Consider the following 60,948-nt stretch of genomic DNA (forward strand, 5'->3'; position numbering starts at 1 on the left):
TGAACCGCCAAACAACTTGGTTTCACTTACAAGTGTGTATACAATCTTCCTCTAGTGTCGACTCCACTATTGAAGGTTGGCTATAACCATTGCAAATTCGACTCTAACTGCTGCTTTTCTTAAAAGCGTCTATGTGTTCAACCCGGTCCAGTCGCGAATGTTTTTCAGCTAGGATATTTGTCGTCTCCCAGGACCCCTTTTTCTTTAGATTTTACTCTTCATAATCTGCTGCAACAACTACAACAGTATTTTTCATTTCTAAGTATGTGCCCCAAATTATGCTGTCTTTCTCCTTTGAGAAAGACACCCTAAGACCACCTAATGGTGGTCAAAAGGTCTCTGTCTCTTCCCATTCTGTGCAAAAATATTTCGTTCGTAATATGATGGCATTTTTAAAATTTTTTTAAAAATCCACATCTCAAAAACTTCCAGCTTTCTCATTAAGTCAACATTAACAGTCCAAGTTTCGGTACCATAAAGAAGAATGGAGTGGATAAAACATTTTACCATCCGATATCGGATTTGCAGATCGAGTCTTTGGTTACTCAGAAATTTTCTCATCGTCAAAAAGCTTCTATTGATTTCTCTATTCTTGATCGAATTTCTGATTTTGGAGTTATATCTTCAATAATCCAGACTTCTAAGTAGGTACTTCATTTTGTTCACTTGTTCAATATGTTTATTTTTTATCTGGATTCTTGTTATGACTTTACCCCTCTTACTGATAACCATGGTTTTTGTTTTCTTTATGTTATTTGTTTAACCAAACCAGTATCAAAAATTGTGTTGAGTAGCGTCTGCAGGTCTTTCTCACTTTCAGCGATTATGACTGTATCGTGAGCTGTATCTTGATTTGATTTTTTATATAAGAGGTTAGTTATTGCGCTTAAATTGTCTTCATCTATAAGTTTAATCAGCTCGATGTGAACTTTATCTATCCCAGGGGCTCTGCCAGATTTTGAGTTGTTTATGCACGTTGGACTTGGTCCATGAAAAGATCTTCAATATATTTAGTCCATACTTGTTTTATTTCAATTGGGTTATTAATAGGTTTATTGTTTTTGTCAATTAATCGGTTTGGTGTGTTTGTTCGTGATGTTCCAGATAATTATCTGTCTTTTTTATGTGGATTATAATGATCATGTTTTTTCTGCAATTCCTCCACTTCCTTTCATGTTTCTATTATCCACTTTTCCTTAGCTCTATTATTTTGTTCCTTATTATTTTATGTTTTTCTCTGGGTCTTTATTTCTATATTTTCTTCTTTGTTCCATGATTTCTTGTGTCATCCAAGGTCTTTGGCTTTCCTCTTTCTTTTGTAAAGTTTTGTTCTGTGTCTTTATAACAGAATCTTTAATTTTGCTCCTCATGATGTTCACATTCTTAGTGTTTTTCGTTTCTAATGTTTGTAACCTCGGAAACCTTTTTTGGATGGTGCTAGAAAGGTCACCAATGGAGACACTGCGGACAGCAGTCAGATGGTTGGTGAAGAGCGAGTCGTGGGTTCGAAACTAGCTTTTGGATCCGGGAATGGGTCCAACGGACGAAATAAGTAAAGATATTACAGGATAAGACGTATTAGAAAAGAAGAAAAGAAAGAAAATTGCCAAAGATAAGATAAGATAGGAACAGAGCGCCACTTAATTTTTTGGGGTTTAAGGAGAAAATTAAGAAACCTTAGAAAAGAAAAAAGATAAGGAAAAATATTTTGGAGACCAAATCCAAGGAAAGATACCAACAGTTAATTATTAAATAAATTTGGTCAACACACGATATAAACAAATAATAAATATACTTACCTAAGAAACTTAATCCGCCTGATCTTTCTTCTGGTCGAAGGTATAGTAATAATTGAATGTAAAAAGCAAATATTCAGAGTTATTGTTATATCAGGATACTTGTTAGGAGTCGACAAATAAAATTCATACATAAAACAAAAACAATATATTCAACAACACAATGATGTAGGCGGCTGAATGTACACTCAAGTAATAAAAATACACCATCAATTATTAAATGGTGGTATACATATAAAAAATAAACAGTATTATGATTGATAAATATGTACCTTTACAAATACAATATAATGGAATCATACACAAATTAAATTATCAGCGAAGAGAGTCTGATGCTATATAAAAATATTCAACTAAAGTTGATTAAAGAAAGTTTCTCCTTGCTGTTTAATGGGCATATCTCGAGATACTGGGTATAGTAAATAAAAAAAAAACGAATAACAAAGAACACAAAGTTAATTAAAGTTAAATTCACAGAATACAAAAAGATTACAGAAATAAAAATTTAACCAACCTGCACTGGTTAAGTTTTTATCTGTTCGCACTGTTGTTGATTACCCAGATAATTGAAGATAATATGATACCATAACCATACCATATTATTCGCACAGATAATTGGAGATAATGTGATTACTTACAGTAAATCTTGATGACTGCTACACAGCACTGAAGCTATTACTATACTTGTATCAAGCACTGAAGTTATTTTTATTAAAAGGTACTTTATACCAGTACTTTAGACATAATCTAATATGATATTAGATTAAAAGAACTCAAATATATAAGTGTATACACACTTAGAACGAAAATGCACGGAGAGCAGAGACGGTAAGATATTCTCCTTACGCAAAGACTGTCCTGCCAGAAGTAATGTTCCTCTCAAAATTTCACAAGCTTCTCCCAAAAATAAGGTGTTATATCCCCCACTTAAAAATGACAGGCCAGCCTGGATGGATTTCTAAGAAGGTAAAAAGATTCTAACGATATCGAAAATAACGGTACTCTTCTAGCTAGGAACGTGATGAGAGATAGATCCTTTCGGATTAAGTTCTCTCAGAAAAATTACTATAGACGTGCTTTCGACGATATTTAACAAATCTATCAAAAGAAACAGACGCGAAACCGGAAAGAGATTAACTAAGGATTAACCAAAATAATAAGTCGGACCTTCCGTCTTTTGAGTTCCTAATGGTAACCCGACTACCCGCGTATATATTTGCAATTACGGCCATCCCTTATCAGCAACGGAGGTAAGGGGATTAGAAATAATTTAATATATTAACTATATAAAAAAATGTTACATGTTAATCTTTTCATTTCTTGATTTATACAAGTTGAAGCCCTAGAAAGTATTTTCTTTATCTTGAGCAACTGTGTATTCACCTTAGAACTGTTGGATTTTGTTATCATTTTTACAATCAGTTTAATTTTTGAGACAAGGAGCTTATGACCTGATGGGACATCTACTCCAGGTATCCATGATCATAATCGCCAGGCTTTCTTCTTGACAAAATTGAGCCAGTCTGTCGCCTCTAGCATTTCATGTTCCTAAACCATAATTACCTATTATATTGTCCACTCAGCATTTTCCTATCTTTGCATTTAAATCGCCCATTATTATTGTACTTTCTTCCTGGTGTATTGTAAAAGTTGTTTGAGTTGTTCATAAAAATGTTCTATGTCAGCTTCTAATTTATCTGGAGTTGGAGAACACACATGCACTATATTAATTCGCTGGCTTAAGTATGTGTACGTAATTGTATACAATGGACAATGGTAAATACTGATAAATTAAATTAAATAAAGATAAATATGAAAATAAATATTAGGTGTCTCAAAATTCACAAAAAATTTGAATTTCCGCCATTTGTGCCGTTAAGTGTCAACAACAACAAAACAAAAACTGTTTGACAGCTGACAGTTAGGGTTAGTAAAAATGTTCATTGTTGAACAATATTTTAAAAATAATGAAAGTTTGGTGGTCACAGTTCAAAAATTTCGTACAAAATATGGCCGGAATATTGATTTAACATCGGCAATTTTAAAGAGAGTAACTGAAAAATTTAAGGAGGCTGGATCAATTGATAACGTTATACACACTAGCAACAGATGAGGCAACAGCGCGTTGTGCGAAATAAAAGTGTTAAACATTTTTACCAGTGTTTATTCCGATTTTTGAGGTAATAGTGAGAAATAAAATCCAAACTATACGTGAAAAAGTGTATGAGGACATAAACTCTCTGCAGTGCAAAGAAAATTGGCAAAAAGTGACCTGTAAGTAAGTTTTAAAACATTTTATTGTATTCAAAACAAAACGACATTTAGAAATTCCAGTTCTTTTAATAACAGATAAGAAGACAAGTCTTGATCAAATTGAATGCGACGTTGCCGGTTATCCAAAAAGTTTCAAAAATCCAAGAAAGGAAATCCGCTAATTAATAATATTAACTAAATAAACAAAATTTAGAAGAAATAAAATATTTAATAAATTTAAATTTCATACTCAATTATTGCTTGAGAAGTTCTAGAGCTTCTGACGGGTTGACCGGAGAACTAGAACTTACCGCTTGCTATAATATAGAGTAAAAAATACATAAAAAAGAAATAAAAATGGATAGCGATGATGACTACACCTCAGAAGACAATAAAAAAAGAAGTCGAAAGGAAGATGATGAAGATATTTTCAACAAGAGCAAGAAACTTACCAGAACACCAACCAAACAACAGAAAGATGAAAACAAAATAGATCAGCTTTTAAAAATGATGCAAAATTTAACAGATCAAACAAAACATCTAACAACGGAGGTAAAAGGAATAAAAGAAGAACAACGAGAATATAGAAATGACCTCAGAGAATTAAAAAAAGAAATAAATGAATTCAAACAAAGTAACCAACAACTAAAAAAGGAAAATGATGAAATGAAGCAGGAACTAAAGATAGTGAAAATGAAGGTAGAACAGCTCGAGAAAGAGAGAAAGGCTAACAATGTTATTGTCCAGGGTCTACCGATGGATACAAATAACCCAAATGTAGTCAACGAGATTATGGCAAATTTCGTGGAAAAAGAATTAGGCATTAAAGTAGAAATAGAAGATGCTTATAAAATAGGCGACAAAACATGTCTTGTAAAACTAAAAAACAGAAATGAAAAAATTAAAATCATGAAGAACAAAAACAAACTAAGGGCATCAAAGCCAGAAATATACATCAATAACGATCTAACGCAAGAAGAGATGAAGATCCAACAAGAAATACGGAAAATTGCAAAATTTCAACAAGAAAAAGGTATGAACACCAGAGTAGGTTATCAAAAATTAAATATTGACGGGGCTATATGGAAATGGAACAAAGAGAAGAATGAACTGGAAAAGGCAAACCAAGACACGCCAAAAAACCGATAAAACAACAAATATCGTACACACAACAAAAAACGGAAACGAAAATGACAAAGGAAAAGGACATGAATAGATTAGATAAGATAAAACAGACGAGCAGGAAAAAATATAATAGAAAAATGAAAAAACGCGATGAACTAAAAATAAGTACGTGGAACATCAGAACAATGCTTGAACCAGGAAAAATGCAGGAGATTGTCTCAGAACTAGAAAGATACCAAATTGATATTGCAGTGATTCAAGAAATTAGATGGGCAGGTCAAGGAGAAATAAATAAAAAAAACTACACACTACAGTATTCGGGACATGGAAAACAAGGTCAATATGGAGTTGCTTTCATAATTATGGGAAAAATAAAAAATAACATTATGCAATTTAAACCAATAAATGAACGTATGGCTTACCTGAGAATTAACGCCAAACCATTTAATATATCAATCATAAACGTATATGCTCCAACTGAAAGTGCTGCTGCGGAGGAAAAAGACAAAATGTATGAGGAACTTGAACGAGAAATGGAGAATTTACCTAGAGAAGACACAATACTGGTAATGGGAGATTTTAACGCCCAAGTAGGTAAGGAAGACTACATTAACCAAGTAGCAGGTAAACACACATTACACGAAAAAACAAATGACAATGGTCAAAGATTATGTAACCTAGCAGCTAGTACCAATATGATTATCATTAGTACAAATTTCGAACATCCTAAATACCATAAAGTAACATGGATTTCCCCAGACCAAAAAACATGGTCCCAAATAGACCATATTCTGATTACAAGAAGGAAACAAACATCGGTTACGGACGTGAGAACTTACAGAGGTGCGCATGCAGACACAGATCATTTTATGGTGACTGCAAAGGTAAAACAAAAAGTCAAAAGAACTCTAAAAAACACGACAATGAAAGACAAATGGTACGTAGAAAAACTGAATGCTCCAGACATAAGGATTAAGTATGCTGATGACATGAACAAAAAACTAAAGGAACAGTGTAAATATACAAAGGATATAGAAACAGAATGGAGAAATTTAAAAAAATGTATAAATGAAACAGCGGATGTACACATAGGAATAAAAAGAAACAAAAAAAAACAAGAATGGTATAATGAAGAATGCCATAACATGATAAAAAAGAAGATAGAAATTAGACAAATGTGGATAAGAACAAATAGACAGGATTATAGGGAAGAATACAATAGAATAAGGAATGAATGTAAGAAAAAAATAAGGAAAATTAAACGTGCCTGGTTAGATGATAAGATAAAAGAAATAGAAAAAGAAAGTAAGAACAGAAACACAAAAGCATTTTATAAGAAAATTAGCGAGCAAAACAAAACTTTTAAAGGAAAGATAAAAGGCATAAAAGATAAAAATGGAAAAGTATCAGAAAATGATGAAGAGTATAAAGAAATCTGGACTCACTATTTTAAAGAATTATTAACAGAGCAAGAAGATCAAGACCTAAATGAAAACGTAGAAGAAGAGACAATGATGTTAGGAAACCAGCTAGAAAGACCAACAAAAGAGGAAGTTGAGGAGATTATAAATAGCAGCCGTAATGGTAAATCTTCAGGATCAGACGGGATCAATATGGAACTTATAAAATATGGTGGTGAAGAATTAAAAGAAAAACTGTACAATTTAATAAAAGACATATGGGACGAAGAAAAAATGCCGGAAGAATGGAACAAAGGACAAATTATCACGATTCATAAAAAAGGAGACCAACAAATGTGTAATAACTACAGAGGACTGACGCTATTAAACACAGCATATAAAATTATGTCGACCTTAATACATCGAAGACTGACCAACGCTATGACGAATATCATAGGACACTATCAATGCGGATTTATTAAGGGAAAGTCTACAACAGATGCCATACATACAGTTAAACAAATTATGGAAAAAGCTCATGGATATAAAATAGAAATTGAACTGCTTTTTATAGATTTTCAGCAAGCATTTGATACAATAAAAAGATCAAAATTAATGGTAGCTCTGAAAGAAATGGGAATACAAAACAAATTAAGACGATTAATAAAAATGACAATGAGTAGAACTGTAGTGAGTATAAAAACTCAAGTAGGAGACACAGAAGAATTTGTCATAAATAAAGGGGTTAGACAAGGAGATTCGTTATCAGCAACCCTGTTTAATCTTGCCCTGGAATACATCGTCAGGAAAATAAACAAAGGTACCCTTAGAACTAGAGAAGGACAAATAATAGCATACGCTGACGATATTGTGCTAATAACAAAAAATAGAAAAACAATGGAAAAAATGTTAAATGAAATGGTAACAGAAGGAAAAGTAATGGGATTAAAAATAAACCAAGAAAAAACAAAAATAATGAGATTTGATAAAAACTTCGAAAACAAAAAGGTTAGACTAGGCGAATACATTTTTGAAGAAGTCGAAAAATTTAAGTACTTGGGAATATTAATAACAAACAATGGAGAAAGAGAAACAGAAATCAAAGAAAGGATTATTACAGCAAATAAGACCTTCCATGCAAATAAGAAATTACTAAAAAATAAACTATTGAGTAAGAAATCGAAAATGAAGGTATACAAAACAATAATTCGACCGACGATGATGTATGCAGCCGAAACCCTCAGCATGACAAAAAAACAAGAGGAAAACCTTAGAATACAAGAAAGAAAAATACTAAGAGCAATACTGGGACCAATAAAAATAAATGAAAATGAATTTAGACAAAGAACGAACCTTGAGCTACTGGAAGAAATTAAGGAAGATATAGTGTGTAAAATAAAACAACAAAGAGCAAAATGGCTAGGACACGTATGGAGATCAGGATCAACTACGACGATATTCTCAATATTGGAATGGACACCAGCTGGCAAAAGAAGACGTGGAAGACCAAGATCTACATGGTTACAAGAAGTTGTAAATGATCTCAACAAGGCGGGCATACGACAGTGGAAAGGAAAAACCAGAGATAGGACACAAAGGAGAAAAATAACTGAGAAAATTAAATAAGGAACATGAGGACTGATCTACCTCAAAACATAGATCTAGAGAGCGTAAGCGGCGTAACCCCTAAAGGGGTGTTTAGCCACATATATATATATATATATATACACACTAGTCATCCAAAAACAAGCCGCTAAAATGTCAATATCTAAGAAGTGCGTGAGAGTGTTTGTTAGAGTTCACGAACATCAATCGAGCGTCGGGGACAAAATGTAAGTTTCAAGAAGCTTTCTACATCGTATACTCACTAAACACCTGCATCTCAATGCTTACAAAGTTCAATTGACGCAAGGACTGAAGCCTAATGACCATGCACAGCGAACGAGAGTTCGTTGAATGGATTATTGAACATCAAAAAGTGGTTGCTAATTTTTGGAACAAAATCATCCTAAGCGGTGAAGCACATTTTCACCTTGATGGCATTGTTAATCGTCAAAATTGCCGCATTTGGGGCACTGAGAACCTACCGTCGACCGTCGATAAAAATGCATCTATAACATGTCACTGTTTGGTGCAGATTTTGCGCTGGAGGCATTATTGCACCATACTTCGTAGAAAACAAGAATGTTACTGGCGCTTGATATATAGAAACATGATAAGAAAGTTCTTGCTGCCAAAATTGGATGAATTGATGTGGACATCATCAATAAAACTTTTCAATAAGACGGTACCACGTTTATTAAATCCCGAGAAAAAATTCGATTACTGCATGAAGCATTTCCTGTACGTGTAATCTCTCGTTTCGGTGATCAGAATTGTCTTCCTGTAATTTAAGACCATTCGATTTATTTTTATGGGTTATTTGAAGTCAAAGTTCAATGCCAACAAGCCTACAACCACTCGTGCATTGAAGGAGGAAATTCAACGCTGCATCAACGATATTCAGTCACTTTTCTGCAAAATGTTCATGAAAAATTTCGACAAAAGAGTGCATATATGCTAGCAAAGTATATACTTTATGATTCAATAAAAAAATTACAATCTAAAGGAATAAACAGTGTTTTTTAAAATATTTCGCAAATTTTGGGACACCCTTTATATGTATTATGGATATAGTTATAATAAACATGCATCTAACCATTAACAGCGTCTTGCCGCATTCCGATTATCCTTCACCAATAGCGTCGCTGTTTACTACTAGGTTTAGTCTTCAGACTTATTTGCTATCCCAATTTTTAATATTCATATATATATATATATATATATATATATATATATATATATATATATATATATATATATATATATATATATATATATATATATATATATATATATATATATGTTATATCAATGGTATTCCGGGTTTGACTCCGCGTTAAATGTTGTTGGTTTTGATAAAAGGGAAGTTCCACTTCCACTCGAACATCGACAAGAAGCAGACCATCCAGAGAGACTTGAACATGGCAAGTGAGATCTTGCCGAAACGTCGTCAAAATGGTTTTTATCAAAACCAACAACATTTAACGCGGAGTCAAACCCGGAATACCATTGATATAACATACAGCTCCCGCGGAAATATCAAAACTAACATATATATATATATATATATATATATATATATATATATATATATATATATATATTTATATAGATATATATATATATATATATATATATATATATATATATATATTTATATAGATATATATATATATATATATATATATATATATATATATATATATATATATATAGATATATATATATATATACTTATATATATATATATATATATATATATATATATATATATATATATATATATATATATATATAGCCTTTTTATCACAAATTCTAAATTATATGAGTCCTTAGCTCACAAAACTTGATCGTCTGCAAAACTGAGTCAAACATTGTATTGCTGTTATTTGTGTTGTAGGTATTCTCACATCGTCCAACTTTTAAACAAACAAATGAAGTATAATAGGAGACACGCTACAACCCTGTCTCAATCCCTTTCTTAAACTCTATATTCAATGTCCCAAGTCCATTTATTTTATGCTCATTTACTATCTGTTGTTTCCAAAAGTATTGATGCATCTTTTCGTTGGACTTTAGTTCATTGGCCAAAGCTTATTTTTATCAGGAGTTTTTTTGAAATCGATTTCCGGATTGACAAGTGAAACGTTAAAACAAATTCAAAAATGTAATATTTATTAAAAATAATGTTAAGTCAAGTATTTTACTTTGATTTTGATATTTTTACGAAAAATATTAAAATAGTATAAGCGCTTTCTTCTTTCAGTACCTGTCCGATTATTGAACGTTGGCGATCATATTGGCAATAATAACTTTGTTTACGGCGGATCTAAATAAATTAGCGGTGATCTCTTGATACCATTCTCGGAGATTTTGGATCCAGGATGTTCTTCGTCGGCCTGGGACTCTCCTTCCGGCGATCTTACCCTGTAATATGGGATATAGAAGGTTATACCTTTCTGGATGTCTCATTACATGACCGAAATATTGCAACTTTAAAATTTTTATCGTTTTTGTTATTTCTGTGCTCTTTTTCATTCGATTTAAAACTATTTTATTTCTTATTCGATCAACCCAACTTATCCGCAATACTCGTCGATAAATCCACATCTCAAAGGCCTATAGTTTTCTCATTATTGTCACTGTAAGGGTCCAGCTCTCCATACCATACAGCAATGTAGAGAATATGTAGCAGCGTATTAATCTGACTTTACGGTTTAACGTAATATCTCTATTAATTAGAATTTTCTTTAATTTATTAATAGAAGGCGGCTCTGGCTTTTTCAATGCGTATTCTTATTTCTTTATTTATATCCCAGTTATCGTTAACGTTTGCACCCAAGTAGGTAACATTATGGACTCTTTATAACTCTATTCCATACGCTCTGATGTTCGTTGGTTGTAACTCCGTTTTGCTGACAACCATAAGTTTTGTCTTAGAAGTATTAAGTTTTAGCCCATATTCATCACATGCTTCGGTTACCTTGTTTATAAGTCATTCCAGGTCTTCTTCATTTTAGGCAATAAGTACCTTGTCGTCAAGTATAAGCGCAACATTACCAATTTACATTTTATTTTGTAAGTTTTTGGCCACTTTTATACGTAGATATATTAAATCATGTATTATTTTCATACCTGATAGCCATATATAAATTACGGCTCGTTTTTGTGGAACATCCTGTATCTAGTCAATATTTAAATATGTATTATATATTTATTAATATTTTGCATAGTTTATACAATGTACTACTGAATATCAAAATTTTCTGGTGCTTTTAAAAAAATATAACCCGATAACATGTATTTCGGTCCTCAAGTTTAGTAGTTGGATAGTGTCGATGAATTTATTTATGGAATTCTCGTTAGCAAATCAGGGTGTGTAAATACAGCCATCGATGAAAACTGTACTCGTTGATGTGCTATTTACGTGTATCGTAAAGTTGAATAATTTTTTTTAATATCATGGTACGCATTTACTATATTTGCAAAGTAATTCTGCTTTGCGACAATATAAATAATATATAAACATCGTTGTAATAAGCAATTACATAAAGGAAAGATGAAATTTAAATTAAAAATGAAACTACTCTTATTTTACAAATATTGAAATTATCCCTAAAAGAAATAATCCGTATTAGAACTTGTTACGAGGCCAAAACCAAAACATTCGGAAAATATCATCATTATCTTATGCGTAGTTGTTCTTCTTAATCGAACTTATCCATTACTTTTATATGTCTCAGTTTCATGTTTCAGTCTACTATCTGTCCGTCCCGTCTATTCCATTTATAGATAGATAGTTTATTATCAGTAGTAGATTAATAATAATACAAAACTTACTTTACTTTTTCGTGTCTGGATCCGACTACAGTTTTTCTGCTCAATATCGGGCTACGTCTACACCCTTTGTATTTGCGAGCCATAAATCATTGAGGGTGCACTGTGATGGGCAAAGTCTGCATACTCTCAGGTGCTCCACGTTCTGTATTTCCCCACATTCACAAAGTGCGTCTCTGTCTGTCTTGATGCCCCATTTAATGAGGTTCTGTTTTACAGGAGCAACACCTGTGCGTATGCGATTCAGTGTCCGCCAGGTTCTCCAGTCCAGGTTCATTCCATTAGGTGTTCTGGATGTAGGGGGAACAGTTCGGGTGGTTCGACGCTGACATTTCTCATAAACCTTTTCCTTGATTTAAGTCGGCTGATTCCTGGCGGTTCGTCAAACCCGTATAATTGGTGCCTTTCATCGAAAGTTTGCCTGAACTTCTCCACATATTATGAGGCACATCTACGGTCATTTGGTGATGAGAATCCAGCTACCCGGTATAGTAGGGGTAGGGGGGTAGGCTTCATACAACCGGTAATTATTCTGCATGTTTCATTTAACGCCGTGGTGACTTGTTGGGCGTGTCTAGATCTACCCCAGACGGGACAAGCATATTCCCCTGTTGAGAAACATAAGGCCTCAGCTGTTGTCTTTAAGACCTGGGGGTTTGCACCCCACTTGCTCCTTACAAGTTTCCGGAGAAGGTTGTTTCTTGTAGAAACCTTTTGTCTTGTGGTCTGACAGTGGAATTTATACGTTAGTGACAGGTCTAGTACTACTCCAAGATATTGTGGCCTATCAGTATGTTTCAAGCGTTGTCCCTCCCAGCCAGTTGGTTGTTGAGATGGAATGCACATACTTCGGTTTTAGTAGGGTTTGGCTTTAATGAGTTTTGTTTGTAGTAAGTTGACATCATGTTTAAAGCCTCTTCCATTGTCGACTCTACTTGTGTGAGTGTTTTCCCCTTTACGGCTATACCAAGGTCATCAGCGTAGACAAAAATCTCAGTCTGAGGGTGCATTGGTTGGTCGTTGGTGTAGATGTTAAATAAGGACGGCGCCAGAACGCATCCTTGAGGTAGGCCATTTTTTTGGGTTCTCCATCTGCTCTTCTTTCCATTTAGCAAAACGTAGAAACGTCTATTACACAACAGTGATCTAATGATATTTACCAGGTCGTAGTCAAGCACAGTGTTATAGATCCTAGTTAGCAGGGTTCTGTGGTTTATCGTATCATAGGCCGCTGTGAGGTCTATTAAGGCTACTCCCACTATCTCTTTCTGCTCAAATCCCTCCTCTATGTATTCTGTTAGGTTCAGCACTTGGCCTGTACATGTTTTACCTGGTCTGAAGCCTGCTTGTTGTGGGATTAGTTTTGCATCTAATTTTTCCTGGATACAGTTTAAAATGAGGCGTTCATACAATTTATACAAATGGCATAGCAGGGATATTGGACGGTAGCTACTCGGTAGTTCAGGGTCTTTCCCAGGTCTCCCACTACTTTTGATTTACGCCACAGTTTTGGAATCTGGTAGGTAGAGCGACATATGTTAAATAGATCGAGCACCCATTGTCTCGCTTTTTGCCCGAGGTGTTTTATCTGCTCTGTTAGGATTTCGTCCACTCCAGGTGATTTTTCATTTTTCATACAGTCAATACCATTTTTGAGCTCTTTGATGGTAAATGGATTTCGCAAGAGAGTTGTTTCCTGGTCTTGAGTTCTTATAATCTTTGGCGTTTTGTAATAATACAAAAATACTTTTATAAGTCAAATATAAAACCTAAACTAAGTGTATTAACAACGATAACAGACAGGTAACATATAACATTCACAACAGATTGTAATTAGATGAAAAAGACTCCTCAAATGAAAAGAAGGCATTCACCATAAGTTATCTCTTAATTTTTGCTTTGAATTGATAAAATTTAAGAGATTTTATTCTAACTGACACTATGTTATAAATGACTAAATACCTTGAACCATTTCTGAACCTCTTAAGACGGCCACATTCTGGCACAAGATTACTGTTGTTTCTAGTGGAATAATTGTAAAAATCTACATGCGCATTATATTGGCTAAGATTTTGTTTAATGTGCAACAGACACTGCATAATATATACCTACACAAGGTAAATTTAAAATTTTAAAATCTCTAAAGGAATTCCTACAGTCCGCTCTATACTGACCCCATATTTAATGCTAACACACTTTCTTTGTTGTCCAGAAACTTTATCAATATGACAAAATTGACTCCAGGAAAGAACAGCGTAAGTTAGATAAGAATGGAAGTTACCATGATAAGCTGTTAAAATAGTTTCTCTGGACGTCACGTGTACAAGATTCCTGAAAAGGAAAAGTTGTCATGAAAGCTTTTTCGCTAAATTATCTATGTGTTGTTCCCAGGTTAATCCTGCATCCAAATGTACCCACAAAAACTACGCCTCGGCAGCACATTGTGTTAGAGCAGTACGTGTCACAATATCAGTGTTATTTGTTAAATTGAAATCTGTACTTTGAAATAAAACAGTATTAACTGCCTCATTCTGAGAGTATACTAGGTCATTAATATAAATAAGAAATAATATCGGACCCAAAACCGAGCCTTCAGAGACACCGTACATCAGAGATTGTTTTTGAGAATCACACTGGTTGAAGTGAACATACTGATCAGAATTTGACAGATACGATTCAATTGGTTGAATAGCAGAACTATAGGTGTTGTCGAATACTCCCTTTATATCGAGAGATACCCAGCATCACCTCTTTGTTTTCTAGCACGTACTCCACCCTCTGTAAGAGATAGTGCAGTGCCGGTATATACGCATTCTGTCCGTGTTGTGTCGGACTTTTAACCAATACCTTTTTCTCGAGTTTTCATTACAAATGACATCAGACTTATAGGCCTCAGGGACTTAGCTTTTTCTGTCCAGTTTTCCTGTCCAGGTTTCGAACTAAAAGTTACCTTTATTAGCCTTTATGCTTTTGGCATATACCGCAGTCCTATATTAGCCTGTAATATCATAGAATATTTTTGTACAGGTCATTTCCGTTCTGCAGAAGGATTGGATAAGTTCTGTCCGGACTGGTGATTTATATAAATCAAATGAGTTTAATAACTATTTGATTTTGTCCTGATCTACGATTTTTTTTGCCACACGCCCGTTTTTTCTAGGTTTGATAACCAGTTTTTTTGATAGGCTCAGGCTCATTACCTGTTATTTCAAAACAGATCTGTCGATGATCTGAACAATACACGTCGTCTGTTACATGTAATTTTTACAGTTCTAGCCACGTGAGTCGTGGCCATTGTTATATCTATTACTGCCCCAGGTTAGATGGTCCGCATTCGCATCACAGCCGATAATCAGTGGTAGGTGGTTGTTCGGGATCATCATATAGAAAGTATGCTGATCCCAGAATTGCATCCTTAATACTTTGCTCTCACTACCATCTTCATCTTTACTGTCGGTTAATCTCTCGAAGAAATTCATCAACCAAAGTATTTTAATATGTCGCTTAAATATTATACAAGTCCTCGGGATTTTGGTAGATTGGTTATATGTAAGCTCTTCACCAATGCTTAATAGACCACTCATTTGGCCGTGGTAAACCCAGGTATTTTTTTATCAAAACTACATCCAACCTTCTCATACTAACAATAAGTTCTGCTGAAGTTACCTTACTATGCTGGAGATTCGCCTGCCGGACTCTGATTGTAGTCATCGGGGCCTTTGTTGGTTTGGAAGGATATCTTTCCAAGTCTGTAATTCGTCTTAAAATGAGCAGCCCTCAATGGTTTGCAGGAGACCACGTAGATCATAAAGACAAGACTAGTTTTTTTGCATCCTCCTCGATTTTTCGTCAATCAGTCAAACACAATCAGTCGTCCCTTTTAAGACTTTGATTTTGTCTCTTTAGATGGGTCCTGCTTAGACGTATTATTGGGATCGACTACAAAAAGTTTTTTCCCTCCCACCGGCCTCTATAGCTCTCACCACATCGACAGTCCATTTTTTGGTATATCTGTTAGCACAGTTCATTCACAGGCAGGTTTATTCACACACTAACCTAACCTAATAGAACGTAACATTGTTTTGTGGAACTGTAGAAGTTCCACAGAGCGAGGTGTATTGATTCTAGCACTCTGATGTGCGATAGGGACTCACTATTAGCGAGATGCTTTTCGTGTGGAACTCTTTTCCTGCTTTCTCTAGTGACCTATCATTAAACTGAAACTGCTTCTTCGTGCCTTGAGTCTCCGCTCCGGGCTACGCCCATTTCGGCAACTCGGTGCCCGAGGATATGGGCCCTTTCTTGCCCGGGTTTCGTTAATTTTTTGGATGGCTTTCGCCTTTTTGTTAGTATTTTAAAATTTCTTTTTGGTGACCGAAGCCGTTTTTTTGTAATTTTGTAAAGTTATCCTGAAAATAAACATTAATTATTAAAATTGCCAATGCTGCGTGCTGGGGCTTCTTCTGTTGGTAGAGCTATGAGTGATCTAGACTTTGTGTTTGCGAGGATTTGCTGTTTTGTCATATGGAACAATAGAACGCACCATACCTTATTATATCTCGCAGGGTCGGGCTTGGGTTACTCTCTATTACTGCAAAATTAATTCTGGCTTTTTTGCCATTTTATCTGTTACCCTTACTTGTTGCAGTTATCTGAACAGAAAGCGTTCAGCGACGTGTCTGGGTGCATTTGCCGCTTTTCTGAGGATATTATGGTGGGCTGCTTGTATTCTCTTATTATTTGAATTCAGTCTCATTTTCGTCTTTATGCGAAGTTTGCTTTTTCTACCTACGAGTCCTCTTATTGCTGCTCTGGCTGTAGCTGTTTTCTGAATGGTTGTGTCTACGTGTTGCGTTAATGTTAAACCTTGGTCCATAACGACTCCTAGGTATTTCGCTTCTCTTTTCCATTCGATAGGATTATTGTTGTGCTATTACAGGATTTGACCTATCCGAACCCTGAAGTTTCGGTTCCTCAAGTACGAAAAGATCAGTCTCGTCATGGCCTCGCTGTATCCGTAGTCTCTCATTTTGTATAGTAATTCTTTATGCCAGACTCTGTCGAAGCTTTGCTTACATCCAGGAAGGCTGCTCCTGTGTACTGATTGTCGTTAAATCCAGCCGTTATGTAATAATATAACATTTATATGAATATTTATTTAATTTATTTTTTATTAATTTTAATGACCTTGTTAGATAGAATGAGTCTCAGTGTAATTTTTTGTATATTAGAGAATAATATTTGTTTGCTAACCCTCCTGATCAAGGAGAACAAATGTCGCTAAAAGAGAATATTGTATTGTATTTTTTTTTTAATGAGAAATAAAAAGGCATTATTGATTGATTAAGCTTGTATCTCTTTGAAATTTTATCTAGACCAGGTGCTTTTCTTGGTAATATTTAATTAATTCGTTTATTTCGTGAGGAGATGTAAGTGTGATTATCTCCTCTTGCTCTTCTGGCATTTCTTGTTGTTCTTCGACTTCTTCAATGAAGTCTACATCTTCGTCTTAGTGATAATTTAACGTATACTCTCTCTCGAGAGTCCTCCTCATCACCTCGGCTTTTTCATATATGGAGTAGACAATTACATTTTCACCGTGTAGTGGTATGGGTTTTTTTTATCATTTCTTAGTATTTTGTAGTTTCCATATGTTTTGCATGTTTTTACCTTGTTCCTCCATTTATTGGACGTGGTTATCCCACCGTCGGCTTCTATGTTCTGCTAGTGCTGTTTTCACTTCTCTGTTTAGCCGATTTACCCTGCTTTGGTCATCCGGCTTTCTGGTCCTTATAGCTCTCTTTTTGGCTCTGTTCTTTTCCCCTACCATGTCCTTTAGTTCCTGGTTTATGTCCCTAAACTTTCCCATGTGTATGTCGTATTTCTTCTTCTGTAGTGATATTCCTGAGAGCTTGTTGTACGATGTTTCCGAACTCTATGACATTTTTTTAATGTGTACAATTATTTTTACATTTACTTTTTATATAATAAAATTCGGCCACTTTTATTTACTAACGGTATCAGGTAATCATCTTTTGTCTATGCACAAAATAGGTATTTTTAATAATAAACACTCTTATTAACATGGCGTTTTTTTTTTCAGGTAAGCTGCGGTCATTTTATGGTGTCTGGTGGTCCTTAAATTTTATTTTTATGCGAGATTTCTTAAAAGATATAAATACATGACAACATAAACACACTGGACTTCAAGATTTGAAGCCCTTTTAAAATATATGCGTAATGTATATATTTATATATAAAAAATAAACCGAATTACCCTCAAACGGATTTTAAACTTCTACATAAAAAATTGAAAATGTGAAGCTTCAATTTCTGTCTTTTGTGAGTATTACAGCGTAATCTTTTCTGCTCTGCCTTTTTTTGTTATTACTTCCTTAAGTTAAATATTGTACTTATATGGGATTAAACCACAATTAATTGTACTGAAAATTACATTTTATATATTTTTTGACGTTTCGATTTCCAATTCGGATATCGTTTTCATTTTTTTTTAATTAAGATGCACATAACTCTTATTAGATGCACATAACTCTTATTAGATGCACAAACAAAAATAGTCCATTCAACTTCGTTGAATTAACTTTTTATGGCTTATATATCTTAGCTGATTTTTTAAGGACAATATATGTTAAAAAGCAAAAAAACTACGGAGAGATGTTCAAATTGCAAAAATATGGTTGGTCGCGATAGACAAAAAAATATGCTACAATATTTTATTTAAATTCTCTAAAAGAATCACAAACATTTTAACGAAATCAATTTTACCAGAAGTCGCCAAAGTGTAATAGAACTTAAGAAAATATATGATACCTATTACTAGTCCCAAACAAAACAATATCTTCTAGATCTCTTACCGCTCATACCAGAAGTATACAAAAAGTTTTATTAAGACATAGATGCAGATTTAAAGATTTTTTTTAACAAAAATCGAATTAGCCAAATTGGCTATTAGCGAAATAATAGTAGCGAACAATAATTTGTATTACATTTATATGTATGTTTAGATAGCGTTTAGAATGTTAATTGAAGTTAAGAAACTTTTTTGGTTTGACATATTGCACTGTAGATCTAAAATATCACTTAGTTTGTTGGGTATATTGTACAACATGCGCTTTGGCGTTAATGCTGGACATTTGTTCAATCTATGTTTGATTGTTTGTGAGCTTTTCTTCACAGTTGTCACATCTTGGTTCTCGTTTGTTGGAAAAAACTTGGCTATTAATTAATCGCGTATGACCCAGTCGTAGTCTTGTTAATATTACCTGGTCTCTCCGACTTTTTGGTAATGTGGGCCATGGTTTTATCGATTTTTTACTATCGCGTAGCTTGGCTGATGACAGTTTCCACTTCTTCCCACTTCTTCCCCAGCTTCTTTTGCAGCGTTGTCTGCCTCTTCATTTCATTGAATTCCAATATGGGATGGTATCCAGAAAAATATAATATTTTTTCCATTCAGTTGAGCGGTATGAACTTTTTGTTTTATCTTGATGACCAAAGGATTAGTTGAACTAGAAACCGGTTTTTTCTGACCAGAATTCTAAGTGTAGTATAAAGTTCTGTGTGTGACAAAATATATTTTGTTTATTTTTACCTTTACAAAAAACTACAGACATTGTTTGTCCTAACTCTGAAAGTTCTATTTTGAAAGAAGTTTTAAATAAAGAAGAGGCAGTGACCTTGGATGTTCCAACTATGTATTTTTTTATTATATAATCGTGCCAGGCTTTATCGAAAACTCTTGAAGTGTCACTTTCCAAATCTATGATATTATCTATGGTTGACCTTTGCTGTCTAAAACCACTTTATTCTGGAATAATTAAATCTTGTCTCTCCAGGTGCCATCTATGTCTATTCTATGTCTAAGTCTATTATTCATAATTTTTTCTAGTAACTTACACATGGCGCATGTTATAAGATATCGGTCGGTATGACTCGGGACTTGTTTAAATACCATTAGGTTTTTGTATAAATATTACTGTGGATTCATGCCATTTTTCAGGAAATTTGTGCTGTAGCCACATAATATTAAACATATCTAGAAGTTGTTTGTGAGCGCTCATTAGAAGGTGTTTGATAAACATACTAGGAATATCGTCCGGGCCAGCGCTAGTTTCTATGAGATTTAATAATTCTTCTACTTTAATTGAGAAATGGTTAAATTTAACCGTTTATTTGTATTAGATATAATGCTAATTTTCTTATTTTCTTCTCGCAGTTGGTACTTAAGGAAAGAATTTTTACAATTAATATTACTGAATCGGCATTTATCTCGAGGCTTTTAATATTCTGATTGCTATTTAATCCAGATGTTCTTCGGACTTTGAGTCATATTACATATTGAGTCCATGACTAGCGTTTGGCATTTCTAGTTGTCTTCTTGGCTATAGCACGTTGTTCTGTGTATTCAATTTTATTCTCAAAAATTTTGTATCGCTTGTATTTGTTAAAAGCTCTTTTGCCAGATTCGACTGCTGTTTTGCATTCATGATTCCACCATGGGACAGGGTTGCGTTGTTTTATGCATGTAGTCTTTCCTATTGCTCGTCTATATTCGTTCTAAGATTTCAGTTAGGTTTTTCTAAATTCCATTTTGGAGTAAATGTCTGTTCACATTGGTTTTAGTTATTATAAATAAAAAGGGGATAGTGATCACTGTTGTATAAGAAATCGAGCCTATCCCAGGTCAGCTGTGGGGTCAGACCTGTTCGCATATCGTAAAAGGTTGGACTCAGATATCTCTTTCAGCAGTCTTTCCCTAGTATTTATAGTAGAAGAGCTTCATAAAAAGTTGTGGGCATTAAAATTAAAGTCTGGGTTGAGGAATTTGTTGTAAGAGTTCAATTAATATTTGGACTTAAGTTAAGTTTAATGCAAATTACTTCTAGATTAGTTTGGAGAGAAATTACTGTGGTTTCAACTGACTTTTACACAGATAGCTACTCCGCCACTGGCTTTTTCTTAGCTAGTTCGATTTTTGCAGTAATTTTTAAATTGTTTTACAGCTTGTATTTTTTCATTTTTGAAATTAGTTTCCTGAAGACAAATTATATCTGGATTCTATCTGATCAAAATTATTTGGAGCATCGGAAGGTTATAGTAAAAACCGTTAATGTTTCACTGCAAAATTGAAGAGAATCCCATGTAATAAATAAAAACTTAAACTTGGGATTGTTACAGAAGTTAATGACTCGATCACTGAGATAACTCACTTTCAGGCTCTGATACCTCAGTAATCGAGTAAGTCATCTGTAAATGTATCAGTAGTTTTTTTTTTTATTTTTGTACATCTAGCTTTAATGGATCTTTGTTTAAAATAAGGGTATATTGCTGTTAGCATTTTCACAAAAGTTTCAAAGTCGTTAGTGTAGTTTTTTATGACGCTGACTAAATCGGGTGCACCATAAACATTTTCAAATAGATCGCATATTTGATTAAAATCAAGAATAAATGGAGGGTTTTGCTCTGAGATGAATACCTTGGCCGGATCCATGAGTATGTGAGTTGTAGTCTTTTTTCTATTTTTTTTTGGTTTTTTTGGAATAAGCATCATTTTGTTTAACAAACGGATCTAGACTTGGTTTTTGTGAATCAGCGCCAGCGCCTTACGCTGGGGGAGGTGTGACTATTTCTTATAAACTGCGTTTTGAGCTATTTTGTGTAGACTGGGTTGTATCTATATTGATGATTGGTTGTGCGGTTGGAGTTTTTGAAGCGTTAGTTGGAAGTATTTGAGGAGGTGTGGATTGCGAAGATGTTTGGGAGTGTTGAAAGTGTTCAAATATTGTTGACAAGATTTTTTAAGCTCATAAATATGTTTCTTAAAATTTAAATGTTTGTCAAAATTATTTCCAAGAAATTTGATACAATCAACATATTCTATTTTTTTATTAAAGGTGAAATGGATACATTTTTTTTTGTTGGAGCAAAATTTCATTCCCGATTTCATTGACCATTTTTCTAATGCAGAAATACTATCTTGTAAAGTTGTTTACTTAGTTATATGTTTCTTCCTTTACAATAAATTATTATGAGATCATCTACGCTTAGCCTACTCTTTACTGGTGAAGTATCATTTTTCATAACACTGTTAATAGCAATAAGAAAAAGAGTAACACTAATCGATGATCTTTGAGGGGTACCATTTTGCTGTATTCTTGTTTTAGAAATGAAATCATTCACTTTTACTTGGAAGCTTCGGTTTTTTTAAAAGTAGTGATAAAATTTAGAATATTTTCTTGTATATCTAATTTCTGTAAAGTTTCATGGCGCCAAATTGTATCAAATGCTCTGGTTATATAAAAAAATACCGCTATGCAGCTTTGATTATTTGCTAACGCTTCATGTATTTCGGACTCGAGGTTAACTAATTTGTCTGGAGTTGATCTTTCTTTACGAAATTCACCTTGTTTGTTAGATAGACCAAATCTTTGCTCGAGTATCCAAATAAGGCGTTGGTTAATTAATTTTTCGAGCACTTTACTCATTGCACATCCTAACGATACTGGACGATAGGAGTTTGGGTCTGAACGTTGTTTACCAGGTTTAAGCATAGGTATTGTGTAATTATTATTCCAAGTCTGTGGAAACACTCCTTTAAGCCGTATTTTGTTATATGTCTTTCGTAAATAGGCAGTTCCATTTTTAGACAAATTTTTAAGGAAAATAATAGGAATATCATCTGGACCAGGACCAGAGTTTTTAACAGAATTTATAGAATCAGCTAACTCTTCTTCTAGTATTGGTGCATTTATTGGTAGGTTATCGCTTTTACCATAATTAAATTCTACTAATTATTCTCTGGTAAAGTACTGTAAAAACTCTTGGGAAAAGTTTTCATTACTTAAATATGACGCGTAGAATGAAGCTAATACATTGGCTATCTTAGATCTAGATGTATGAATTTTGTTATTATATTCTAAATATCTTATTGAAGTTTGTGTAACGTCCCGAAATTTTGTTAATTTGTTTCCACACTATTGCTGCTGGGGTATAACTGTTTATTGTTAATAAAACATTTTTCCACGATTCCTTTTTTGCTTCTTTTACCACTTTTCTACTAATAGCCCTTAACTTCTTATATTCCAGAAGATTTTCTGGTGTTTTTTGTATTTATTAAAAGCTCTGTGAGTCTTCTTTATAGCATCTTGACAGTGCTTATTTCATCACGGCACTCTTATACGATTTCTTGCTATTTTCTTTTTTCCGATTAAATGATCTGCTGCGGAAAATATGACGGAAGAACATTTATTTATTAAATCGTTTATATTGTTTATTCGGAGATAGATCTGAAAAATAATTCAATTGATTTTCCAAATACTGTGTATACAGTGACCAATACTCTATTTCTGTATTCCATGTAGTGTAAGGTTCTTGTTTGGCTTCGAAATATATCACTATGGGAAAATGGTCGCTTCCATACAATTGTGTACTAACTTCCCAAGTTATGTTTTGTACTTAAGACGGGTCTGCAAGAGATAAGTCAATACAACTAGTGTTTCCAGTAAAAGAATCAAATCTTGTTGGAGATCCATCGTTAAGCAGCGTAATATTGGTGTTACTAATGACAGTTTCTATTATGTGCCCTAAGTTGTTATATCTATTAGATCGCCAAAGTGGATTGTGTCCACTTATATCAGTATTTGGTTGAAAATAGATGTTACAGATGTTAATAATTTTGGGAGTTTTTATGGTTACTGCTACTGTTTCAATGTTGGTCTTTAAAGGTCTTTGTCTAGATTCCAATGAGTTATTAACATAAATAGAAACTCCTCCACTGGCTTTTTTAAAATAACGTCTGTTTTTATGATAACCTATAAATGCGTTTTGCTAATTTTTGGTCAGTAAAATTCGTTTCTTGAAGACATATTATTGAAGGTAAGTGTTTACTAATTAATAATTTAAACATTTCTAGTTGTGTATAATAACCGTTTAAGTTCCACTGAAGTGTTGACATTTTTGTTCTATATATTAATTTTTATTCTTATACTTGATCACTGTCTAATTCGGAGGAGGTACTTGTATCTAGCAAATTGGATATTTTGCGCTTAATTTTTGTTACGTGTTTTTACTATTTTTTCATCGAACAGAGGGTAGATGTTGTCTAATACTTTTAGTAACACCTAAATATCTTGTAAACGTTTGAGCAACACTCAATGGGTCGGGTGAACCATACGCGTCTTTAGAAAAGTATGTCATTTCTTGGTAATTAAGAACGCTTTCGTTTGCGTCTTATTAAAAAATGCTTTCGTTGGCTGCATCAATTTCTGTATATCAATAGGATCTCTTGTTGGGATAGTTCTCTTCTTTTTTGAACGTGTATCTTTAGCAGGCTGTATAAAACATTCAGGAGTTTCAGGTGGTGTGACTGTTTCGGAGAAAGCTCTTTTGCTCTCTGTTTGCAGTGTAGGTTCTCTGCTAATTTGTGAAGTGAACAATGATGATTCATTGGCTTCTAATCCTGTTTCATTAACGTCCATACCTTTATCTGTGGGCGGGTTATCTATTTCTGGCCTTGGTTTATTTACATTAACATCTTTATTTTTGTGTTGTTTAGATTAGTGTCTTCTACAAAATAATTTGGTTCTGAAATGGATTTTTGCTGAATGTTCTGTTACGTCAGTTATATTGTCTGCTGTAGTTACTGTGTTATTTATTATTGAACTGGAGTTATTATATTATTTTTTTTGAGGAAAGTTGGAGGCAATATGGTCAATATTTTTACAAATTAAACAGGAGTGTTGGTCTAAAGACATAAAAATTCTATAGTTTGTATTATCTTGACAAATTAACAAGGATTCAGAAAGTATTAGGTCGACTAAAGGTGAAATATATACCTGTCTACGGAAACTTAGTACGTGTTGAACTAGATTCGGGACGAGATGTGCCAATTCTTCGGAATGATATGGGAGACACAAATTTAACACCTACTTTCTGTAGTTCTATTTCTAGAATATTATGTGGAATTGTTGGGCATACATTGGATAATACTAGTTATTCAATATGAGTAATTAATCTTCTACCTTTTATGATTTGATTGTTTACTATGATTTTTCCTTGATTAATATTGAAAGATGGGCGGACGTGCCCTTCTCAACCAAATAAAAATGTTGTTTAACCTTTGTCTAACAGATTGTTGCATACCAAAAACATGGAACAATGCAGTAACAATTTTACTACACAAGAAAGGAGACAAGGCGCACCTAGAAAACTATAGACCAATCAGCTTATTGAACCACATCTATAAAATGTTTACCCGAATAATTACGACAAGACTAGAGAAAAAGTTAGATTTCTACCAGTCCCGAGAACAAGCTGGCTTCCGCTCAAAATTCGGAACAAACGATCACCTACAAACAGTAAAAACCTTAATAGAAAAGTCGCTAGAATATAACAGACCACTGGTACTTATCTTCGTAGACTTTCACAAAGCCTTCGATACTGTGGAATTAGACAGCATTATAACTGCTCTGAACAATAGTAGAATAGATTACCGACTCACAAAGTTAGTACAAACATTATACCAAAACGCCACAATGCGTGTAAAACTACCTGATACCACCAGAGAAATTCATATAAAGCGAGGTGTAAGACAGGGCGACACTCTCTCACCTAAATTATTTATAACGGTCCTCAAATACTTCTTTAAAATGCTAAAGTGGGAAAATAGAGGAATAAAAATAGATGGAGAAATGCTCAATCATCTGCGTTTTGCCGACGACATAGTACATAGTATTACCGAAGATCTGGGTGCAGCACAACAAATGGTACAAGAATTAGAAAATGTATCTTCAACAATAGGTCTAAAAATGAACATCAGTAAGACCAAATATATGACAAATTTAGTTCCCAGCGAACACCTAATCATCCAAAATCAAGTGGTAGAATTGACAGGAAAGTACATATATCTTGGTTATGAAATCAGAATAGGCAAGGACAACCAGACCTGCGAATTTCAACGACGAATAACACTTGCTTGGGCGGCGTATGGCACTAAGAGACATCTTTAAGACCAACATCCCGATAGCTATGAAACGGAAGACATTTGACCAATGCGTTCTTCCTATTATGACATACGGAGCAGAAACTCTCACGCCCACAAAAACAACAGCACTAAAAATGCGAGTGGCACAAAGGCGCATGGAAAGATCAATTCTCGGCGTGACAAAAAAAGACAAAATAAGGAATCAAGACTTAAAGAACAGGTATCAGTGATGTCGTCGAACGTATAGCCAAGCTGAAATGGAACTGGGCAGATCACATAACGAGACTGAAAGACACAAGATGGACCAGAAAACTAATTGACTGGCGCCCACTAGAAGACAAACGCAGCAGAGGACGACCACCAACACGCTGGATGGACGACATTAGACGAATATCCAAGAAATGGCAACAAGAAGCACAGAACCGTGAAGAGTGGCGAAAAATTGGAGAGACCTATGTCCAGCAGTGGACAGAAGAGGTTGCATGATGATGATGAATATTGATAAATTTGTATACTAATTCTTCTTTAGATAAATAAATACAAATCCTGTTACGGTGGAACCTCGATTATCCGTCTCTCTATTAACCGTCACCTCTGTTAACCGTCAGGGTCCATACATAAGTTATATTACCAACATAAATAAAAATTTAGTCATCAATTCATTTTGTTTGAGTAGTGCGGATAAGCCAAACGAAATTCGTTGAAATGTGTACGTGAAGTTATGCCACCACCGCATTTTTTTATGTAAATAATTATTGTTCTTATTCAGGGCTCTGTATTAAACTTAATGATAAGTAATGATAAGTGATACCGTTCTTTTACACACAATAATTATTACGGTCAATATTTGTGTGTCAACATAATTCAGTTTGATTCAAATTCGAACTTAGTCGCATTGAGCGAAAAGTATGATGTTCCGAGAACAACAATCAATGATTTAAAGAAAAATGCTGATGGAATTGAAAAGTATGCTTCGCAAATGGAATCGTTGGATGGCCGGATGAAACATAGTTAGACAATGAAAAAAAGCCACAAATGAATCACTCGACACGGCACAACACGACACTCTGTATTTGTGGTTCGTTCAAAAAACAAGCGAAGGTGTTCCTTTGTCTGGACCAATTGTTCCCGGAAAAGCGTTGTTTTTCAACATGAAATTGAATGGCAATCCTTCATTCAAAGGAAGCAGCGGTTAGTTGGAAAAGTTCAAAAATCGCCACGGTATACGGGAACTGAAAATCGAAAGTGAAAAATAGAGCGCCGCAAATATTGAAGTCGTTGACGAATATAAAAGAAAGCTTCAAGATATGATCGATGAGACACGCGACAACGTGCTTTCCGTTAACTACTACGCACAACATAATGCATGGATGTCCCAGGAAATATTCGCTGACTGGTTCAAAAAGGTATGTACCGCAAACCAAAATTTGTTTATCTATTTTTCTAACATCTTGTTTTTTAAGTTTTTATCCCGGACGTTCGATAATACTTGCAAGCAAAAAATTTGCCACCAAAGGCGATTCTCATTTTGGACAATGCACATGCCCATCCTGAAGTCGGTATGCTGCGAAGTGACGATGAAAATATCACGTGCTCTTTTCTGCCTGCAAATACAACATCATTGATACAGCCAATGGATCAATCGGTCATTAAAACATTCAAAGAAGATACAGAAAAAAATTTATTCAAAACCTAGTTATGGAAGAGGAATATTCTTTGCCAGAATACTGGAAAGCATACAATTTAAAACACGCAGTCGACAATGCTGTGTCAAATTATTGTCAAATAAAACATACAAATAAAATTTGAGAGTTATACTATGAACTTTTTTTGTTCTGTTAACCGTCTTTTCGATTATCCATCATACCCTTGGTCCGGTGCCCTGACGGATAATCGAGGTTCCACTGTATTAGCTATACGTGAAGAGATCATTACCTATATCTTTTTTGAAGACTTAACTGATCCCAGTGATACAGGTAATCTTCTAAATTTTACATTTTTACATTAAAATTATAGCAATGCCGGTGTATAAATAAAAAAGATAAGATATTCTTATTTGTATTTAAAATATTCAGTGGTTTTTCTTTTGTTGTCAAATGTATATTTTGTTATTACTGATAATTATTGATGTAATATAATCTAACTTACAGAGCCACTGATGTAACTCCTACTCATTAACTTCACCAACTCACTCTTACAATTTTTAAACGCGCCGATTTAACTTAAAATTCATTCAATTCAAGAGTCAATATTTTATTACTATACTGGTTAACTTCTTGGTCAGGATCCTCTCCCTTCTCTCTTTACCTGTTAGGATGTTCTCTTTACCTCACTGAAAATATAGTTAGGTGTAAAATATTTTCTCTTTAAATAAATATTAACAAGATACACTGGTAGTGAAACCTGTTTTCTCGGTTTATCGAAATAGTACTTTTGAAAGTTGCGCCTTTCATATATTTTGTTCCTCTACTGTCTAATTGGCTGCTTCGGTTGTATTCTCGTGCTTAGAGATTTATTTTCCCTAGTTATTGTGACATGATAGTAAATGTCGTGATAGTAGTTATGTTTAACTACTACCCAGGATACTTCTTTTCAAATGATCTAAAGAATGTTTGACAGCTTCTTATTGTGAGCTCTCAGTTTTTGGAAATCATACCGATTACCTTTTCATATCTGCGATTGTCAAATATCTGAAGTTATGACATAAACTTTAATAACCGGTCGATTCGTTTAATGTTAAATAAATTTCTGTTTTTTACCATGGAAAAGTTGTTTGCTACTATTTTTCAAATTCTGAGTATACAAAAGTCTCTAGGAATTGTGGATTCTTTTTTTTGTTTATACTTAATGCTAATCCATTGATTTCTTTATTTATATTGTTCTTAACTGTTTTTTTACTTTTATACTTAAATTAACTATTTTAAGTACTTAATTTTGTCTATGTACACAGTAATTATTGTTATTTTTCAATTATTATTTCCTATTTTTTAGATTTAACAATGTGCGCTAGTGGCGACACCTACTAGAAAATACCGATCACTAAACTAGATTCAAGCTCACTGCTTTTAAACTCTTCGTAAAATTGTAGATATTTCTCTCTTTTATAACAGATGGCGCACTTACTATATAATTAATATAAAATTGCTGCTGTTTTAGTCTTTGTTTTGAAGTAAATTTAATTCTTTCATTGATTTTAAGCTCTGCAAATATTCTTTGACCAGAAATATCACCTTTTAGGAGATAAATATAAAATTAATTCAAAATTTTCATAAACTAAAACAATGTAATCAAACTATATATCACAATATTTTTTTAAATATATTTGCTGTATTGCAAATTTTGATTCATGTGTACCTAAATATATGGTATACTGTAAATGTTAGCAATTTTAATCATAAATTAAAACAAGATACATAGAAATACTTTATAAGATGACATATTTGACATATTTTTGGGAGGAAACTTGTTTGTTTTAATTTGGTCATTAACAATTGAAGGGCTGAGTGGATGAAGGAGGTATGTAACAAAAAGTAAGTTTTGAGATATTTGACCCCAAAGTTTTCATTGTAGAACTTTTTTGTAGTTATTGGTTTTCAAATGCTTAAATAATCATACTGTTCTCATGAGTGGTGAAATTAATATGGAAGTTGAGAAAATGTTTAAATATCTGCTAACCAGACAAAAAAAAAAGATGTTGTGTACATACCTCGTTCTTCCACAAATATTTTGTATATTTCATCTTTGTCTAAAGGATAAAACAGGTTATATGCATACAATTGAAAATACTGTTGTGTAGATATTCAAAATAATATTTATTTTTAATACGTATACATATTTTAATAACACCAAGGATATCGAAAATTGTCACCCCTTAAGTTTATTCATTATTTTCACGCAAAATAAGCTCATAGAACCACCTGTGTTGTTCTGGAACGAAGGGAAGTTGTTGTGTTAAGTTATCAATTTTCTCTTTTGATAGTGCACCGGTTTTCCTGAAAAGTCTTGGAATGTCAAAATCTTCGGAAAGTGTGTAGGGCTTTTTCAAATTTTTAAAAATATTGACTTTTTTAAAAGGAGTACATCACGGAAATATACTTTTTCATTTAGAACATCTTTTTTTCTATTCATCAGTTGCATTTTATTTAGAAGGTTCTCGGTGTCTTTGAAATGATGTTGCATATCAATAACCATATTATTCTTTTTATTGGCAGATGCAATAATTTCACGGTATTGTTGTGGAGTACAAATAGTTTGATGTTTCCTTAATCTTTTTTCAATTCGGCCAAAATCCCGGTCTGAATCCAAGTAGGAATGACCTACTTCAGGAAACTTATGGTCGATTATTTGGAATATTCCTTTTTGTATAAGATACTCATAAACACACACAATTAGGAAATTTTTGTTCTGCCCTGCACACGAATCTGTCCAAATAATTAAATGATTTTTTTGTTTAAGTGCCAGCTCAACTTCAATGGTTCTTAAAAGACAACTAGCGATCTCACTACTACCCCTGCATGCTTGGTCTTCAGTCCATGTACAAAAAATGGTTTTATCAACTTCTTTAGTTATAATATGTATGCCTAAATTATAGAACCACATTTGGCGGAGGTAAAATGCTTTAGAAGTACTGAGTCTAGGCAACGGCATCGTTTGTTGGAGGTCGAATGTCATATATGCAACACCATCTGAATTTTTGACTAGTTCCCTGTCGATATTCTGAGCCTCAAACGCTGCTTTATAATTTTCAATATGTTCCTCATTTGCAGCACCAGAATCGCAAGTGCTGCAAGTGTCACTTTTCGGGTGTCCAAACGATAAGTTGAATTCATTGTTAAAAATATTGCGGTACGTGCATTCTTTAACTTTAAATCGATTTTGGACTTTGTCTGCATTACATGTATCAATATAAAGTTTATGCATAATAGGAAGCGATAAAAGCGGAGACAGATATTTCTTATGGATATTGCAGTTTCTTGAATAATGAGATAATTCTGAAGGGAAACTTGAAATATGCTGGATTATATAAGCTACAACATCATCTTGAATTTTATTGGGTCTCTTTGAGTGTTTTCCTCTGTTGTCTGGTAGAGGAGCAGCTAAACCCATCTTAATTTGCTTTTGGATTAAGTCAACCTTCTTCATGCTAATGTTGTATAACGAAACAAAAGCTCGTTTACATGTAATAGTTTGTTTTGACCCGTATTTTACGTTATATTGGAATGAGGCGGTCTTGTGTTTTAAAGCTCCAGTTCTTTGTCGGTGTGTGGGGATTATTTTGATACTATTATACAGAAAAGAGTTTTTAGCATTTATATCCAGTTTGTACCACGATGACAAAATTTTTTCCCTGTCTTCAATTGTAAATACCTGGGAACACTGTCGGTGACACTTTTCGGGGCATAAATTAGTACCTTTGACAATATTCTTAGCAGGTTTCAACTCACCTTTATAATTTTTGTAGGCCTCTCCTCTTTGCCTGCAGAGTGTAGCATTTCGTTTCTTCCATTCATCAACATTTCGTTGCCTTTTTCTACTTACTTTTATTTTTGGTTGGAAATGTTTCTTTTTGCGATGGACTGTAGGCAATATATGCTCTTTTTCATTTTGTCCAACAATATTTTCATTAGATTTTGCCTGACTTACTAGTATGTTATTATCCTCCATTAGTATATCATTCTCTTCTTCAATCGGTTCATTATTACTCTGTGCATCTACCATCTCATTATCAATCTCGTTGTCTGATGATGAGTTGATGTAATCTTCCGGATCTGGCACATATTCATCACTAGAGTTGTCCCCGAATAAGGTATCGCAACTTGAATCGTAGTTATTGTCTTCTCCATCATCTGAAAAACAAAAGATATAGTCAATTTACTGAAGTAGTTATAAGGCCCTTAATCTACCCTTAGCACATTATAAGTCGTGTCTTGCTATGACAAATTACATAATAATCATAACAAAACAGTTGACCAAGTCATGACATAAAACTTTTGCCAAATTTGTTAATTTCCATATTCACAATAATAACAGTTGGAAATATTTTGTTAGATTTTTTAATTTTAATTACTGTCAGTTTTTACATAAGGAAAACTGTAGTATTACTTGTAATTTCGAATATCTGTTTGATTAAAAAAACAAAAGATATTAAACTATACATTTGAAGTCAGAGCAGAACTGTTTACCTCCAAGTTAACACTTGGACACATTGTGAAAGTATATGGCACTTTCCCTATAACAATAAAAAATAGGTACCATTGAATATAACAAAATATTCCTACGTGAATTTCATATTTTATAAAAAAGATACTTACATTCTTCTTGGCGAACTTCATTCTTGCCTGTAGAATAGTCACTACTTGTTGATGAAATTGGCATTTGTAGGTTAGAATTCTCATTTTTCATGGTTTGTATTATATTTTTGTCAATACTCTCGCTGGCAGTTAAAATATTATCATTTAAAGCTAACTGTAACATTATCTTTCCCCTTGAAGTCATTTCAATTATCAATGTGAGCAATATTACTTAACACAACTTAAATTCGCAAAACACGTGTTAATCACAACAATCGTTTTTGTCAAATGGTGAACAGCTCATTCACAGCTAGCTGTTACGTGCATGAAGGCGGTATGTTACAGAACTTGATCAGGACACTAGTGGAAGAAGGAGGTATGTGCTATTTATGTTTCATACCTCCTTCATCCACTACAAATATAAGTAGTTGTTGATACATACCTCCTTCTGGACATTAGTATTTCTCTTAATATGGCTCTTAGAGTGCTACTGTTAGTTCCACAAAACATATTAACACATACCTCCTTCATCTACGAGAATAACTAGATTTTTGTAAAAATGTTACATACCTCCTTCATCCACTCAGCCCTTCAATTATGTAAATATAAATAATTCCTTCGGGTATACGACATTGACTGATACATTAACGTGTTCCTACCATTTTAATTATTTGGAGATCTTGGAGTACTTTTTTATTTATTTTTTTTTAGTAGAAAAAAATTGCATCCACCAAAAGGTTATTAGCGACGGAGCAAAATATAAATAGCAAAATTAAATAACTACAGATTATAGAAAATGTTTAAAAATCTTAGATATTTAATTATATTATCATAGGAACATAGATTCTTGATCATATTTACCATAATTTATTAAAAAGTGTTATAACTGTTAATCGAACGTTACACCGATCACATATGGGAGGGTTATTCTTTGTGAAAAGATAAGAGTGTGTTAACTTGGTATGTCCTAGACGTAGAAGCGCAAGCACAATTTGTTCACGCCTTTTAAGCGACGATGAAATCAACTGAGAAACATTATTCTTGATCTTATTCAGCTTAGAATTAAATTGAGACCACTCATTTCGCCACTTTACTTTATTACAACACTTTATTTTTAAAATAAGCTTTTAAGTCACTGGAAACACACTTGTCTATAGGTTCCGAATAATCGCTTAAAATTACCTGACGTGCAGTCCCGTCAGCTTCTTCGTTTCCCGTTATTTCGACGTGTGAAAGTACCCACAAAAATTGAACATGAACTTACATTCCATGTAAGTTTTGAATCAAAGATTAAACCCATGAATTTGTGATGATCTCCAAACAAAAATGTTTGCAATATGCTCGATGTTATGAAATTATTATTTTCTTTTAAACCCATGAAATTGTGTGAAGTGTGCAAACCAGATATTTTTCTAACTTTGTTCCAGACATCAGAGGTAGTGATATGTTACGGAAGTACGATAATTTACGTACTTATTCCATGAAAATGTTTTAGCAGTTTTGACAATTAGGTGGGCCCTTGCTTTTAGCATATTAAACTTTACTTTATTTTCGGGTGTTTTATGCTTTTTGTATCGGTTTAGCTGATTTACTTTCATGGATTGCTATAGCAGAACGTTCATTCCACCACGGTACAGGACATCGACCGTTAACAGACTTAGATTTACCAATACATTTCTGAGCAGGGTTTAAGATAAGTTGATTAAACTGCTCTATATTTGAGTTAATATCGTCTGTTATTTCCAAAGTGGAAATATTATTATCGATATATTCGGAGAATTTTTGCCAATTTGCATTTTATATTCGCCACTTAGATATAAATAAAGGACCTGATGAGGAAAAATTATAGTTTCGAATATCGATTTGGAAAAAGGGTCACTACCATATGTATAGGCTAGAGTCTCCCAGCTGAGGCAATGAACAAAATTTGAGTCGGAAATAGTTAAATCAATGCATGAGGAATACCCTGTTGAAATATTGAATCTTGTGGGGCTACCTTCATTAAGAAAATTTATTATTAAAAGTCGCCTAGAATTATACGAGGACGTGGCAGTTGCTCTAATAACCTGCAAAGGCTTTCAGAATTTACTTGTATTTCACAAGGAAGGTAAACATTGCAAATAGACACTAAACTAGTAGTTGAGATTCTGACAGCGACAGCCTCCAAATAACTAACTATTGGAATTGGCACCGCCTCGATGGATTTGTTTACTAGAATCGCTACACCAACGCTTGCACGACTTGCATCTATACGGTCTCTGCGAAAACAAGTAAAATGTTTAGAATTGTACAAATGGTTGGTCTTTAAGTTTGTATCCTGTAAACAAATAATATCTGGAGAATATTCAGATAAAAGAAGCTGTAGCATAGGGAGACTATGGAAAAATCCATCAATGGTCCACTGAAGAATCGAGTTAAATGTAAATGTTGTTAATAGATTCGGAGTTGGAGGACACTGAACGATTGTCTACAGAGGAGTCACTGTCTAACTAAGTTAGATATATCTTTCCCTAAATGGTTAAATAATTTCGTTTGAAGTTATTTAAACTTAGTTTTTGTTGATCTATCATTTGCATATTGATAGTTGCATTTTAAAAGATTGAGTAAACCAACCATATCACTTGTAAATTCTTTGACGACGTTAATAGTATCGGGTGAGCCTTGAACATTATCAATCATTCAGGACAATTGGTTTTAATTTAAAACGAAAGATGGTGCATGATTATGAAGAGTTTTCCGTGTAGATGGGTCGTTGGATGAGAGCGTTTTTTTTTATTTAGAAGATTTGGGTTTTGTAAACAGATTCTGTGATGAAAGTATTGAATCTGTAGGTGGAAAAATAATTTCACCAAAACTGCGTTTTATGGAGGTACTTGCGTTCGCGTAAGTATTATCAGAGTTTTCATTTAGATGTTGTGGCTTTATTACATTTGTAAGTACTGGAGCAAACTCATAAGTAGTGACAGAAGTCGAGCTTGAACTTTTATGTGTAAGATTGGCTGAAATACTTGTTTCAGAAAAATGTGGTAATGTATCAGCTTTATCAGAGTTTTCTGCAATTTTATCCAATGGAAGAGGTGTTGATAGGTTGGAGGATATTGCATCCGAAGTTTGTGAAAACGGTATTGTCGCTGAATGAGGTTGATTGAAAGTGTTGCTATAACTAGGAGTGCCGCTAGTTTCTTGGTTATGGAGATTTGTAGGTGAGATTACAGTTGGAGCATTACTGGGACTCGTAATACACTGGCTAGCGATATGTCCTGAAGCTTTACACTTATAGCAGGTTAGACTATCATGTGAAATGAAGATTCTATTGGAAGTATTTTCGTAATTTACTGTAAACGAATCATGTACGACAAATTTGTATTGACTGACATAGACTTTTTTTCGGAAACGTAGTATGTGGCTATATTCCGGTAGGTTTGAACTAATCTTAATAAAGGAAATCGGTGAAATCATATTTAAGCCAATATTTTTTAATTATTCGCAAAGTACTTCATGAGGAATAGTTGGAGATACATTTGACAGTATAAGTCTTTCAGCTGGTGTTATAAGTCGACGTGCCTTTATAATTTGATCTTGAATGTCGATTGAGCCGTGGAAATTTATAAAATCCTCTAACAGTTGCTTACGAGATAGATATATGCAAATTCTATTATTTGATAAACGGGAACAGAAAATAATATTTTTGGGTCCTATTATGCTTCCTTAAGGGATTAGGTAATCCTGAAGACGAGCTCCATCGATTGCGCCGAAAATTATAGCCAGATCCTTTTTTGGAAATTGCTGCTGGGCAAAAGCTGTGTAATATGACTTAATGGCGGTATCACCGTTAGCACGACTTAGCAGTTATCATGGACAGTGGGTCTGAAAATTTTCGTTGTTGACCTGTCTAGTTGCTGATAACAACGCCACGCACCTCGTATCGATACCAAATTTTAAGGTTATTTAAATTGTAAATAGAAACCAATTTGATTTTCGGCTTAATAAATATATGCAGATAACTTACAGTTTATCACCTAATTATGGCACTATAACTTAACTAAATACTATTCTTAAATCCCGTCGTAAATTGCAAATTTTGAAGGACCGAAGAAAAACACTGTTTACTACCATGATACAAATACAAACATGTATCCTTGTATCATGGTTTACTACTGTACCGCAAGGGACGGCCCAGTACCTTTTTATTATTTCCTATTCTTGCTATAACGTCATGAGCTTTACATTTTATTTTTCGTATTTTTGGTTTTATAACCTGTTTAATGTGTATTTTCTTGAACTTGTTTCCCAATAATTCAATTGTGGCCAATCTACAGTTCTTAGGTTGTAGGGCAACTATTCACTATCCACTTACTATACCTATATTCATAAATCTATTACAGATTCTATGTTTATGTTCTTTAGCTATTTGTCTATCGTAGAATATCGTATAAATACATTTTATTGCTTGTTTCCGTATTTTATAGCTTTATTCCTTTTACAATCATTTTGTTACATACATTTTTAAATATACAGTGCTCATCTAAAAAACACTTTCTACACCATAAAAATTCATTAATAAATGTCTGGGTAAATGAAGGTAAATACTCAATTTATTTAGTATTCGCAATAAAATTTGCTTGCGGTAACTTATTAAAATTATTAAATGCATTTTTGCTACTTTTATTTTGGCAACATTAGGTAACTGCCGTGTTTTTATTGTTTTTTACCATGTTCTAAAAACAAAAACCCATTTTTAACAAAATATTACTGGCTTTAATATTTTAACTTTTCAACACAAGTTTCATCAAAAGGTAGTCTCACCTAAGGTGGAAAGTTGGTGTTTTGTATGAATTGCCGTAGTTGGGTGTGATAAATCCGTACGACTTAAGTGGACTGTATATTTGGTTTTTATTATTTTAAAAATACATATTACAACTTAAAACTTATGAAACTAAAAAACGTAAAAACTGTCTGTTTTGTTCGCCATCATGGTTCTGTCTCTCGTTGACACCTTGCTACGAGTCGGCGCGTAGATTCCGCGCACAGAGTCGGCTTAGCTACACTGTTCATGCCGCCCTCCTTGAAAGGCTGAAGTAACACATGCCTTTCAACAGACCGAAATTGTGTCAACAACTATATAACCGGCCGAGCTAATTGTCACTAATCGGTAAAACACATATTTTCGCGCATGCTCTTTTGAATGTACCGTGAGCAGTACGAACACACACAACGCGCACTATCCCATCGCTGCCCAGATACACATCGACTACTCTTCCTAGTTCCCATTTCATTGGAGGAAGTTTGTCATCTTTGATAATAACCATCGAGCCCCTTTGGATATTAGGACTTGCTGCTTTCCATTTTGTACGTTGCTGAAGAGATGACAAATATTCTCGCGACCATCTAGCCCAAAAATGTTGAATAACTTGCGTAAGGTGATGATATCGCTTGAGTTTGTTTGTATGGACATCTGTGAGATCCTCTTGTGGTACAGCCATTAAGGAATCTCCAATTAAAAAATGTCCTGGCGTGAGTACACCAAGGTCAAGTGGATCATTGGACAATGATAAGAGGGGTCGTGAGTTTAAACATGATTCAACCTGTGTCAGGAGAGTATACATCTCATCATATGTGTATTTGTTTTCTCCCAATACCATTTTTAAATGATATCTTACAGACTTAATAGTTGACTCCCATAGCCCGCCAAAATGAGGAGAGTGGGGAGGTATGAATTTCCAATTGATTTGGTGATCAGCAAAATGCTGGAGAAACTTTGACTTGATATTTGTATCACTTATAAATGAGTACAGTTCCTTCAAATGATTGTTTGCTCCCACAAAATTCGTAGCATTGTCCGAGGACAAGTTTTGACAGAGACCCCTTCTAGCTACAAAACGTTTGAAACAGTTTAAGAATGACTCTGTAGTTAACTCATAAACCAATTCAATATGAGTTGCCCTAGTAGTAAAGCAAGTGAATATACAAATGTAACTCTTAACAATTTTACAATTTCTCAGGTTGCTTGTTTTTAACTGAAAGGGACCACCATAATCAATACCGCAATTAAGGAAAGGTCTGGATGCTACTACTCGTGATCTAGGTAATTGACCCATTAGATTATTTATCTTAACTGGCCTTGCCCTAAAACATGTTGTGCACTTGTGCAGGATATGTCTGATTGTATTATGCTCTGAAAGAACCCAAAAGTTTAGCCGTAAAATAGATAATAAAGATAGATAATAAAGTTTGTTGTCCCATATGTAAATGTTTAAGATGATATGAAGTAACGATAAGCCGTGTGAGCACATGATTTTTTGGTAAGATAATTGGATGTTTTTGTGAAAATGGTAAATCTGAATTTTGTAAACGTCCACCAACTCTTAAAATACTCTCTGAATCTAAAAAAGGGTGTAATGAGATGAGACTACTTGTCTTACATAATGAGCCCAATCTTTTCATTGACAAAATGTCTGAACCAAATGTTTCCAATTGAGCCATTTTGATTAGAATTCTTAGTGCGCCCTCCCTTTCATCAACAGTAAGTATACCCCATTTACGTTCACCTATTGGCAATCTACAATTGTTTATAAGTCGCAGAATATAAGCTGTGGTTTTTTGTAACTTGTTAAGACTTGAAAATCTATCCCAAATTGTATGCAATGTTGTAACAATTAATGAAAATTTAACTGGCTTTTTATCTGGCACTTCCAAAGTACTTAAGTCATTTATATTAAAATAAGGCCATTTCTCCTTATCTTCCATTAGCCATTTTGGACCATTCCACCAAAGTGAAGAATCGTTAAGTAATTTTGGTTCCATCCCCCTGGATATGATGTCGGCTGGATTTTCTTTGGAGTGGATGTGATGCCACTCATATGTTTTAGTCAAATTTTAAATCTCCGAAACCCGATGTGACACAAATGTTTTCCATTTTGAAGCCTCCCCCTTTATCCAATGTAATGTAATTGTCGAATCTGTCCAAAAATGCACTTTATTAAATCTTATGTCCATTGTATGTATAACTTCCCTGGCAAGTTTTGCGCTAAGTAACGCCCCACATAACTCTAACCTTGGTAATGAGATTGTCTTTAACGGAGCTACTCTTGATTTAGCACATAGTAGATGCACATGATATAACTCATCGTGACTTATTGACCGTACATAAATTGCTACCCCATATGCAACTTCCGATGCATCGCTGAAGCAGTGAAGTTCAATGTCCTTTGGTTGCAAGCATATCACATGTCTTGGAATTTGTGTTTGGTGTAAATCTGAAATTGTTTCCTTAAATTTGTTCCAAGCGGTGTGAAGATCCTGAGGTAATGACTCATTCCAATCCAATTTGAGCTTCCATAATGATTACATAATTACCTTAGCCGTGATTATGACTGGTCCCACAAGACCCAGAGAGTCAAATATTTGAGAAATCATTGATAATACTGACCTTTTGGTTGTCTGAGATTGTATATTAAAATTAATATTGTACTGCAAGATGTCCAATTGAGTATTCCAGTACAACCCCAAAGTTTTACTAGTGATGTCTTCAGACACATAATGCTCAATTTGTTGATTATTTTGTAAGTCCCCTTCAAATATTTCTGGTTTATTTGAGACCTATTTTCTGAGCTGAAATCCTGCTGAGCTCAAAATGAAACTGATATCCCGTTTTAACTTCCTAACCTCTTCAATTGTGTCCCCTCCTGATAATAGATCATCTGCATAAAAATCCTTCAAAATAGTTTGGCAAGCTTCTTGTAAATTTGACATTTGTTCATATGCTGCTTGTTGTATACATCTTATTGCGACAAAGGCTGATGGTGCTAAACCATATGTTATTGTGTTTAATTTGTATGTGTTTATAGGTTGGTCAGATGAAAATCTCCAAAAAATTCTTTGTAAATCCCTTTGTTTTGAAGAAATAAGAACTTGCCGATACATCTTTTCAATATCAGAAGCAATGACAACTTTATGTTTTCTAAACCGTAGCAAGATGTGTAATAAATCTTCCTGAAGCCTTGGTCCCACCATTAATACATCATTCAATGACAAATTATTGTCTATTTTAGCAGGCCCATCGAAGACTACCCTAAGCTTGGTAGTAGTAGATGATGTCTTTAGTATCCCATGATGCGGTATATAATATTTTGGTGTATCTCCTTGTATCTGTAGCTCCCAGCTCTCGCAAACTCGAATTGTTGTTCAGTTTCTTCTCCAAGTTTTGAAATCTCTTCATTGCTGTGCTGTAAGAATCCCCCAGTTTTGTAATATCTTCTCTAAGTGGTAATTGTACTATATAACGTCCATGTAAATCCTTAGTTGTGGTTGAGTTGAACAGTTCCTGGCAATATTTATCCTCTACTGATAAGGATTTTTTATGTATATCCAATTCTTCAATTTTCCAAAATTGTTCCATCTGTTCATTCAAGCTGAGTGCAGAAAAGTCACATGAAATCATACCCGAAAAATGTACTCCTTTGTCAATTGTTCTCACAGGCCCTGATACCACCCATCCCAATTTGGTTTTCTGAGGTATAGGTTTTTCTTTTCCCAGTCTTTTTTGCCCTACACATAGTAATTGCCAAAATATAGATGAACCTAACAATAATTCAACAGGTTTTGAAACTCCAAAAGAGCTATCAGCTAACATAATGTTTTTTGGTATGTCAATCATTTCTAAATTAAGATTAAAAGAGCTATCAGCTAACATAATGTTTTTTGGTATGTCAATCATTTCTAAATTAAGATTAAAAGCTGGTAAATTGTCAGATATCTTATCTATAACTAACATAAATGCACTTAATTTATAACTACATGTTTTAGATTGTATTATACGTTTCATGGCCCGTGTAATTTTTGTAATACCTTGATTGATACCTGCCACTGGAATGTCTACCTTTTCCGTTGGGATATTGAGTTTTTCTAACAATGATTTGCAAATAAAGTTTGATTGAGACCCACAATCTAATAAGGCTCTGCATTCATGAAAGTTTCCAAAATTGTCTTGCATGTAAACTAATGCTGTTGAAAGCAGAATCTCTGTTTTTGTATGAATTGAATTGGTATGATTGCATTTGCTAACTTGTACCCTATCTTCTATAGTGCTATAGTCCTTAGTCTTAACCTGTCCCAAATACACTGAGTGAGGTACCCCATCATCTAAATCATGTTGCCCCTTAAAATTTGTGTTTTGTCCCTGTAAGTGTACCTCATGTGCCTGAATATGTGTAACTTGCCCTTGCTTATTTGGCTCTAGTGTTCGAGAATGTGTAAATTGTCCCTGTGAATGTATACCCTGAGTTTGATTATGTGTCCATGGTATTGGTGGTTGTGAACCTTGCAGTTGAAGTGAATTTTGACCATGTGGATGTGTTCTATCTTTGCCTTGTGTATTTCGTTCCCAATTGTTTTCATTGTGCCCTGATGAATGTGAATCTAAATGTAGAAGTCTATGTTTCCTACCACAAATTTTGCAACCCCGCATTGCACAATTTTGAGCTTTATGACCTTCCCGTAAACAATTTCAACAACCCTTGACTTTGTCAACTTCCGCTCGTCTTACTGAGATAGATAATTTGTGAAATTATTTGCACCCATAAAGATAATGTGACTGTCCACAAAGATGACACTGTTTGTGTGATGCTAAAAATGTTTTTTAAAAAGGAGCCTTTTCATACTTACGTTTTGTTTCAGAGGATAACTTGGGTTTATCTTTATCATCTTCTGAGTTTTCTAGGCTGCGTATTTTTTGATCTAAGAATGATAAAAAATCTGTGATTGTCAGAAACTCATTAAGTGGCCCTATTTTTTGCCATTCCCTTTTTGTGTTTTTATCCAATTTTTTTTCTAATATACAAATTAAAATAACATCCCATTGTTCTACTGAATAACCCAATGTCTTTAATGCCTTTAAGTCTTTTTTAATTGAAGTAGAGAATTTTTTTAATTCGAATGAGGTTTAATTATTTATATGTGGATATTTATTTAACTTATCAATGTGACTGCGTGCTATTAACTTTTTGCGTTCATATGTTTCACCTAATAAATGCCATGCAAAATTAAAATTTGTGTTTGTAGTTGGTAACTCATCCAATGCCCCAACTGCCCTATCAACTAATGATTTTTTTCAAATAGTGTAGTTTATCTACATCAGTTAATTCTAAATTATTGATTATTACACTTGTAAACCCATCCCTAAACTTCAACCAGCTATGAAATGAACCGTTAAATGTTGGTACCTCTAAAGGACGTAGTTTCACATTTTTTGATGAGGCTTTCACTGTATCAGATTGTGTATCTGATTGGTTTGAAACAGAATCAGTTTTATTCAAAAGCCCTTCTGCTATGCCAATTAATTCAAAATATAAATCCTGAAAATCTAATCTTTCATTTACCTGTGAATCAATATCAATGCCCTCGCCAGATGCAAATTTTTCAATGTTTTCTTGTACAATATCAAAATCTTTCCACCACTCTCTGCATTTTTCAATTCTACTTGGTAGCTGTGATGCACTAGCATCTGAATAATTATTTAAGAATGTTTGAAATTGTGTCATTTGAGCCTTAATTGTGCTCCTCTTTTTTTTTAAATTTGTGAGTTCTGCCATAGTTGTTATTGAATTTATTACCTTGTTATACTATTTATTACAAGTAGTATATGACCCAGAGATGTTTTAATAACTTAATAATAAAGGAACAAGAAACTGACACAGACTGATCATGTAAATTTGTTTCAATAATAGGTATGGAAATGATTTGTTTAAAAAAGGATACTGTGTACTCACGTGGTGTTTTTATCTATGTATATTGGTTTCTGGTTACCTTTGCTCTAAAATCATGAATTTTGCTTTTACTTCTATAATTGTGTATGTCTGAATATCGACTTTCTTCGATTCCCAATGTGTGATAATATATTTCCTTTATAACTTCTACAATGTGTTTTTGCCGGAAAATGGCGCCAATTGTGTTTTATGTGTAAAAATCCATTAATTCGTCTCGAAGACCATGAATTGCCGTAGTTGGGTGTGATAAATCCGTACGACTTAAGTGGACTGTATATTTGGTTTTTATTATTTTAAAAATACATATTACAACTTAAAACTTATGAAACTAAAAAACGTAAAAACTGTCTGTTTTGTTCGCCATCATGGTTCTGTCTCTCGTTGACACCTTGCTACGAGTCGGCGCGTAGATGCCGCGCACAGAGTCGGCTTAGCTACATGTTCAGGTGGTGTATTTGAGGACTCGGAATATATTGGAGCAACAGTTGGCAATGTATAGAAGCTGTGGTACTTTTAGACGTGGTACTAGTCAGAGTGCCCGTCGACAAAAAAGTTTATGAAAGATACTCTCTCCAAATTTTGATTACTTATCAAAGCACGGAAAAACGACTGTGATAAAATTCATAGATAACCAGCTAATTTTTTCAGGATACGTATTAACAGCAGCAACAATAACTTTTCATGTTGTTTAACGGAACTTGTTTTCATATATGTCATACTATTAGTTGAAAACTGTCAGGGAAATGCATTTAATTGTAAATTTCATAACTTCATTTTTTTTTTTCGACAGCCCTGTATTAATTACAAAAATGTAAAGAACGCTATCGGTTATAGATCGATATTTCTGCATTTACAAGATTATAAGTTTATTTAACTCGATTCAGACTGTATTGGTTTTAACGTACATTTATTTGTTTTGACTTGTCTATATTTTTCTAAGGTCGATTAAGAGTAGATGCAGTTCTTAACAAAAAAATTATGCAATTACTAATGTTGGATTTAATTGGAAAGTAGAGAGCTAGAGGGGGTTTAGCAATCAAGAATACAGCGAAATAGCGTGGTACAGGCAAAAAATCCTTGATCGTGTAGTCTGAAGGGGGTTTGTGGATCAGCGTTGGGAAGTTGATGGGGGGCTATGAAATCATAATGTTTGGCTTTAATGGGGGGACTGTGGATCATGATTGTTATATAGGGGAGTATTAGTAGTTCTTGGAGTATCTAAAAGGTCCTGTGGGTGTTATTCTGGGGGTTGGCAGTAGGTTTGGACCAAATTTCTGAATATTATGTGGGTTTTGAATCACGAATGATATACCCGACCGTTCTGGGTGTATGTATGTATGTATGTATGTGTGTGTATGTATGTATGTGTGTGTGTTTGTATAAAAAAAAAAATAAAAACAGAAATATAATTCTAATTATTTTTATTGTTTCAAAATGTATGTATGTATATCAGTATACTAGTTTTCTTAGAATCATACACTTTAGGTACGAAAAGAATTGTTTTATTTGATTAAATATTTACGATACAATATGTATTGTAAAAACATATTTGCTTTAAAATGTCTAGACCAATAATTTTTGAATAAATTATTAGTAAGAATAATAACCTGGTATTAAACAAACAAACAAAGTCGTTATGAATTGACTTGTTTATTAGGAAAACAAGTCAATAAACATAATACAAAACAAAGGACAAGAGGGGAAAAAGAAACACACAGTGGCGTTCAACCAATTTAATTAATTCATCAAGCTGCAATAAAAGAAATACATTAGTATCAATTTGGAATCATAAATAAATAAACTTACTAATTTTTAAAGCCCATATTATAACTACCGGCTCTTCTTCTATAATAAAGAGCCGGTAGTTTAAAATTCTCCCAACATATTGGGCAGATATTGGAGCCGCCTCTTCTTGTCCAAACAGGACTCCTATGGGGCGGCTCCTTAAATGGCTTGGTAAAGATCGGCTTAGGAATGATTTTATTGCTGCTAAAATGAGTAAAATAAAAAATTATTGTACACCTCTGAAGTTGTTGTTTATTGTGTAGTGACATAGTTACCTTCCATTTCTGAAACAAAAAAAAAATGTGTTAAGAGAAGTAGTATAAATATATACAAAGTCCCAACGTGTTTTATCATCATTCAACAAATTGTAACGAGTGGTTTTGAATACTTCAATTTACAGTAAGTGCAATTAGTTTATACATATATTTTATGTATTAGTATATTTATTAATGGATAAACATTTTTACTTTATCTAGTATGTTATTTTTTTTTTTGTTGTTTCGTATTTTTTTCAATAATGTTTCGCATTTGTATTTACTGAAAAATTTATATCAGTGTTGTTTGATTTTTTTACTTTATGTTACATCTCTGATTCTTTAAGATTTCCAACGTTACATAAATTTTTATTTTCTATTGTTTTGTGTCATTTTTGAAATCTGATTTATTACAGATATAAGTCTTTAGTATAATTCTTATACAAGTAGTGCAAACATTTTAGATCTTTTTCTACAATTCTTTTATTAATAATATTAATACTATTTAGTGTTAGTTAAATTGTAGTCTAGTAAATTATTTTTAATTATAGAATATGGATCTTTTAGCAATCAATGCCAGCTGCTCAGTAAGCAGAAAAGCAACTATTAGACTACAAGATCTTCCACAAGGAGAAACGTTTAAAATCGTAAATTGCAAAATAGTGCAAACTCGATTTGGTCAAACGGTGTTGATAGAACTCCAAGAAAACGTAATATTTCTCCCGAAATATACAACAGAACACATACAACCTCATTTATTAGAATTAAGTAGCGGTAACTACGGAATTTCCTTTAAGGGACTGAAACCGGCAACTTCTACCAACTTTAAACCCTCACCTAATTTTGAATTTAAAAAATTGTAAGGTAAGCAAATTTTATTTTTTTTTGTTGTTGTTTTTTCTATAATCATTATAATAATTATTGCTAATATGTCGATGGAACAAATCGCTAGAACAAGTGATAACATGTTAAAAAGTGTAGATGAGGCTTTTAAAATTTTAAAAGATACGTGGCATAACGGAAAGGCTGAAAAATGGATTAAAATTATAACAAACAATATAACAGTTTGTAACAAACTCATTAAAAAATTAGTTATATCTGTCAGTATACGAAAAAAAGTATTAAACAATATTGCACAAATGAAGAGAATACGAACTATATTAAAAACAATGTTACAAAGCAAAAATAAAGAAAATGATACTAAATCGACTTTAGGAGTAAAGTGGGAAAATTTAGCATCAATTTTTCAAGGTCGCATACATACAGGAATAATTATTAATTTAATTCATAAAGATGTAAAAAAATTCTTCGAAGATGCTTTTCTTATTTTTAAGCAAAAAATGATACAATTTGTAATAAATTTAAATTCTACTAAAGTCAACTCAACATTTTGTGCCGAATTTATTTTAAAAAAACAGGACGAAGAAGTGACATCACTTAAATATTTTCATACACGCACTGAAGTAATCGATAGGAGTACTGACTTGAAGGATTGGTTTACCAATTATATTGAGGAACCTCTTTTAAACAAACTAGAAAATTTTCAAGAAAAAGATAGTGGTTACAGTCTTAGTAATATAATATCTCTTGAAATTAATGTAAACAAATATGAAATAGGTAAAGGACCGTCTTCGTTTATTCCTCTTCCTACAGAAATTTTAAATAGAAAAGCCTGTATTAATGTAAAAAACAACGATAATGCCTGTTTTTATTGGAGCATCGTAAGTGCATTATATCAACCAGTGAATAACTTTAACTTAAATCGTACCTCCTCTTATCCATTTTATACTACAGTATTAAATACGAATTCTTTGGAGTTGCCTATGCCTATATGGCAAATATCAAAATTTGAAAAAATGAATGATATTTCGGTAAACGTATTTGGATTGGAAATGAATAGAAACGGATCTTTTGTAACTGTAGTTCTAAGAGTAACACAAAACAAGAAACCTAGACATGTTAATCTTCTGTTAGTTCAAGACATTTACCTTCCAAAAGATGAAAATATAACTTCAACTGACGGTAGTGAAGAAGAAGAAGAAGATAATGATAATGTTGATAAAGAAGATGACAATAACGAAAAATACAAGATTAACTACCATTATTGTTGGATTAAAAATTTATCACGTTTAGTTAATAAAGAAATATCAAAGAAAAAGGTGAAAAAATATATATGTGACAGATGTTTAAATTATTTTTATTCTCAAGAAAAGTTAAATGAACATGTAACAATGTGTGAAAAAAGCAATGATTGTAGAGTCATGTTTAGTAAAAACAAAATTATAAAGTTTAAAAATTTTGTTAACAAAGAAATAGTTCCGTTTATCTTATATGCAGATTTTGAATCAATATTAAAACCTCTAAGAGAATTAGAAACGTTAGAAAATAGACAACGTTACCAACAACATGTACCATTTTCTGCAGGTTACTATTTGAAATGTTTCCATGATAATTCTTTTACATATTACAATTCTTTTCGTGGACTTGACTGTATGACTTGGTTTGCTAATGAGCTAGATAAAATTGCAACGGTTATTTCATCCAAGCTAAAATTTGTTGAACCATTAAATGTAAAAGTAGATTTGAAAAATGTAACAACAAAAAGTTGTCATATTTGTGAAAAGGATTTTTCTTCAACGGATATAATTGTTAGAGATCATTCACATCTTACAGGTGATTTTAGAGGTTATGCTCACCAAAACTGTAACCTTAATTACAAAAACTCGTTTGTAATCCCAATTTTAATTCATAATTTAATGGGATACGACTCGCACCTATTAATTAGAGATTTAGCAAAATTATATCCTATAAAAGTGATTCCGTTAAACAAAGAAAAATATATTAGTTTTACCGTTTTCCATCAGAAAACCAAGATAAAATTTCGATTCTTAGATTCCTTTCGATTTATGGGATTTTCCTTAGAGAAAATGGTATCATTTTTAAATAAAGAACAACTGGAAAATTTAAAAGCGGAATTTAAGAACGTTTCTTCAGATAACTTTGAATTGTTAACACGAAAAGGAATTTTTTGTTACGATTATATAGACAATGTAGAACGACTTAATGAAACCCAGTTACCTAGCAAATTACATTTTTATAACAAATTAAATGATGAGGAAATTAGCGAGGAAGATTATGCTCACGCTCAAAAAGTTTGGAAAAATTTTAATATAACGGACTTGGGATCTTATAGTGATCTCTATTTAAAAACTGATATAATACTATTGGCAGATTGTTTTGAAAATTTTCGAAAAATGTGTAATCGAACGTATAATTTAGATCCTGCACATTATTTTACACTACCTGGTTACACTTGGGATTGTATGTTAAAATATACAAAATGTCAATTGGAAACTCTACACGATGTAGATATGTTGTTGTTTTTTGAAAGCTCTATTCGTGGAGGAGTTAGTCAATGTAGTAATAGGTTTTCTGAAGCTAACAATAAATATATGAATGAATATGATCCTTCTCAAGAATCAAAATATATATTATATTTTGATGTAAACAACTTATACGGTTGGGCACAAAGTCAGTATTTACCTTACGGAAATTTTCATTGGATTGAAGAACCTGAAAAACTTGACGTAACATCTGTACCAAGTGATTCTTCAACTGGATATATACTAGAAGTTGATTTAAGCTATCCCGTTAAACTACACGATTTGCATAAAGATTTACCATTTTGCCCTGAAAAATTAGCACCACAAAATACTAAATTAAAAAAATTGTTGACGACGTTACACAATAAAGAAAAATATATAATTCACTATGAAAACTTAAAGCAGGCTTTAAAACATGGTCTAGTGCTTACAAAAATACATAGAGTTTTATCATTTAGCCAATCAAATTGGCTGGCACCCTACATACAGCTGAACGCTAATCTTCGAGCTGAAGCAAAAAACGACTTTGAATGTGAAAATTTTAAACTAATGGTCAATGCTAATTACGGAAAAACGATAGAGGGAGTACGAGGAAGAAGGGACCTGCGTTTGGTTCGAAAGTATGAAGGGAGGCATGGAGCGAAGAATTTAATTGCTAGTCCATTATTTCATAGTAGAGTTTTATTTGATGATAATTTAATGGCAATTGAACTAAGAAAATCTAGTATTGTTTTTGACAAACCAATCTATATAGGAATGGCAATTTTGGAATTATCTAAAACATGTCTTTATGATTTTCATTATGATTTTATGTTAAAACAAAATTCAATTCAACAATGCAAATTGTTATATACTGATACTGACAGTTTATTATATGAAATAACTTGCTACGATGCTTATGAACAAATTATTAAAGCTAATCTTTCAAAATTTGACACAAGCGGTTACAAACCAGATAATGTTTATAATATCCCCCTAGTTAATAAAAAAATTCTTGGAATAATGAAAGATGAAACATTAGGAAAAATAGTTTCAGCTTTTGTGGGATTGCGATCAAAACAATATACATACAAGTTATTTAAAGAAATTCCTAATGAAAATAGCAAAGAAATTTCATTTAAAAAAGCAAAAGGTATTAAAAAAAACGTTGTAGCCAAAAAAATAACATTTGAAGACTATTTGTATTGCTTAGAAAATAGTGTAAGCAAGTGCGCAACACATCGTTATATTCGATCTATACTTCACACTGTTTTTAGTATTGAAGAAAAAAAAGTTGCATTGAATCCTTTTGATAATAAAAGATACTTGCTTGAAAATTCTTTTGACACTCTTCCCTGAGGTCACTATAGTATAATGCAGTAACAATTTTCTTTCAGATAATGATGATGATGAGTTTACAAAAACAATGTGTTAGAACAATATGCAAAAATATCAACAGCCTTTGCGATTTTATGTACACGTCCGGTCTACCTCAGGTATTAAATAAAAAAATTTGTAAAAAATATCCATCATATAAATTTCAAAAATTACTTGATGAGGATGCCTTACCCGAAGTAAATATGTATATGAAAGAATTTGAAAGTTATCAATGTAAGACTTGTTTATGTTATATTATAAAATTTGAATATGTATATATTAAAAAATACAATTTAAATTTATGTCAAGAATGCGCGAGAGACTTTGAAAGAAATTTAAGATTTTCAGATATTAAATGTGAATACAAGTTTGTTAAGTGGGATGACCTATACAGCGAGTCTTCCTTAAAAAATCTTTTTTTCTTCTCAACTTATTTTTGTCAAAATGATTTTCATGATGTTTTATTTTTTCCTACTACACTCATTTATTGCAATTGTACATTATGATTTATATTTAGAAAATCTTTTGAACGTAAAACAACAACAACAAAAAAAAAATTACCATGCTTGTCCTTTTTACATTAATAATGTTACTAACCATTTATACAGAATAAAAGAAAACTTTGATTAATATGATTACTAACCATTTCACTAGAATTAAAAACTTATTAAACAATATTCTTTTGAATTATTATGTAAATCAAAAAGAATGTATTAAGTAGATAAATGTAACAAGTAGTTTTATTGGTTTTAAAAAATTAAAATCAAAAAAGGTATTTGTGATCCATATTTGTAAACAATAATAAAGTATTATAACGATTTATTGTTTTTTTTTTAAGTTATTCAATACTCAATATTTCCCCCTTCTCTCTCACTTTACCAAATAAAAGGACAGGAAAGCAAATATTGCATTAGTTTATCGCTGAATTAGAAGTAGAAACGTAAACAATAGCATATCAAAATGTGTAACTCCAGATTTCCAAATACCGATATATTTATTGGAGAACGACGCTTTTATCTAAACCCGACTAAATCAAAGTATGTCGCAGTGTGCTTATCCCACCAGTTGAATTTTGCTCCATGTATCATGATATCTGGAATAAAGGGTCACAGTAATACTGTGGTGTTAACTGAAGAAACCTGGAATCACTTGCTATCTTACAAGTCAACCATTGATGACTTTTTATCGTCCATTTACATCCCAGATTCTATCGATGCTGGTCCATTTTTTTTGGAATTTCAACAGTTGCGATATGCTTCAGCAGTGAAAATTACAACTGGTCAGTCCCAAGTACTCCTTGGAGCCAATTCCGTTTCCACACTTTGGAGAATTCTACCACTAATTAATCATTTGTTAGAAACAACAAAAAGGCAAGAATTAGCTAATAATATAAAACTGGTACAAATGGGAGCAGTTTCGGCCAGTGATCCTATTCAAGAATCATTAGAAATTATAAAATCTATTAAATACGTAAATCCTTTATTGTATAGTTGGCTGATGGAACTCATTTACATTCATCCAGAACTTGTTCAGGAACCAGGATTGCAGTTATGACGACATAAAAAATTTGTAAGAATCAATGAAGAAGCAAACGTAGTTTATAACATGTTTACGTGGCAATTTGCATATAAATCAGCGCGTAAACCTTATTGGGAAATTTTAGCTGTAGACAGAAATCGATTCAAAAAACGAATTGAAGATGTAGAAAAAATTCTTAATCCCATATTATTATTACGTAAACATGTACAATAGTAAAACTGTTTTATTTATATAAAGTTTTATTAAAATAAAAAATTATTTGTAAATTTGAAGTTTTATTTAAAAAAAAAAAAGAAAAATTACATTTCATTAGGTATTATATTATTATGTTCTTTTTATCGATCCAGGAATTGTTTGAGTTGGACATTCCTAACCATTTTACAAAGACTTTTGAACCTTTACGACGTAAAATACGTTCAATTAAGTAGACATCAGGATGTCTGGTTTTCTGAAGCTCTTCGGTATAGAAACTTCCATTAATTTCTTCGCCAGCAGCATCTTTGAGTAAATAAGTGGTAGGATTCGTATGTTGAACGTCTCGAATAGTAAATATTTCGTTTGTCCACAAGGGCTGGTATCCTTTGGCAAATGCGTGGCGGTATCTACTTATTCGAACAAAGTCACCCTTACGAAATTTTGGCTTTCGGGGATCAACAGTCTTCATGTGATTATAAGCAGTAATATATTTTGCATTTTTTTCGGTTACTTGATTGGGTATTGCACCTGTGGTAGAATGGCGAGTAGAATTGTATTTTTTAACCAGTTGGGGAAGTACGTCTATCCACTTGTACGATCCTTGTAGACTAAATTGTTTCCATAACATCGATTTAAGCGTCCTAATAGCACGTTCTGCAATACTTGCTTTTAAATTTGAAAAAGAGCTGTAATGATTGATATGATAGTGTTCAGTTAACCGTTTAAAATGTAAATTGTAAAATTCCGTTCCATTGTCAGTTTGTAAATTTTTTGGAATTGTGTCCAATTGTTGCAAAATTTTCTTCATGCCGCTACTGATTTCTAAACCTGTTTTCTTTTTAATCGGTATCGCCCACATGTACTTGCTAAAAGCATTAACAACAACTAGAATATAGTTGTATCCTTTATTGATTTTAGCATAGGAAGTCATAATCGCCAAATCAGCCTGTAAAAGATCATGGAGACCTTTAACAATAACCCGTCGTCGCTTATAATTTATCCTAGCAGGCTTATGCAATTCGGCAACTATTTCAGCTTTAGACATTTTTTATTAGTGGACACTGTAACAACAGTTCAATGCAAATGGTGGATGGATTGCTTATCTTGAACGCTAATATATCCCCTTTTTCAATTGACATTCCAGTCAACTGACTAAATTTATAAGCTTTATTATTTAGCAATACATCTCCGTCAGCTGAATAAATAGTAAGACTTTCAATTTTGCCATTTAAAGGAAATGTAAAAGATGAAAGTCCGTTATCTAGTATATAATGCTCCTTATTCAAACTTGGTTTCTTTTCTCCTCTTATACGAATCAAATGTTTAACGTGATAATCAAAAGTCTCGCAAATATAAAATGCTGAATTAAAGCGAGGAGTATCTGATGAAGATACAATATCATTTTCAGAAAAAGTGCAATTGCTTGAATTAAGGTAGTGTTGATTAAACTTGTTGAGCGGCATAATAAAACTGTAAATCAAACAATTAGTTTGAGATATTTATACGCTTATTCAATTTTCTGTAATGGACAAAGAAGTACAAGTTCCAAAAATATTTTATCTGAGTGAAAGCCAGAATTGGGTGGCAAAAATTGATTAGGAAGCAAAAATTGGAGACTATCGCCTTCATTTACATCATACTTTTTGCGTATATCAAGTTCTTGAACTATATTTTTATTTTTATTTTTATAAATAAGTTTGTACGATTCTGGAAACAAGCTAATATTTGTGATAGTGCCACTTACCCTAAACGTGTAAGTAATAGTGTTATTATCTAACACAAAATGAGCTTTATCAACAAGGGAATTTTTAATACCTCGAATGGTAATGATACAGGTACTATAAAAATCACTTGGTGTGCAAATGTAAAAAAGAGAAGAAGAAGAAACAGACGGAGAAGCCGAAACAGTTTCGTTGTCAGAAGTACAACTTGTAGACGTAAGGTAATGTTGGTTGAACTTGTTAAGAGGCATTGTGTTAATAAAAAAATATTGATCGAAAACCGCATATTTATGTAATAATTCCACCTTCACGTAGTTCTTCTAGAATAGAAACCATCTCGTTATTATGACCAGTATTTCCGGCATTTTGAGAAGCTATTAGTAATCTTAACCTATCAACAAGTTCATTATAATCATCAAAATATTTATATTCAATGGGATTTGTATCATAAGACATTAGTGTCATTTTTCCTCCTTTTTTGGTCGCCATTTTTCGAGTAAGTACACCAGTTATAAGGGAAGATGGAATGGAACCAGATCTAGGACGTGTATAAACATGTAATTGTGGTTTAACGATAAAAAGCCATTTGTCTTTTATATCACTGGAAAATTTGCGAACTGGTAGGTCCTCCTTATTTTCTCTTCTATATGCATTCGTTCGCTTTATAATATCTATATAATTAGTAAGATCTTGTTTTGTATACGAAACGGGATTCTTCAAAAATAGCAACTCATAAAGTCCGACAGTACCTCGATAATTAACTTTTTTTATCTTTAAATTAGCTCCATGAAACTCAACGTCTGAATCTCCAATATAAAATTTATCCTCAATGGGATTATGAAAAATTCCTAATATATGATCGTACTTGTTGGAAGTATCCCGCACAAGTCCCTCGATAAACTCTCGAGGAAGTGGAGATGTAAATTGTTCGAAATATTCACGAAGAACATTTGGGTTGTTGATTGTTTGATAAAATTGAGATAGAGTATCGTCTATAAATTGATCCTCTCGAGTTCTATCTGGTAACTCTCCACTTTCATTTCTTGTTTCGTATGTTGTTTCGTTTCCGATAAACTGAGTGGGTTCTAGTTGAGTGCTATTATATTCTGGAGGTGATACAAATGACAATTGTCCGAAAGTCGAAGGACTTTTTTTAATAGGACTTATTTTATCAGATAAGTTAAGATATTGTTTTTTAGATATATCTTCTGGTTTAATAAATGGATTTTTTATTGATTTGTCGCCCAATGCTGTTACTAATTCCTGGATAGGTTTAGTAAGGGGTGCGTAGGATTTTTCCAATTCCACTTGCGATTTGTCGTCACCACTTTTTAAAAGTCTAAATTTACGCTTAATGGCTCGACGTGATTTTACGAGTTGTTTTCCCAGTTGATCGTTCATGATGTAATAAACTTTAAAATACTGTTAGGGCTTTATATAGCAATCAAACCCTTTTCTATATCTACCGCAAGAAACATCACAATCTTTATCGATTACAAGAAATCCAAATTTTTTATCCCAACATGAAGATGTCATATCTTTAAACTGTTGCCAAGTCATATTGATATTGGCGTGTTCTAAATATATGTGTTTTAAATTGGTAGTATCTTGTGGAAAAATTATTAAAAGATTGGCGTTATCGCGAATTAGCTGTTTTGGAATTACCGAGTATGTCTGACAAAGATAAAAACAATCTGTATGTTTATGCCGACCAAAACTAAAATAACTACGTATAATGTTTTGATCACAAGAAGCGACGTCGTCAAATATAATAACTGAGTTGTTTTTAATATTTTCCGGATGTGGTATATCTTGAGCGTTGCTGTACTCTTGATATCCAATTTCTAGCAATGGTTCAAGTACTGATCGTAGATACTGATATTTTGCTTGTTGTAATGATTTGGAATACAGGTAGACATTTTCAAATTTTAATCCGTTAGGATGCTCCAGTAATGCTAATAGCACGTTAGTTTTTCCCGACCCACTCGGACCTACAATAAGTGCTCTTTTCGAATCTCCTCCAAAGATGGGACCATGTTTTCCTACAGTAGGTATAGTTCCTAAATCATAGTTAGGTACGGGCAGGGATACTTTTTGTCGTTCGATCTTCATGACTTACAATGAAGGTATAAAAGGTGTGCGAGTATATATAAAGAATCACATACTCATGAAAACTGTCAGAGCTTCACGAAAACGCACAGGAAAAGGTCTGATAAATAGCTTGATTAACAAGCTACCTTTTGAACTTCATATTCCAGGCGGCTATTCTTATTGCGGACGTTAGTATTACTTTTTATCTATTTAGATTAAAACGATTTCTAACTTTGTTGTTATTTTAGCTGGAACCAAATTAAAAGAACGACTCGCACGAAGAGATCCTGGGATTAATCCTTTGGACGAAGCGTGCAAGGAACACGATATAGCCTACTCCTTAAACAAAGACATTGGTGATCGTCACAGAGCTGATCAAATTTTGGAACATAAAGCGTGGGAAAGGGTAAAGTCCAGGGACGCTAAGTTAGGGGAAAAGGTCGCTGCTTATTTCGTAACTAACGTAATGAAAGGCAAACGCAAACTTGGAATGGGTCTCAAAAAAAGACCTAAAAAACGAGTTATTCGTGCACCAAAAAAAGGTGGATTTCTTCCACTACTCTTACCAATATTGGGAGCACTCGCTGGTTTGGGTGGGGGAGTTGCGGGCATCGTAAAAAATGCAAATGATATCAAGGCAAGCCGTGAACAACTTGAAGAACAACGTAGGCACAATATGGCAATGGAACAAAATCAAAAGACAGGCTCCGGGTATTACTTAAAGCCATATAAGGGCTACGGAATGAAGAAAGTAGTAACAAAGAAACGATCAAAGGGAGGTAAGAGTTTTTACCTAAAACCTTTTTTAAAAAACTCCCGGTAAGGTTACCTGACAAAATTATGACCAATGTTGATCTTCTCAAATATGTAAAAAAGCTTGAAATTCCTAATTTTTGTGGAATATATATGCGTGATTCATTGCCGAAAAAAATAAATGAATATGAATCAGCTATTATTAACCTTGACAAACAATCTGGAAAAGGTACACATTGGACCGCTTATACGAAAAATAAAGATTTAATTACGTACTTTGACAGCTATGGTAACTTAGCTCCTCCTATAGAGCTTGTTAAATATTTTCAAAGTAACGGTAGGGTAAACATCAAATATAATTATGAATCAGTACAACCCTTTAACTCTTACCACTGCGGACAGTATTGTCTGAAATTCTTATATAATCAGTACTATTAAAAAGTTTCATTTTATCATCAACCTTTATTGTGAAATGTCGTGTACATTTACGTTAAGCGGTGCATCTTCAATTTTAAGTGCACAATTTAATCCACCCATATATTTAGAGGAAAATTCGGAATATGAAATAGGATTATCAAATTTTGAAACATTTAATACTATCCCTAATGTAGACAAAACTAATAACATGCTCGTTTGGGGTGCCGAGAATAAATTTAAATATAAAATTCCCACAGGAGCTTACGAAATGAACGACCTTATAAAAATAATTAAAAATAAGTTTATTGAAGGTAATGAAACAATAATTCATATTACTGGAGATCCCATAACTTCACTAATTTCCTTGAAAAGTAACGATTGGATTGATTTTAGTGTAGATAATTCAATAGGATCTTTACTGGGATTTCCAAAAATAAAACTTGAACCTAACAAAGAACATACATCTTCAGTTCCAGTTAATATCTTGAAAGTAAACACAATTCTCTTGGATTGCAATATAGCCACTGGTTCCTTTTTAAATTCCGATCCTGTTCATATTATTCACGAGTTCTTTCCGACCGTTCCGAGTGGCTATAAAATAGTTGAACAACCTGTTACTATATTGTATTTTCCCGTTAGTGTTAAAACTATTAACAACATAACTGTCCGAGTTTTGGATCAAACAGGTGAATTGATCAATTTTCGAGGTGAAACAATTACCGTACGTCTACATTTGCGGAAAATTCAATAGCAAATATGGTATTGCATTTTTACAAAACTGCTGCTTTTCCGAAACATTTACAAAACTATAAAAGACGACAACGCAACAAAAAACATTACAGTTCTTCGACAGCGCGGCCCAAACTGCTAACCGTACGCAATCGTAACTTTTTGAAAGCGCTTGGTTTTCACGTTCTTATTTAATAATGGATTTATTAAGTGTTACCGATGAGCCCTTTAGTGATACATCAATCGAAAACTGCCAATTTCATAGTTATCAACCGTACAATTCAGCATCTCCTAACTACAATGATGAGGTCAGAATAATAATAACAGATTTTGACGCCCTTACTGCGCCCAGTAATAGCTATATTTACATTGAAGGTCAATTACTGACCGACAAAAATCAGGTTCCAACAAAATTCAAATTTATTAATAACGCTATTGCCTACTTGTTTCGAGAAATTCGATATGAATTAAACGGGGTAAATGTAGATTCCGTACGAAATCTGGGCTTAGTTTCTACTATTAAAAATTATTTGTCATTAAACGATAATACATCTAAACTTTTAATTAACGCAGGGTGGTGTCCAAATGAAAAAGACCGCATTCTAACTGATGACAAAGGAAATTTTAATTTATTTATTCCGCTCAGACTTTGGTTGGGAATATTTGAAGATTTTACAAAAATTATTATGGGAATGAGACAAGAATTGGTACTGATTCGAGATAAAGATGACATAGACGCAGTATTATCAACAGATGAGACAGAACATCCAAAGATAAAGCTGTTAAAGCTATCATGGCATGTTCCTCACGTTACTCCTTCGATTTCTCAACAGATTATATTAAATAAAATCCTCAATAGTAATAATGAGCTACCCATTAAATTTAGAAGCTGGGAGCTAATCGAATACCCTGCTTTACCAAATTCCACGAGACATACGTGGCCTGTCAAAACATCTACTAAATTAGAAAGCCCGAGGCATGTTATTATTGCATTACAAGACGGAAGAAAAGGAAATTTGTTAAAGGACCTGAGTCAATTTGATCATTGTAACCTGAGAAATATTCGTGTTTTTCTAAATTCTAACAGATATCCGTACAATGATCTGGAGCTAGATTTTGACAGTAACCGCTTTGCTACTTTATATGAAATGTTTGCAAATTTTCAAGAATCTTATTATCATCTAACAAGTAATCAACCATTATTAACTCCACAAGAATTTAAGGAAAAAGCACCCATAGTACATATCGATTGCTCTCGTCAGCCTGAAGTTCTTCAAAGTGGATCTGTTACTCTGAGAATTGAATTTGAAACTACTAAGCCAATAGGTACTAATATCTCAGCGTACTGTCTCATTTTACATGAGAAAGAATTTTATTACAACCCGCTAACAAAGATTGTAAGACAAGTATAATCATTTTTCTCAATTATCGAAAGTCACTAACAGACTTTTAGAGACAAGTATAAACTTTTTTTTTTATTTTTCGAAAGTCACTAACAGACATACAGACTTTACAAACAAACATACATACATTTTTCCTTTTTCTTTTCTGATTGAAATTTTTTTAATGAATTCATACACAAATAATAATAAGTTATTCCCAAATTTACGACATCGTCTCTGTTATTTTAATTTTGTTAAATTAGTCTCTTTTAAAGAACGATTGCGTAAGCAGCATCTCCAAAAATTGAAAATTCTTAAACAAGACCTACAAATATATCTCAATTACAAAACAACTATACGTCAGTTACGACAACTTCAAATATGCGAGTAGTCGTGGACGTTCAGGGCTTTACAATAGGTAAGAAAAAGTTTTTTCCTAAGGAATTGGCCATATACGATGGAAAACAAGCAGCCCATTATATTTTTCGACCTCCTTTTGCAAAAAAACTATTAGACTTGGAGGATTTCCGAAAAGCCAATTGGTTATCGAGCAACTACCATTTTTTACAATGGGAAAATGGTTTCACACCAATGTTTCAGTTTTCCAATATTTTACATTTTCACACAAAAAACGCTTCAGTCGTAATGGTTAAAGGAAAAGAAAAAGCTGAATACATTAGGACCTACTTGAAAGATAAAGTATATGAATTGGAAGAAACTCCTAGTCTCCAAATGTCTTTGCCGAAATGTATGGGACATACCAACAATTTATGTATGTGTGCTTTAACTAATGTATATTATTTGTTCGATACGTTTGTTATGCAATAAATTGTTGAAAAAAAAAACAATAACATGTTTTATTTATTTCCCCACCCTTTCTGTATCATATAAAGGCAAATATTTTTTATAAATTTTATTAGTATTCACGATGTGTGATAAAGAAAGAGGTTACGATATAGCTGGCTTTTATCACAATGATTTTAACACAACTAGTTTAACTAATTTCTATTATAGATTATCGACGTTTAAAAACTGGAAAGGACTGATATCGGCCATTGAGTTGGCTGCATATGGCTTTTATTTTTTACAACTACAAGATATTGTAAAATGTTTTCATTGTAATGTAGAAATTTATAGATGGATGACAAATGATGACATTTATAAGGAACATATAAAATTCAGTCCTAATTGTACGTTTGCATCGAATATACACAATCTTTTCCATAAAAACAACAGAACGGAAACTAGTGACAACAAAATAAATCAAAAAAAACGTGGTGAAAAAAACAATAAAAATAACAAAACGGAAACTAGTGACAGCAAAACAATCGAGAAACGTGAAAAAAATAAAATGGACTATAAGTGCATTTTTCTAAATGTATTAATCATTTTGATCCATTCAAGCATAATTTTTACACTCAACTCTCTATATAAATAGAAGAAAATAGATAATTTTTTTAGTGATATGGAAAATGTTGGATGTACAATATATACTTTCAACTGCAGTCATAAACAATACGCTATTTCTTTCTCACCCGTTTAATACTCAAGAAGTCTGGATCTGTTTTGACCACGGAAATCATTATGAAACCTGCTCTAACTGGACAAAAATGACTATATACGTTCCAAATATTTCACTAACTCTGAACGCAACAATACCGCAAGATAGTATAAACTTTAAACTTAAATTTTTAAAGCAACATGGAAGAATAGTTGAGACTTTGTGGACCAAAATCATAAATTGCGAATCTGGGACAAATCAGCAGTGTACTAGTTTGATCTTGTATTATATCGCAGTTTGCCTAACAATAATGATTGCAGGAATTATATTTAATTTATGGAGGAGAATGCGGGAAAAGTCACAACAATTGGAAATAAAACAAGGTCGATGTGCGAAATAAATTAGAAAAAGTTGAATCCCAAGTAGAGCTGTAGCAGTATTCATTTTGGCAATATTTGTTTATTTATTTTATATAAAATGTATATTTTATTAAAATTAAATAGAACTTTATGTTTTTTATTTATTTCGGACTAAAAATACTATTTTTTTCTTTTATTTCTTTGTTTTAGAAATAAGACAGTAATTTGCAACAAAACATGAGAACATAAAACAGTAATAAAATACCTACAAATTTCTAAATGCAAATTTTGTTTATCAGTGTAAATTATAGTAATTACATAATATATAAAAAATGATTTTACTTACCAGATTGGTTGTTCTTTTCTTTTGTGGTTTAAAGACAAAATAAAATGATTTTTTTTTATTTGTGTACCT

General features: G+C 32.9%; 2 protein-coding genes across 2 annotated transcripts; one reads left to right on the plus strand and one right to left on the minus strand.

Moving 5' to 3' along the window:
• Positions 1-39,904: 39,904 nt before the first annotated feature.
• Positions 39,905-40,318, minus strand: LOC140448908 (uncharacterized). The gene has a single exon (XM_072542037.1). It carries the CDS (start codon positions 40,316-40,318, stop codon positions 39,905-39,907), a length of 414 nt encoding a protein of 137 aa, XP_072398138.1.
• Positions 40,319-57,488: 17,170 nt separating this feature from the next.
• On the plus strand, positions 57,489-58,703 carry LOC140448909 (uncharacterized). The gene has a single exon (XM_072542039.1). It carries the CDS (start codon positions 57,489-57,491, stop codon positions 58,701-58,703), a length of 1,215 nt encoding a protein of 404 aa, XP_072398140.1.
• Positions 58,704-60,948: the final 2,245 nt, after the last annotated feature.

Source organism: Diabrotica undecimpunctata, chromosome 8, assembly GCF_040954645.1.
Source record: "Diabrotica undecimpunctata isolate CICGRU chromosome 8, icDiaUnde3, whole genome shotgun sequence".
Lineage (NCBI taxonomy): Eukaryota > Metazoa > Arthropoda > Insecta > Coleoptera > Chrysomelidae > Diabrotica > Diabrotica undecimpunctata.

Excerpts from the sequence above, each read along its gene's own strand:
- LOC140448908 (XM_072542037.1), bottom strand. The coding sequence starts at position 40,318 with ATGGTGGGACCAAGGCTTCAGGAAGATTTATTACACATCTTGCTACGG.
- LOC140448909 (XM_072542039.1), top strand. The coding sequence starts at position 57,489 with ATGGATTTATTAAGTGTTACCGATGAGCCCTTTAGTGATACATCAATC.